The sequence below is a fragment of the Cryptomeria japonica genome, chromosome 3, assembly GCF_030272615.1.
Source record: "Cryptomeria japonica chromosome 3, Sugi_1.0, whole genome shotgun sequence".
Taxonomy (NCBI): domain Eukaryota; kingdom Viridiplantae; phylum Streptophyta; class Pinopsida; order Cupressales; family Cupressaceae; genus Cryptomeria; species Cryptomeria japonica.
In genome coordinates, this window is record NC_081407.1 from 79,407,330 (window position 1) to 79,479,418 (window position 72,089).

Here is a 72,089-nt window from a genome sequence, read left to right on the forward strand (position 1 = left end):
ATGTGACTGAGGTATTACTAGATTCTATCAAGAAAATAATCGACTGCAGCTCACAAGCTTACAAAGCAATTGATGATTCCATACCAATTTTGAAGGTAATTGCTCCCAACTGTAATATAGATAACGAAGATTCTTTAGGACAATTGGATACATTGTGTAAATACATCTCAGAGAACATTGAGAAAATAAAGGAAGATTCAGTAAAGGATAAAGTAGAAGTTGAAAAACAAAAATTCTTTGATGAACAAATAAAGAAGTGTAATAGAGATTTTGACACACTTCTAGCAGAATTATGTAGTTTGTTGAAAGAATACAAAAAATTGTACAAAGATACCTGTAAAACAAACTTTTTGACTATAGATATTGACAAGAAAATGAGCAAGGTACAGGATGAGATCAATAAACTTGCAGATAGCTTTGTCAACTCACCTGATACACTATCAATTTTTTAGGAGAAGATAACAAATTTTGAGGAAGAACTACTCAAATTGGAAAGGGAGAAAGAAAGGATAATAAATAAGGCAAAACATTTGAGATCTAAACTAAGTCCAAGATTGGACTATCTAGCATCTCTACGGAAGGAAATTTATGAGGCATTAATACAGGGAAGCAAAACACCGGGTTTCCTCATTAAAATCTTGTGTTATGGTGTGCTTTTCATGTGGATGTTCTTGATCTCGTTTATTGCATTATTTCTTGCATACCGGTACACTGTTATATTATGTGTTGCATGTTTTAAGTTAAGAAATTCTAATTACTGGTTAGATACTAATTCACCCCCCCCTCTCAGTATATGTGGGACCCCTCTTAGTTTTGAAGAATACCAAGATAGTGGAAATTGAGCCACTGACATAGACAAATACCGAGACATCGGTTAATACTGAGAACATTGTATAAGACACTAACATTGAGGACAATTGTCCTCCAGATAATAATGTACCAATTGAGGATATTGTTCCTAGAGAGGAATCGACAATTGCACAGACTGCACCAAGTGGTGAAGCCACCGATGCAATTGAGGAGATATTAAAGGATAAATCATTAGAGAAAATAGGGGAATCCGATAGGGAACCAGTTGCTGGCACACCATTATTGACAATTGACACTTCTCTAGTGGAAAAGAAAACCATCACAAAGATGAGTCCCATAAAACTAATGATGATGGCTGCTCATAAAATGATGAAGGAGGGAACCACAGACAAAGGGATTATAGATCAATCCATAACTATTTTGCACAAATTGGTCCCAAAGTGTAAGATTGAAAGTGAAGCGAGACCTTCCAGCAAGTTGAAGATAATCACTGAGCACATATCAAAATATTTTCAATCCTTACAATAGATCTCTAACCAGCAAGCACTTGAAAAATTCACTTTGGCTAAGAGAGCCACTTTTGATCAGATCATTGAGAGAGAGAAGAAAAAGTTTGAGGAGAAGATAATTTTGATAGAAAATTCTTTGAAACAATGTACTAATATATACAGGGTATGTTGCGATACTGAGATACTTACAACAAATGTAGATAAAAAGATAAAAGAGATACGGGAGAAAATTGTTAGTATTGCTAACTCTTTTGATGGACTAATTTCACTGACAACATTTATTGATGGACAAATTTTGACTTTGGAGAACCAAATTTATGCTCTTGAAAAGGAAAGAGATAAGATCATTCGGAGAGCTAGAAGTCTCAGAGGTTTGGTGAGTCCAAGATTGGATTCACTTTGTGTACATAAGAAGGAATGCATGGATATGCTGGGAAAGCCCACACCGGCAGAAGTTAATGAGAAAGAATCACTTGCATATTTATTGAGTGGACTTGTATCTATCTTTGGCACATTCAAAACCGATTGGGATACTATATGAAATTACTGGAGAAAGCTTATCCAGAAATCTTGAAACTGGTCAAGCTCCAGTAAGACATTTTTGGAGGTATTCAGTGTACAATACTTATTCTTTGACATATTTTTTTTGGGAATTGATGTCAAAGGGGGATTAGTATAGATGTGAAAAAGGATTGCATACATTAGGGGGAGTTATAGAGATTTTGGAGTATTTTGCATATTTAGCTCAGGGGGAGCAGGGCAAGATGAAACCGACAATTGAAACCATGACCATTTTTCACATGAGCATTGCCATCAATGCCAAAGGGGGATATTATTGGCAATTGAAACTCTATTGGTTAGTTTTCATTATGTTGTCAGTGATGGCAACATGATTTTGGGTTCCGACTTCATATGGTGTACCGACAGGCACTTCACAGACTCTACACCGACATCGGCACCGACATCGACGTGAAGAAGATTTCTTTGATCACCGACAATGGAGGCCGACATGGTATAGTAAAGGTCATCGGTATTGGAGGCCGACACATATTGGATCTGGCATCGACAACTGGTTTTAATGTTTATTCATTTATGTTATATGTCTAACATGTAATCTGATATTGTATATATCCTTGTAAGATGACATAAGGCATAAATTTGTATAGGGTATATAGGGAAGATTGATTAGATCATTTTGTAATAAGGATAGACATGTGGAATGGACATGGAAATGTAATATGATGCAAAATCATTCTGAGAGACTATGTATGTGAGGAATTCATTGCAAGGGTTATTTTGGTACAGAGGTTTAGGGTTTTAACCATAATGGATAGAGCTTAAGCCGTAACTGTATTCTAGCATAGAAGATGCCATCTTAGCAGTTCACACTTCTCCAGATTTTTGTCTGGTAATGTAGTCAGTGAGGCTCCTATTGTGATTGATCAATGTGCTATAGGCTCTAAGCCTTCCTATAAGTGTAGGCCCATCATATATATTGTAATATCTCTTCATATGGCCAATGAATTGATATCGTGGTTCACAAATCCCACCGTGGTTTTTCCTCTTTGAGGTTTTCCATGTATAAATCTATTTGTTATGATTCTCATTTATATGTTTGGCTTATTGGTTGCTTTACTTCTTTCAATTCTGTTTATACTGATATATTGGTTGGTGTATGAATGTTTTGTTAAGGCTAAAATCTACTATTCCAGTATAACATTGATTCAACCCCCCCGCCCCCCCCCCAACCCTCTTAGTGTTATTGGTTTCCAACAGTTAAAGGCTTCTGTTTTGTCCTTCAAGAATGTGACCCACATCATTCTTGAGAAAACATCAGTGAAGATCATAAAATATCGATCACCTTGAATACTTCTAGTCATTATTGGTCCACAGAGGTATGTGTGAACCAAATCTAGCAAATGTTCTACTGAGAAAGATTTGCTCTTAAAATTTGAGGATGTCATCTTCCCTAACTGGCATTCCCTACACAGAGCATTCAGTGGTTTGTCCAACTGAGGTAAACCTCTTACTGACTTGGACTTACTGACTTTGACAATGTTATCAAAGTTTACATGCCAAAATCTCTGATGCCAAAGCAAACTATCTTCAACTTTAGCAATTAAACAACTGTTGACTTTAGGATTTAGGTGAAACAAGTTACCTTTTGTCTGTTTTCCAGTTGCAATCAGTTCACCTTTGCTTCCATAGATTTTGCACATTCCATTCTTGAATTCCAGTGGATAACCTCTGTCATTGAGTTGAGCAACACTCAAAAGATTGTGTTTCAATCCTTCAACCCCGTAGACACCATTTGCACTTCTATTTCCATTAAGAGAAATGGTTCCATTTCATTTTACCATGCAGGGTGAGTGATTTCCAAATCTCACAACATCTCCATCAAATTCCTTCAAAGTAAGAAACTTACTTCAGTCACCGGTCATGTGGTGTGAACAACCACTGTCTATAATCCAATCATCATAACTATCCATGCGATAAACTAATGCCTTTTGATCTGACGTCTCTTCTTTAATGGAAACAAAGAAAATGTCCTCATTTGCATCTCCCTCAGATTCCTCATCTATGATTCCTCCATCAACTGCAATGAGGCAATCTCTTTTACCTTTTCCTTTGTACTTCTTATACTTCTCACATTTATGCTCATTGTCTCCATTTGGATAGTTAGCTGCAATATGTCCAATCCGGTTACATGCAAAACATTTCAAAGGTAATTTACCTTTGTACTTGCCAGTACCTTTGGGTAACCGCTTGGCCAACAATGCTTCAATCTCGATCAAACTATATTCATCATTAACTTCTTTGCTGGATCTTGACTCATGACTGTGACTAGCTTCTCTACTTTTCCTCATCGATGGATTATAAACTTAAGCTCTAAATGCAGATTCTGATTTCTGAACACTTCCATCAAAACTATTTAATTCAAATGCACTTAGTTTACCAATTATGGAGTCAAGAGTTACCTTTGTTTTATCAATAGATTTGAGTTCTTGAATGGCTGCAACTCGGATAGCGTAGACTGGTAGAAGGGTTCTCAACACCTTGATAACCACCGTGATATCCTCCACTTTACCACCGACACTTTTGATCTCACCTACTATCTCCTTGATCCTCTGACCATACTGTTGAATATTCTCACCTTCGACCATCCACATGTCATCAAATTTACCTATCAGACTCTCCTCTTTGGCAATCTTCACATGCTTATCACCATTATAGATATCCTCAAGTTTCTTCCACACATCATAAGAAGTCTCCAAACCATGGACATGAACATACTTTGAATTGGACAAGGAATTGATAATAGCCTCCAATGCTTGATTATTCTCCTGTTGCTCCTTCTTATGATCATCAAACAAAATCCCACTAGGCAAGGTATATTTGGTAACAACATGTTCCCAATATTGACTTCCTAATCTTTTGATATAGATCTTCATCCCATCACTCCAGATTTTGTAATATTCCCTATTGAACTTCATGATGGTCTTGAAAAGCACTAAGAGGGGGGGTGAATCAGTGACACCAAAACAAGCACAACTTTAAACACTAACCGGTAGATGAACTTAACTAAGAATTTGAACAAAATACATGCTATCCAAAATGAAATAACAACATCCACATAAGTAGAACATCCACCATAACACAAGTGTTTATACGTGGAAAACCCAAATAGGTAAAAACCACGGTGAGATGGAACTCACAAGTTAACTATCTACAATAATAGAAAACTGACCGGTTAAGGTCTTACAAAGTGCTCTGCTAGGAGGGAATCTTGTTAGAGATCCCAAGCTTGATTAGAAGCTTATACCCTGTTAAGAGTAACCTTGTTGGAGGATTTTAGATTCCAAACAAATGGATCACCTTGTTAGAGGACTTGTACGATGAAGCTTGTTAGAGATTACCTGGTTAGGGGATTTGATTATGTTGTAATGATTAGAAAACAACAAGAAAGATTTGATCTGTTCTGAGTGGCATAAGACTTGCTTGATCAGATCATTCTAGGTACATTCAACACTACTCTCCATCCAAACACTTATCGCTCTTCAGCAAAAGTATTCGCATATATCACCTCTTCTATATCAGTTATCTCTTCATCATAAAAATGATTCACTAAGATGTCTTTAAATAGACATACAAACTTTATGTCGGCCATAAGAACACAATTTCCTAGGTGCAGTGTATCTAGACATTTAAACATAACTCATCATAAAAATGACCGCCAAACAAACGGTGCTGGTAACTCATCACAAAAATGGATACCGATTAAAACAGTTAATACCGGTTGGAACACAATATGTGAACCGTTGTCCTAGAATCTTCGACTTGATCTTCATCTTCAACTTTATCTTCATTTTGATGCCAACTTAATGTAACCACAAGTTATCTCTTAGGCACATACCGGTTAACACAGAGTACCGGTTAGAGATAAACCTTAAACATACCGGTTAACAGTGTAAATCAATGAAGTTACACCGATAGTCAATATAATCATATGTGTGTGTGAGAGTGTTTCATCAATGATAACAAGTGATGAATACATGATAATCATCATCAAGCCAACAATCTCCCCCTTTGGCATTGATGGCAACACTTAGAGAGAAAAAAAATACAATACCGCTAAGTGTGCATACACAACATATTTACATATTTACTCATATTCCCCTTAATGCATGCATAAATACAAAATTCTCAAAAACACACATACATATTGTATATGGTGAAAATGGATAGCAATAAACAACAATATTGAAAGACTAAAATGGATTCAACCACTAAACCCTAGCCTAACAATGAACAAAGATCCACCATAACATATGAAGATAACCTAAGACAATGCAAAATAACTCAAAAATCACAAAGATTATACCATCACATGTCCACTAGGGTTTTGATCTCCATTCTTCCTATCTCCATTGATCTTGTTTGATATGCTTGCTCTCAGATTTTTGTATGCACAAGAGCTCAACAAAGAACGGAATGTGGTTGCAAGTAGAATTGTAGTGTAGTCAATTGATCCAGTAGTTAGGGTTTGGTAATGAAGAAAGCATCTCCTTAAATAGAAGACACAATAGAAAATGGAGGGTTAAGATTGAGAGGTGTAAAAAGGAGGTCGGCTAGGATTAGAGGGTAGGTATAAGAAATACCAAAATAATGAAAGGGGTAGGTAGTGTAGGAAATAAGAGATGAATGACATGTGTCATGTGTAGAAAAAGATAATGAATTAATTAAATAAATAAAGATTTATTTAATTAATAGAAGAAGTAAGACAATTAAATAAATAAAATATTTATTTAATATAGGAAAGGGATAATTTAAATAAATAAATGTATTTATTTAAATGAGAAATAAGGCTAGAAGAGGATAAATGAATTAATTAAATAAATAAAGATTTATTTAATTAATAGAAGAATTAGGCTTAGATAATTAAATAAATAAAATATTTATTTAATTAGACATGACAATTTTGGGTGTCTACATTTTGCCCCTCTTTGAGACAATGCGGCTTGTCGCGTTGTTTCAAAGAAGACAAGATGAACTGATACAGAGTTGCCCCAGGATGGGAATGATAGAAGACAAGATGAACTGATACAGAGTTGCCCCAGGATGGGAATGATATGCCCCCTCGAGAGATTGGATGAAAAAGTCTGGAAAGATTGCAGACAATCTCTCGATAAGAAAGATGGGATAGAATGGACTGATTGGATAAAGTGACAAAGTCACGGGATGAGGAAGACTGACTCGGGAAATGAGGGCGAGGGCTAGGGTAGGCTATAAGATAGACCACGGGCAAAAGACATCCTCATTGTCATCCACACCCATAGAAGATCACAGTGCAGAGCGAGAAAAGAGCAGCAGCAGTCAGCAGCGATGGCATTCGTTCATAGATTCGACCGTGTCCGCCGATTCTAGCGACCAGCCGATGCAGGAGAGCCGGTAAGTACCTGAAAACCTCCTCGTACTTTCACGCATTTCGAGTTTTGTCATTAATGCATGTTTAGGAGCAATAAATGCGCTAGGAATAGGATAGTGTAGAAGTGCAAAAACGCGCAACCGCGTCTGTGTCAGCGCCAGGCGCGTTTGTGTCCAACAGACACGTCTGTGTCGGGTCCAGGCGCGTCTGTGCCTGGAACCGCGTTTGTGTTGATTGCGGACGCGTTTGTGAAATTCAGCAGCGTCTGTGATTTTTAGTAGCGTTTATGTCATGCAGGGACGTCTGTGTTCCCTGGTCGCGTTTGTGTCTGGCATAGGCACGTTTGTGTTCAGAAAGCGCGTCTGTGTTGCAGAGGCGCGTTTATGCAGTCTATAAGCGCGTTTATAAGTTAAAAGCGCGTGTGTGTTGAAACAGTGCGTTTGTGTGTTTAAATGCATGGTTTTAGTCCTTTAGGTCAAATCGGCAGTTCTGTGATGAACATACGCTGTCGATTGGATAAGCTGCTGAGAGGATACACTCAAGCAGGTCCTCTGGGAAGATTAGGATAGATCAAGGCACTTTGTGATGAACAGGGAGCACCAGGATATGCAGCACTTTGTGATGAATAGGGAGTGCGAATGTGAGTGACACTTTGTGATGAACAGGGAATGTCACACACGTAGTACTTTGTGATGAACAGGGAGCACTACTAGGATAAATAGCAACACTTTGTGATGAACAGTGAGTGTCACTAGGGTAGATAGCCATATGCATTTAGGTAGCAAGTAGCATTTTGTGATAAACAGTGAATGCCACGATAACTAACAAGATTGATTTGCTTGACTGCAGGAGTATTTGCCGATGTTGGAGTCACGGGAGAGATTCCCGTCGACACAGAGACTGCGACCAGAGTTGTCTATCCAGGACATGATTTCCGTTGAGGAGATGGGTCTCACACATATGCTCTATGTGCCCGAGTTTCGGGCAAACATGGGGTTGTTGACTGCGTTGGCCGAGAGATGGCACTCAGAGACATGCACGTTTCACCTGCCGATGGGTGAGATGACAGTGACCTTAGAGGATGTATACAGGATATTACATGTTCCCATTGATGGAGAGTTGATCCCCTACGACCGTGATGGTGACAGGGAGGCCTTGAGACGGGTCTTTCAGGATCCTGAGTTGGAGATGCGAGCAGGCCATGTAGCCTGGGACACCATGATTGCCACAGGATTAGCATTGCCGGCAGTTGTTGGGGGAGTTATCAGTGGATACTTATGTCCAGACAGGGCCACACGAGGATTGGCAGTGGGCTGGGGAGGGGCCTTGGAGACGCTGATGGCAGAGCACACTAGGTATGCATGGGGGCCATGTGTCCTAGCACATTTGTATTATGAGCTGCATCAGTTTGTATACCATGGATCAGTGGGTTTGGGCTGCGGTGTGACTCTCTTGCAGGTGTGGGCCTATGAGCACCTTCCCATCACACGGCCGATTCACTTCAGAGGCAGAGGACAGGGACAGAGTTTTGTGCACCTATATGCCATGATTACATCCCAGCCTCGGATTGGGAGATTGGAGCACTGGAGGAGAGTCATTGATGACATTGACATGGTGATCTGGAGGCCGTACCTGGGGTGCGAGGAGTGGGAGGACGATGCACTGGAGCTGCCCTACACCTTCCGGAGCAGGTACCTGATTGGGCGGATGCCCTATATATTAGAGAGACAGCTGGTGGATAGGGTATGCAGGCAGTATGGCAGGATTCAGAGGATGCCCCGAGGCTCGGGCATGTATGCCCGTACGGTCAGAGATCAGGTGCAGTTTGGCCCACTGCTATCATATGATCAGGCAGTTATGCAGCTAGCGGAGATGATGCCGATGCCATGGGACATGTGGCCAGAGGTAGATGATGCAGGGATGGACGCAGAGTACTCTGCGTACTGGGCAGAGCATCCATTTCCTAGGTTGACAGATCCAGCAGAGCCAGTGGATGGAGAGGGTGGAGGAGAGGATGATGAGGGGGGAGGGGATGGAGGTAGGGGCCGACGGAGGCGGAGGGGAGTGGTGGGAGAGAGACGGGTAGCACCTCGGAGGGAGGGAGGTCAGGAGAGAGCAGCTCCAGTGGTGAGAGGACGGGGTGGACTGCCCCTACAGGTGCCAGCAGCACAGGGTCCCAGAGAGGGACAGAGACAGGTGCAGCCAGAGGGACAGAGACAGGTACAGCCACAGGTACCTATACAGGCACAGGGACAGGTGCAGGCAGAGGCACAGGGACAGGCACCTGTAGAGGAGGAGCCACAGGCAGGGACGGAGAGCGGAGACTCTGAGGAGGATGAGGTGCTTAGGCTACGGGAGATCTGCCAGGGCCAGGCAGATGAGATTGAGGATTTGGTTCGAGAGAGGAACCACCTCAGGATCAGGGTCCGAGACACAGAGCGGGAGAGGGATCAGGCCATCCAGAGATACACCGAGGCCGAGACAGCTCTGAGGGCAGGGAGGCGGGCAGCAGAGGATGCAGGGGCAGGCTACGCATATGTTTTGCGAGCCGGAGAGGAGATCACCTACTGGAGGGATCTATATTATGCAGTCGTGCCAGCAGATCAGCGGGCTAGGAGCTTCCATAGATCGTCGCGCACAGCGACGGCTACAGGAGGGAGCCGCAGGAGACAGGCATCCAGCGGTGGGGTTATGGGGCCTCCACCACCACCAGAGAGACAGGGGGATCCAGGGGCGGGTCCATCTATAGCTCAGACTCCGTCGAGGCGAGGCGGCTCCGAGGGAGGGAGTTCCTCATAGCTATAGTGGGCTCCCATTGTATCAGTATATGTACCATTATTGTATTGTAGACACCTGCGGGTGATTCTTTTGTAGCCATATGATTCTTTTGACATCATTGTATTATGACACATTTGATTATATATGAGATGATTCATTTTTTGCGGCAGCTATATGCATGTGTACCTTATGTGATGAAATGTTCTTATGTGATGTTTATGATATGGATGCAAATATGTATATGATGCAATGCAATATATTTTTTTTTTTTTCTTTTATGTTGTATATGTGATGCAAATGAATATGATAATGCAAATGATTATTTACTTAATGAGAATGTGAGATGTGCTAACATGTGTATGCAGGATGTGATGCAATTGTGATATCTATATGTATGTATGAAATGCTTATATGTGGTGATGTAGGTGCAACTATATGAAATGCAAATGTTTTTTTTGGTGTGTCATTATACTCAGTCATGTGATAGCGGGCTACACGGACTCAAGAAGGACGATGGAAGTCAATCAAGAAAGGGGGATGAAAGACAGAAGATATGAACGTGAAAGAGCTTCTTGTGCGTTATCATCATTGAGCTTTATTATGGCAGAATAGGTTATGACAATCGAGGCATTTGTTCGGCCCAGAAAGTCATTGTACCTGTTTGCATGGAGATAAGACAGTCACAAACAAGGAATGCCCCAGTTCATACTAGACTCACAGTGTCCTCATATCCTTGGACAAGTCATAGCATTACTAAAAGACAATCCACAGACAGCAAATGCAAATAAGTGACGATACCCCATCCTCGCCTTTCTAGTCAAAGACATCCTGGAGATAGAATCTCTAGTCAAAGACATCCTGGAAAAGCTAAAAGACATGTCACCAAAAAGATAAAACCAAAAAAAAACCAAGACTCGACACCAACATCCACTGTAGTCCTCAAGTTTAGTGTCTCTTGTCACTTGTATAAGTCAAATTTTGATTGTGGTCACAATGTTCACTTTCACAAAAAGGATAGATAGCACTGAACCATATGTTGTCTGAGTCTGTTGAAAGATTTGATTTTGTTGAAGCTCATTGTTGCTGCTGTGTCTCATTTGAAACTGACTGAATCCATGAAACTGATACTTTATTGTGGAGAAGATGAAACTTTATTGCGGATTTGCGATGCAAATGTTGCTTTATTGCGGATTGCGCGCGGATAGACCTGAAGGAAACTAGAAGAAACTGTACTCCTCGAAACATGTGATGTTCTCAGTTCCACACCCATTACTAGACGTAGGAATTGGCCGTAGTCACAGATAGGATCTGATTTATTATGGATGGAAAGGGAGTGAAAAAGGAGGGTTTATTATGAATGGCTAACCAATCTTGGGTAGATCAATAACAAGCCATGATGGGAATGGGTAAGTTTATTGTGAGTGAATTGGTCGTGAGTGTGTGCGAAGTGAAAAGATGAAAGAGAATCCTGAAAGAGGGAGGAGCAAAGTCTCTACGCATGGCGCTGGTGACCCAGTTTTCACCATGGTACTTGCCCAGGGCGCCACCGAAGTGGTTTTCACCGTTGGACGAAATTATTTTTCTTTACTTTTCTCGATTTTTCAATTTTTTTTGTTGTCACAAGGCGCCTGTTTGCCAGGTTTTCACCAAGTAACGATTTTTTTTTTATTTTTATTTTTTTTTTTTGTATTTTTTTTTTTTTTTTGATTTTTTTTGTGTTTTTGCATTAGGATACTCAAAAAGAGCTTATGTGTAGAACCTGCGAAGGTGCATGCTGTTGATAGGATCCTCCAAAGATTCCCCTTCTGTAGTTGAGAGTTGATATGCCCCAGATCCATATGCTGCTTTGATGATGTAAGGACCAAGCCAGTTGGGTTCAAATTTGCCCTTCTTTTCTCTATCTTGCTGATTCTTGGGGTTCTCTCTGAGGACTAAGTCACCTACCTCAAATGTGCGAGGCTTGACCTTGTGATTGTAACTGTGACTCATTCGTTGTTGGTAAGCCTTGAGATGATTAAAAGCAGTGTGTCGTCGTTCCTCCAGCAGTTCTAGTTCTTGTAAGCGAGAGACCCTGTAGTCTTCATCGTTGATTATGTTTCTCAAGGAGACCCGTAAAGAAGGTAACTCGACCTCAATAGGCAAGATGGCTTCAGCACCGTAGACAAGTGAGTAAGGTGTAGCCCCTGTAGGTGTGCGGACACTGGTACGATAGGCCCAAAGTGCGGGATTGAGTTGGACATGCCAGTTACGGCCAGCGTCGTCGACTGTCTTTTTAAGTATTTTGAGAATTGTTTTGTTAGACGCTTCAGCTTGGCCATTACCTTGGGGGTAATATGGTGTGGAGAAACGATGAGAGATATGGAAGCGCTCACAAAGTTCACGAACATCCTGGTTCTTGAAAGGACGCCCGTTATCGGTGATAATGGAAGTAGGAATCCCGTATCGGCAAATGATGTAGTTCAGGATGAAAGTAGCGATTTGTTTCCCAGTAACTTGTGTGAGAGGCACGGCTTCAATCCACTTTGTGAAATACTCTGTGGTTGTGATAATGAATTTATGTCCATTGGAAGAAGGAGGGTGAATCTTGCCTATGAGATCGAGTCCCCACTGACAAAAGGGCCAAGGAGATGCAAGTGGCTGTAGTTCCTGTGCTGGTGCATGTATGAGGTCTCCATGAATTTGACACTGCTTACACCTTTTGACAAACTGATATGCATCTTTTTCCATAGTAGGCCAGTAGTATCCAGTCCTGATGAGTTTCTTGGCCAAGGTAGGACCACTAGTATGCGGACCACATATCCCTTCGTGCACTTCTCGTAACGCAATCTGAGCTTCGTCACTCTCTAAACATCTAAGGAGGGTGCCATCTAGACCTCGTCGGTATAGGATATCAGCTAGGATAACGTATCGGGAGGATTGGCGGATGAAAGTGCGGCGTTGGTTGTTCGATAAATCGGGAGGTAAGATGTTGTCGCGAAGGTATGTGAATATGGAACCATATAACTGGGATTCAGGACCAACAACACATATCATTTCCGTAGGAGTGATCTCATATGACGGAATCAGCAGGTTGTCAACTAGGAACTCATAACAGGTCTCATTTTGCGGTAGGTCAATGAGTGAAGCAATTGTAGCCATGACATCAGCAGCGCGATTCTGTTCTCTTGGTATCTGCTCAAACTCTATCTTTGCAAAGTGTTGTTTCAGATCATCTACCAGTTGTTTGTAAGGCATTAGCTTTTCATCTTTTGTTTGATAATCATCAGTTGCTTGACGGATGACAAGTTGAGAATCGCCAAAAACACGAAGTTCCTGGATCTTCCACTGAACTGCAATTCTTAACCCAGTTGTTAATGCCTCGTATTCCGCTATATTGTTGGTGCAAGGAAATGATAAGCGGTATGACTTTGGTATAGAATCACCTTGGGGAGTTATAAAGAGTATACCCGCTCCTGCCCCATGCTGTGTGTATGAGCCATCAAAGTATAGTTGCCATGGCTTTGCAGGTGATATTGTTAGAATGGACTCATCTGAAAATTCTGACTGTAGAGGAACATCATCTATCATGGGAGCATCTGCCAGTTGATCTGCGATGGCTTGTCCTTTGATTGCTTTTCTGTCCACGTATTCAATGTCGAATTCACTCAAAATCATTACCCACTTGGCCAGTCGCCCAGTAAGTGTAGCTTTGTTGAGCAGATATTTTAGTGGATCAATTCTGGCAATCAACTTGGTCTTGTGAGTGAGCATATAATGTCGTAATTTTTGTGAAGCGAAGACCACAGCGAGACATGCACGCTCAATTGGTGTGTAGTTTAGCTCATATCCCACCAATGTGCGACTGATATAGTAGACTGCTTTTTCCTTGCCGTCAGATATTTGCTGTGCTAGTAGTGCCCCCAGTGCTGTTGGAGTAGCTGATATGTAAAGTAGCAATGGTTGATCCGGAATTGGTGGCATCAAAACTGGCGGGTTCAAAAGATAGTCTTTAAGTGCCTGAAAAGCCTGTTGACAGTTCTCATCCCATTTGAACTTAATGTTTTTGTGTAGCAGGTGCTGGAAAGGATTACACTTATCTGCAAGTTGTGCTATGAATCTTCGTATGGACTGGAGTCTCCCTTGTAAAGATCGAAGTTGACTGATATTCTTGGGTGGCGGCATGTCCAAGATAGCCTTGGCTTTTGCTGGATCCGCTTCTATTCCTCTTTTAGACACAATGAATCCTAGGAGCTTCCCGGAGGTTACTCCAAAGACACATTTCTTTGGATTTAATCTTACCTTGTATTTTTCCAGCCTATCAAAAGCAACTGAAAGTATGTCCAAGTGTGTATTTCTATCTATTGATTTAACCAAAAGGTCGTCGACATAATCTTCCACCTTTACATGCATGAGATCATGGAAGATAGTAGTCATGGCTCGTTGATACGTGGCACCTGCATTTTTCAGCCCAAAGGGCATGACATTCCAGCAGAAGGTTCCCCATGGACAAGTGAATGATGTTTTATGTTGATCTTCAGGTGCAATCCTGATCTGATTATATCCAGAGAATCCGTCCATTAAAGATAACATCTCATGGCCTGCTGTGAGATCAACAATTAAATCAATGTTTGGTAATGGGAAATCGTCCTTCGGACAAGCCTTGTTGATATCCCTGAAGTCTGTACATATTCGGATGCTGCGATCTGGTTTGCTAATAGGTACTAAGTTGGAAATCCATTCGGGATAATCAATTGGGCGTATGAATCCGACATCTAGTAATTTCTCCAGTTCTGCCTTGACTAGCAATGCCACTTGTGGATGCATTTTCCTCAATTTCTGTTTTACTGGTTTTGCCCCCGGTTTGACTGTTAAATGATGCATTACTAAGTCGGGGTCTAGTCCAGGCATATCAGCATAAGACCATGCGAAGTTGACTTGTCGTTCCTTAAAGAAGCTTATGAACCTTGCTTTCTCGGCCTCTGTCAATGATTGAGCCAAAAATATGTTGTGTGGAACCTCTGCTGTACCAATGTTTGTCTTTATAGTCTCCTCTACCAACATGGATGATTTTTCCTCGTATGATGCTGGGAGAATGTCAAGCCTTCCATCTTCGGGCGCCTCAGAGAGGTTTTCACCCTCAGATACGTCCTTTCTTTTTACTTTTTTAGAGTCAGAGAGCGCCACAGTGTGGTTTTCGCCATAAGACCCTTGTTTTGTCTTTATTTTCACATTTTTGCGACTAGAAGGCCCGACACCCTCACCAAAGTATGCCATGTTATTTAGCTCTATGGCGTATCCTGCTTTATGGTCTCCAAGAGGAAGATCATCGCGAATGCCAAGATAATCAACAATAGCTTCGTCATTTTGAAATGTATCAAACTGTGGTGGTCCATCCTGATCCCAGTCAATGAGTTGGGGGTGAACGAGGGGAAGGTCTTTAGTGTTTTTAGAGTCCGCAAGGCTAATAGTGAAGATGTGGTTATATTCAGGTATGTCAAGGTAGTCATCGAGGTCGTCAATGGCACTCTCCTCATCAGTGTCGATCGTGAGTGAGTCCAAATTATCATCACTAGTAGCACCCTCAGGGACAGGTGTCCTCATCCTATGCGATCCTGACCTAGGGCCCTGAAACGAAGCTTGTGCGGGATCCTTATGGGTCGGTTCTTGACCAACTCTGAATTTCTTGTAAAACTCCTCCTCCTCTGTAGGTTCATCTGGCTCTCTAAATGTCTCATTAAGTTCATAGTCGCTGGAGGATTTGTCTGAACCCCATTCCCACTCATTGGAGTCTGTGGAATAATTATCCTCTTGTTGAACTTCAGCCACTTTGACTCGCCATATTTGTTTTGTTCTCTTGTTTTGAATCTTGGGATTTAGAAAACCAAGCCCCTTAGAGCGTTCCCTTCTTGTAGTTAGCTCAGGTTGTAGAGGCTCCATGACACCTTCTTTGCGTAGTCCGAGAGGACTTTTTCCATCATACCCGAATCTCTGCAGAATTTTGAAACCTTTACCATAGTTTTCACAGGGTATTATAATTTGATCATGTGTATCATCTTCAGCGTCCTTATATAGCATTTTATATAAACTTTCTTCCTCTAGTTCACCCCATTTTTGAAAGACGGTAGGATCCCATTTGAGGAGCATGATGGAGATTTGCTTATTAGGATGTGGTCTCCCATATTCCTTGGGGGAGTTCATGACTTGTCGTAAGAACATTGTTTGATTCAGAGTGTATTCTCCCATGCCTTTGTCTTGAAACTTGGCTCTAAGTTCACCTTGTTTGGATGTCGAGGGCTTTAATGACTCAGGATCAATATATGTTGAAGAAGGAGTAGCCTCACGATTGCTGGGAATGATAATCTCAGTATGTGATCTCAAGTTATTGCAATATATGAATGGATTTGGATCACCATTGACCGTTACCTCGACTCCATTATGAGGAAATTTTATGCACTGATGGTACGTTGATGGGACTGCTCTCATTTCATGAATCCACGGACGTCCTAGCAATATGTTATATGTGAGGTCTAGATCCAGGACTTGACAAATCACGTCCTTTGTGACTGGCCCTATTCTTAGTGGTAAGATGACTGTGCCCTTGGACGAACGCTCTTCATCATCATAAGCCTTAATAGTGATTTGGTTTGTAGCATTCACAGCTTTGTCAGAATATCCCAATTGTCTGATGGTGCTCAATGTACAAATATTAAGACCTGCTCTTCCATCTATCAGGACTCGTTTTATTCGGTGTTTATGTATGAAGGCTTCAATATGTAGAGGTGCATTATGAGGCTGACTTATGGAGGCGTCATCGGCTTCTGTGAATGTGAGGGAGTGTGGAACGGATAGGTATCCCACCATGGCTTGAAACTGATCCACGTTCAGATCAGTAGGGACAGCAGTATCTCTCAAGGTTTTGTCAAGGACAACTTTATGTGCAGGAGATATACGTAAGAGCTCAAGAATAGAGATGAGTGCGGGTGTTTTCCCTAATTGCTCTACAAGATCGTACTCAGGCTTAGTTGACGAAAGATTGGTATTCTTAGTAGAGGTACCTAGCAATGTGATCTTACCTCGACGGGTTGTAACATGACATTCAGAGGTAGATGCAGACGAAGATCCCACACCTTTTAGGACAATTTTAGGTCGCTGAGGAGGATTCTCAGGATTTTTATTTTTGATAGTAATGGTAGAAATATGATTGTCCATTGAGATGTGATTAATAGTGGAATCATAATTGTAAGATTTTCTGGTGTAATTGGCTTGATCATCTGTGACTTTGCCTTTTCCCTTGTCATGTTTCGGGAATGGTTCCTTAAACACCTCATGCTCTTGGTTAGATGAATGTCCCTCGATCTCAATATCTCCTCTGTCAATGAGATCTTGTACAATGTTTTTCAATCGATGGCAATTACTTGTCTTATGACCCTTGCTCTTATGAAATTCACAATATTCATCATCATTCCACCAATTCGGTTTTACCTTTGGTTCATATGGAGGAAAATCTGGGACCGTGATCACTTTGTTTGCTACAAGCTTTTTGAATACTGATTCAAGTGGTTCTCCCAATGGAGTGTACTTCCTTCGTGGTTTAGCAGCCGTTTGATTGTTCACTTGATTGTTGGTAGAATTTGATCCAGAAAAGATGAACTTTGGTCTCACTGTGTTGGCATCAACAACACCATCATTAACTGTGTTCTTGTTCTTGTTCCAAAACTTTGGTTTGTCCTTTCCCTTAAAGTCCTCTTTGTTTTCTTTGAATAGTTTGATAACTCCTTGTTCAATCAAGACCTTTTTCTGTTGCTAGGCCCTTTTCAATGACATCCTTAAATGTAGACAAACAAGCTTTTCTGAGATCATAACCAATAGCCTTGTTAACATTTTGTGTGAACATTTCCACCATTTGTTTTTGCGGGATTTCACAAGAGCATCTGCTAGCTAAGTTTCTCCATCTTTGTAAAAATGACGCAAAAGATTCTCCTTCTTTTTGTTTCGTATTGCACAAGGTAGTAACTGAGACATCTATTTCAATGTTGTAAGAGAAATGTTGAATGAATGCCTCTGCCAAGTCGCCCCATGACTTAATACCAGGAGGTAATTGAGAAAACCATTCCATCGCTTGATCTCCTAAGCTTTGTGGGAACAACCTCATTAAGTATGTTTCTTCTGCCGCTACCTCAATGCAAGCTATGAAGAATTGTCTTATGTGTGCCTTGGGATCTCCTCTCCCTCTATATTTGTCGAATTTCGGCGTTGCAAAGTGCGGAGGAAACGGAGGCATTGGAATGCTCTTATCAAAGGGATAAGGGCATATATCTCTCATAGTATATGTGGGTTTTGATGTGCCCATGTCTTCCACTTTCTTTTGTAGATCTCTAATTTGTTGCTCCAAATTATTTTTGGGAGGAGATGGATTTCTTGTAGCATATCCCATGTTTGAAACACCCATTTGAGGAGGAGCTTGTTGCATATATGGATGATACTGATCGTAGACATGTCCATATGGAGGTCTATATTGTTGTGACATGTATGGAGCACTTGGCATAATTTCTTGTTGAGGGACCCCATATCTGTTTTGTGTATATAAACCATATTCAATGGGCCTTTCATTTTCCATTATGTTGCCCCCAATTTTGGCATGAGGTCTTCTTGTGTCAAAATTTTGAGGAAGTCCTTGAGTATCCATTTGTCTTGGTTGACCCATATCTTGAGCATGTGTTTGAACATAAGGCCTCCATGATGGTCTTTGAGTGTAAGTATCATGCATTTGAGCTTGTGTATGTGGGATTGCTGGTTTCTGAAGCAAAACTGATGGTGACTCCGGCATCATATTATTGGGTCCTCCACTATTTGGTTGAGTTTGTTGTGAAGGTCTACTTTCCATAAGTTGAGATAAGTCAAAATGATGTGGTATTTTAGCTCCACTTTGTGCCATCATGTTTAGAAAGTATTGACGATCTCTCCTCATTATCTCTTCAACCAATCTATTGAATTGAGGATCCATTATAGATTCTTGTATGTCTGCTGATAGTATTGAAGAATTGTCAACATTGTCATTGTGTGTAGCGTTGTGTATAGCGTTTGCGCTTTCCATATTTGGATTGTGTCTATAAACATTCATGTCTGGTAATGTAGTGTGCTCAGGATTGTAGAAGACATCATTGTCATACTCATAAGAACTCATGTTTACGGACCCTTGAGCTTCTTTAGCTTTTCTCCTAGATTTTTGAAGACGGGTTTCAACCATGAACTAGGTGTTTAGCAATATGTGAGAGTCTTAGACGAAAATGACAAGAGTATGTAAGACCAAGAGTTGTATGGAGTGTAAATGAATCTGAAGTTTACTTGCAATGTCCAAAGTGTAAGACCAAGTATGTACGTAGTAGAGTAGGTGTGACTTCCAAAGAGAGGATAGTTTCTCTTGATGAGGTAAGCTGACCTTGACTCTAAGTAAGACCAAATGAGACCCAAAGGTAAGAAACCTTGATGAGGGAGCACTTAACAAAGTGTTGTAGTATGTAGTGTGTTGACAAAGTATAGTGAGGACAAGCAAGTGACCTTTTGACTCAAGTTTAGACAAGTATGAATGTAAAATGAGGTATGAAGCAATGATGGACTGTGTAAGACCTTAGAACAGGCTGAATGCTAGATGAAACCTGAAGAGACAACCTAGGAAGCTCAAGTATGCCGAAACTGATTTCTTTGTTTGCTTGACTGTTAAACTTTTTGCAAATCCTGACACAGATGCCTCTGTATACTTCACAGACGCGGTTTGAAGACACAGACGCTATTCTGTTTGACACAAACGTGATTCTGAGATTTCCTGTTGATGTTTGCTGGGACTGTAACAGTTTTTTGCAATTTTGGACATAGACGCTACTGTATACTTCACAGACGCGTTTTCCAGACACAGACGTGTCTCTGTTCGACACAGACGCTGATAAAAACACAGACGCTATTCTGTACTTCACAGACGCGTTTATCAGACACAGACGCGGTTTTAACAGACACAGACGCGTTTCTGTAACCTTAGTGCAATCTTTCCTATCTGTGAATTTGTTTTGCTGTGACCAAATCTGATTTTTCGACTGTTTTTCGTGACAAGAGGACACAGTGTTGATGACCCAATGTTTGCAGACTGTTTAGACTCCAAAAAGTGTGTTGTTTGATGTAAAAAGTTTTTGCATACACTTGAAGACACAAAAGACACAATGTTTTGTTGTTTTGTCTTGATTGTTTGAATGTTTATCATAAGTCAAGCACAATTCTTATGGCTGGCCAGGACAATAATTATTGATCCCACATGGGGTTTTACCCCCGAGGCTACGCTATTCAGAGCGGATACTTAGATGCTTGACCTCACTGGCTCCAACCTTGGCACTCACTTCTCGGGTCAGCCAAGCATCAGTCCCCATGAAAACTCCCCATGGCGAACTTTGTATCTCTACTAAGAACCGTATGTGTGTGGGCCGCTACCAGAGGTCCGACCTCCTGCCTCAACAACTAGAAGGATTTGGGCATCTAAAACAATGAGGTGCTAGTAAGGGCATCCGCTCGTGTGGCCATACATGCGGCACTTTCAGCTCTGTAAATACAGAAGGCTCCCAGCCGGTAGGGGTTACGCCCTACAAATGATCAAATAAATTTGATCAAACGGGTTTGTGGGGAGACATAGTGTCGGTATGAACTAATCAGCACACGTTATTCATAGTTTTCACCATGAATACATTTGATTATAGTGGCTTGGAAGAAGATGGCTTTTCTTTTGCTACCACTTGGGTCGTTCTCTTCTCACTAGTAGTCCTAATGACCACACAGGAAGACAGACCCTCTAAAGAATAAACAAAAAGAGCCTATTGCTCAAGACACAAAAGACAATGGTTCAATTTTAGTGCACCAATTGAAGTGTTTGCTAAGCTATGAAGACAAGGCACACAAATAAAATTACAAAACCCTAGCTAAGGCCCTGCAACAAAATTGTTAGTAGTTTGGGTTGTTTCAAGTGATAACCCCTTCCTGCAAGTACACAAGTTAGGTAAATTTTAAGAAAACCCAAAAAGACTTTGTGAAAAGGGGCCTTCAACAAAAACGTATTTGCCTCCAAAGCAAGCTGCACAAACCAGGTTAGCTAGATCTGCAAAGGTTAGCCAAAAATAAACCAGATCTGAAACCTTAAGTACAAAATCCGAAAACCCGAATCGAAAAACTTAAAAAAATTTGCAAAACAGAATGCACAGACGCTGTTATACCAGACACAGACGCGTCTGTCCGACACAGACGCGGTTCTGTGATTCGCAGACGTGATTTCAGAACACAGACGCCTCTTTATTCTGCAGACGCGATCAGATGGTTCACAGACGCGATTAGGGATCACAGACGCGACTTTCGGAAACCTGCAAAAAATAAAAATGACAGAAACACAGACGCGATAAAAGATATCACAGATGCCTCTGAAATACAAAAACGCGATCCGAACACTCGCAGACACGGAAAAAACCTAAAATGTCGTCGAAATCGTCCGATCTGCAACTTCAAAAATGCAAAATCTGCAACAAAAATGTTAAATGCAAAGGGACAAGAGTCCCACCGGGCGTGCCAAAATGTATATGGTGAAAATGGATAGCAATAAACAACAATATTGAAAGACTAAAATGGATTCAACCACTAAACCCTAGCCTAACAATGAACAAAGATCCACCATAACATATGAAGATAACCTAAGACAATGCAAAATAACTCAAAAATCACAAAGATTATACCATCACATGTCCACTAGGGTTTTGATCTCCATTCTTCCTATCTCCATTCATCTTGTTTGATATGCTTGCTCTCAGATTTTTGTATGCACAAGAGCTCAACAAAGAACGGAATGTGGTTGCAAGTAGAATTGTAGTGTAGTCAATTGATCCAGTAGTTAGGGTTTGGTAATGAAGAAAGCATCTCCTTAAATAGAAGACACAATAGAAAATGGAGGGTTAAGATTGAGAGGTGTAAAAAGGAGGTCGGCTAGGATTAGAGGGTAGGTATAAGAAATACCAAAATAATGAAAGGGGTAGGTAGTGTAGGAAATAAGAGATGAATGACATGTGTCATGTGTAGAAAAAGATAATGAATTAATTAAATAAATAAAGATTTATTTAATTAATAGAAGAAGTAGGGCAATTAAATAAATAAAATATTTATTTAATATAGGAAAGGGATAATTTAAATAAATAAATGTATTTATTTAAATGAGAAATAAGGCTAGAAGAGGATAAATGAATTAATTAAATAAATAAAGATTTATTTAATTAATAGAAGAATTAGGCTTAGATAATTAAATAAATAAAATATTTATTTAATTAGACATGACAATTTTGGGTGTCTACACATATTATTACTCCCCCTTTGACAACAATTCCAAAATGATAAAGTAAAATATATACATATATAAAGAAAATCTGTATCAAAGTGTTCATCATATATTACAATTTTAAACAAGTCCATGCATTGGCTATTCTCATGAAAATATTATTGAAATTCTGATTATTTGGGATAGAGCATTTTTCAATTATTCCAGTATGTTATCCGTATACTCAGAGGTAGACAACAGTTGGGAATAGAATTCTTCCATTGAGTCAAGCGTGCAGGTTTTAGGAGTAGCAAGAATAACTTATGTACTAGAGTAGGCTCTCTGAAGAATGTCAACTCATGAGGTGAGCTGACTCTTGAGCTCTCTTAGAGATTGGAATCTCTTAGCTCTCTCATTATCATTGTTGTTCAGTTTGTCATGCATTTTATCAATAGACTGGTTAAAGGCATGAATGGAGTCATGGAGTGGGACATATGCCTTGCATAACCTTTCTATTTCCTGCTCAATTTCAACTTGATTCTTAGAAATATCAGAATAAAAGAAAGTAATATTGGAGGTAGAGGCAAGATACTTTCCTCCAGATTCAATAGCTTTCTTTAACAGACTGCCATTACGAGATAAAGCCATTTTGCTATTTTCAATGTGCTTAGCCAGTTTATCTCCATATGCCTTCTTGTGGCTCTTCTCAGTAGATATTTGAGCAACATCTTCAAGCGATTTGATTTGATCAGATGCATCTGCAACTAACTAACCAAGTTTGTTGATAGGAGTGGGAAGATGTGCGACAGAGGTTTTCGGTAGTAAACCAGACAAAATTTCTACTGCATTCTGGATTGTCTCTACTTCAATCCTCTGCTCTTTGAGTCGCTTCTTGTGTGCTCGAGATTGCATAACATTAGCAATCTTCATCATTTCTGATGCACTCAAGGTATTCATGTCAATAGGTCCTGAGATACTTAAAGAGTCTTCATCATCATCATCAAGTAGTTCTTGCTTTGCTGGTTCAGGTGGTATACTCTTAATGATGGCTCTTTCTGTGTTTTTCTCTGTTGTATCTTTTGTTTGCTGAGTAGTAGCTTCCTTAGTAGACTCCTTTTGAGTAGTCTCAATGACCAGTGGAGATTGGGGTTTCTCTAGTTGTTTAGTTGTTAGTTCACTGACCACTTTTAGTTGATTACCTAGTTGATCAACTAATGTAACCCGTACTTCTGTGATTGTAAGAGGATCCATATCTGGTGTAGTGATGTCTCTAGATAGGTCTACTATCCCCTGAATATCTTCATCAACAAGAATAATGGAATCATCCTTCTTCTTGGTTGGATAGACTATGTCAGCTTGAACAATTTCCTCTTCATCCATTTTCGGTCGAGGAACATTGTCTGTAGTATCATCCTTATTGCTAGAGTGGATGACTTCTTCCCTCTTTTTGATTATACAGGCTAGATGATGTGTCTTAGACTCAACAACTGACCTTTTTGCATCAAGAAGCTTCAGTCTTCTTACTTTAAAATCAAAATATGCTTTGTATTCCTCAGTTAAAGCACTAATTCCATTTGACGATGGATTGGGAAAATACTGTACAAATACTTCATCAATAATCTTCTTTTCTAATTGAATGGCTTCTTCCCATTTATCTAACAAAGTATTATACAAAGAGACTGAAATATCTTTCTCCAAATCATGCGAAAATCTATTGTAATGACCCAAATAGGTTATTACCTATTGGAGTACTTGCTTCTGCTCATCTTCAATAAAAGAATCATAATGTTGTTTGACATTATCAAACCTGTTTCTTCCCAATGATTTCACCGTTCTCTCAAATATTGTGTCAGGTTTGTAGGTAGCAATATCTATAGGTGTAGTTGCCTTTGGCACTACCTTTACCTTCTTAGGTGTTTTTTTGGTTGCTTTTTCCTTCTTTGGTTCTTCTTCAGAATCTGTACCCTCAGACTCTGGTTGCAAAATCAGTTTCCTATTTCTCTTCTTTGGTGCGCTCTCCTTCTTTTCATATACTTTAGGTGTTGGTTCCTTCTTGGTTAGGACACTTCGAGTCACCCTTGTAGTCTTTTTCACAAGAGATTTTTCATCACATTTCTTTTGCTTTCCTTTTATTTTAGCTATAGGTGCAGTACCAGTTTCAGTTGGTGCAGCTTGGACTGCCAAGGTGTCCAATTTTTGCCTTCTTTTTATCTTTGGGTGATGCTAATAGGGTATTAGCATAGCTGACTAGTAAATCATGATTGACCTCGTAGCTCATATCTTCCATTTCTTCTTCTCTAGGTTCAATTGCTTGCATCAAGCAGAAATCAGTGATAACCGTGAAGACTATGTCTTTTGCAAAGTGTTTAACCACATCTTCAGGTAATCGCAATCTCATGCTCATCTATTTCTAGAATTCATTAAAATATTTGTTTGTGGCAGCTAAAAAAGTATTCTTCACAGCCTTAATGTTGTTCTTGATCTGTGCATTGACTGGTTGTTCCTTGGACCATTCAATATCACCAATACCTAGTAGAAAGTTCTAAAAGTAGAAAAATAACCTGGTTAACAGCTAACCATATTTGAAATTTTGTGAATTGTCCTTCTTAATGGATTTCAAATTTTGAAATAATTGGTCTCTGATAGCTTCACAAATATCGTAGTCTGCATTATCAACTATCATTCTATGTGCTGTGTGAATTGCTACAGATGGAACACTGTTAAGTCTACTGGAGTAGAAAACCCGGTAGCCTATCACCATTGCTGCAAGCTTCACTGTAGGGTCTCTAATAGTGTTGATATAGAAAGCACGCTTATCAGATGTAGAACCAGTTAGCTTGAAGACAGTGTCCTTTGAAATTCTTCTCAGCACAGGAATTTCACCAGTTGAGCAATAACCCATTACAGCCCTAATAGCCTCCTTAGTTATTGTATGGGTTCTTTCCAAATACATGTTCTCTCTGTGGACTCGACTCAGGATGATTTTGATGTGTTCATACTCAAAGTCTTCAAGAAAATAAGCGGCGTTATGAAACCATTTTTCAAAAAACCTAGCACATTTTGCTTCTATTTTTCCATTCTTATCATAAAGTGATTTCAGTTGAGTATAGATGTGTAGAGTTCCTAAATCTTATATTTTGCAATCTATATAATTGGACAATTCACCTTTGACCACAACACCACTCGGAACTTGCGATAATGCATTATAAGACATAATTTCATCTGCCTTTAGAGCTTCCTTAGGCTCAGCAATGATCATCAACCTCTCTATAGGTTTAGAAGTAGATGTCATTCAAGATCAACAAATTTCGAAGCGGTATACAAAAAAAAACCTTGTATCTTGCACGTTGCTCCATTTTCTGGTTGAAATGTTTAAATGCACACCCATTCGCCTTTCTACAACTTTCGATTTGGCTTGATTTCCCTAATCACAAAGCAATTCGCCAGTTTGCACCAAGACAATCTTGTTCTTCTCTGCAATCTCTTCAAATTTATTTTTAGAAAGAGTTAGGGTAAAAAAGATAGAGTAAAACTTGTTTTTATCCACTTTACCGACCACAATAAATGCTCACACTTTTAGGTTACAAAGCCTAATTTTTATTTACTGCTTAAGTGAAATACCGGTTGATAACATGTCAGCAAAAAGTCATCAAAATTCAAAAATATCTTTCTCGCTCATTTTACAAAAGGTGTCCGAAATTTTTTGACCGTTACGCTCCCCTTAGCAGTGTTAGACAGGCTTAAGTCACCGGTGCTGGATTCTCTTCACTAGGTGAAGGAAAGGTTTCCTCTACAGGAAATTCTTTGCTTTTCTTCTTCCAAGTCCGGTTCATATCTTCTCTGGTTTCCTCAACATCAATTTTTTGCTTGCCTTTCTGATCCTTCAAAGAGTTGACCGGTTTACTATTCCTTGATCTGCAAAACTTTGCCAAGTGCCCTAGTTTGTTGCAGTGGTAACAGACCATACCAGATGATCTCTAGGGTCCTGCATTTCTTCTTCCTATTCTTTTTCTGTAGTTCATAGCCACGTGACCAAACTTATTACATAAGGTGCAAACAACATTTGTTGACTTTTCCATTTCGAATGGACTAAACCGGTTGACATAGGATCTTTGCTAGTTCCAGTTTACTCGGTTATCAAAATGCCTTATCTGATCACTATTTGGTCTAGGATGCATGTGTGGTACAAGATTGTTTGATCTATATCTGCACTCAATATGTTTATGCCCATACATTCCACGTGTAGCAATGACCTTCAAACTTTCTAGACACATACCTAGCATTAGTATTGTAACTTGCATTTCTGTTAGGTTTGTTCCTATAAACATTTGCAGTATGACCAGGCTTGTGACAAATAAAGCAGACAGGTTTAAAAGCCTTCTTACTAGTAGTCTTATTTACTTTAGAAGTAGTTTTGTTCTTTGTACCGAAGGATTCACCTTTTTCAGTTGTATGAAAACCAAGTCCAGAGATATCACCCCTCATTCTCTGTGATTGAATTTGTTCTTCCAGCATGGTAGAACTTTTGACGAACTTCGACAATTTCTCATTGGCTTCAGTAAGCTTTTTGACAAGATCTTCATTATGCTTAGATAGGTTCTCTTACAAAGACGATGCCAACTTAAGATCTAGCTTTAGGTTTTCCTTTTCTTCTGTTTCAACAATCAAGTCCTCATGTATAGTATCTTTTTCCCGTTTGATCTTTATGATCTCCTGATCTCTTACCTTGATAAGATCTTCAACAGCTCTTCTGGCTTCCAGTTCATGACTCATGCGGATAGTGAGACCTTCTAGTTCTCTTCTTAGATTCAGTTTTTCACCGTTCACCTTTTCAACTTCATCAGCTAAAGCTTCAATATTGGCTTCATCTGAAGAACTGTTATTAGATATTTCTAGTAGTTTTTCAGATAACTCTCTCCTTTTGACTTGAGAGACTTTTAGTTTGCCCCTAAGGGATTCAATCTCATTTCTGCTAGCTTCTAGCTCTCTAACCATCTCGAAGTAGCTTCTGTCCCCCATGGTAGTTTCAAGATTTCCTTCTAAGCGGTTAGGCTTCAAAGAAGTTAGGCTTTGATACCAATTGATGGTCTTGAAAAGCATTGAGAGGAGGGGGGGGGTGTGAATCAGTGACACCAAAACAAGCACAAATTTAAACACTAATCGGTAGATGAACTTAACTAAGAATTTGAGCAAAATATATGCTATCCAAAATGAAATAACAACATCCACATAAAGTAGATCATCCACCATAACACAAGTGTTTGTACGTGGAAAACCCAAATAAGTAAAAACCACAGTGAGATGGAACTCACAAGTTAACTATTTGCAGTAATAGAAAACTAACCGGTTAAGGTCTTACAAAGTGCTATGCTAGGAGCAAATCTTGTTAGAGATCTGAAGCTTGATTAGAAGCTTATACCTTGTTAAGAGTACTACCCTATTAAGAGTAACCTTGCTGGAGGTTTTTAGAATCCAAACTAATTGATCACCTTGTTAGAGGATTTGTACAATGAAGCTTGTTAGAGCTTACCCAGTTAGGGGATTTGATTCTATTGTAATGATTAGAAAACAACAAGGAAGATTTGATCTGTTCTGAGTAGCACAAGACTTGCTTGATCAAATCATTCTCAGTACATTCAACACTGCTCTCCGTCTAAACACTTATCGCTCTTCAGCAAAAATATTCGCATAGATCACCTCTTCTATATCAGTTCTCTCTTCATCATAAAAATGATTCACTAAGATGTCTTTAAATAGACATACAAACCTTATGTCAGCCATAGGAACACAATTTCCTAGGTGCAGTGTATCTAGACATTTAAACATCACTCATCACAAAAATGACTGCCAAACAAACAGTGCTGGTAACTCATCACAAAAATGGATACCGATTAAAACAGTCAATACCGATTGGAACACAATATGTGAACCGTTGTCCTGGAATCTTCCACTTGATCTTCATCTTCAACTTTATCTTCATTTTGATGCTGACTTAATGTAACCATAGGTTATCTCTTAGGCACATATTGGTTAACACAGAGTACCGATTAGAGATAGACCTTAAACATACCGATTAACTGTGTAAATCAATGAAGTTACACCGGTAGTCAATGTAATCATATGTGTGTGAGAGAGTGTTTCATCAATGACAACAAGTGATGAATACATGATAATCATCATCAAGCCAACACTTCAGACCTTCTTTCTTCATCATGTTCTTCTAGATCTTTACCTCAAGTTGTTAGGCTTAGACACTAAAAGACTTGAAATGCTCTGATACCAATTGATGATATGATGAATCAATAAGGATCCATACAAATACTGAGAGGGGGGGGTGAATCAGTAGAAAAAACAACAACTAAACTTTAACCAAACTCAAACCCAACTCATAATTCAATCATTGAACTAACTGGTTCAAACATTGTACTACAAACTGCAACTGCACTGTCAAGTTTACAGGTTGACTAGCATAGAAAAATAACTGTAATAGATCTAAAACTCTCAAACCATTTTACTGACATTAGTAAAAGCACATTTCAGATCACTTCTGGTCATCTTAACATATCTAAGTGGCTTTACCAGTTAAACAAATTAACCATATCAAAGCATAACCACAAAAACCATTCACCACTTGACACAATGATTTTTGACGTGGAAACCCAAATGGGAAAAACCATGGTGGGGATGAATACCCACAAGTATTATGAACTCTTCTAAATTTCACCCTATTAGGAGCCAAGCCTTGTTATAAGCTTTACAAAAATGTCATGTTAGGAACAAATTGGGTTAAGGACCATCCAGTTAAGCGATTGACTACAATAGCCTGTTAAAGGTAATACCCTGTTATGAGTAACCCTGATAGAGGATTTGAAATCCAAGTTAATGGATCACCTGGTTAGAGGATTTAAAAAACACTAAGCTTGTTAAAGCTTACCCGATTAAGGGATTTAACTGTTGTAATTGTTAGAGAACAACATGGTTTTTGTTGATCTGGTAATAGCACTACTCTTCTTGATCAGATCCTTTTCATGCTCCTATCTGCCTTCAAACATTCTGCAGATACTCCTTTTGGTTTGGAAATCAATCACACCGACACTTAACCAAAATTGCCAACACTACTACAAAACAACTCATCGACCTTATAAGAAAAACAATAGGTCTGTAACACATCACAAAACCTAAGATCTCGTAGAGGTTACAAACAAATCGATTCAAACATGACCATTGGATTACATAGCAATCATTGCACATTGTCCAAGATAACCTTGACTGCTCCTGGATCACTGCACATAGGATCCTATAACTCATCATGCAGTTTCCACTTCATGCAATGCACTCGCTCATTCCCAACATAAAATAGTTATCTCTACGTGCCAAAAACCACTTAGAAACTCATCACGTGCATCATGCATAAGTTGCATAATCATCTCCGATGACCATTTTATCATAGATCAACACAACCGATTCACCAAGCTCCATCGGTTAGGGTTCGACATATCAACAGGTAGGGTTACTAGTTGATCTCACTGCTATAATAGTAATATCAGTTTCCTTCACTTGCTCAACTACCGGTTGCAATACAACTCCATTACTAGTTACAATTGATATCAATGACAAAACTATAGTTCATCAATGCAATCTTATTGAAATGCCAATAATAATGGATTTGGAGTAGTTACACATTCTCACAACCGATTGTGACAACCAACTAGCCGTTGGTGTACTCTTGACCTTATGACAAAACTAAGAACAAGATTCCAACATCCTAGAAACAAACTCAACAAAATTGTTAAGTGGCCCTGCACCATACTTCTGAGGTAGAAAAGACTCAAGTCCCTTGAGTGGATAGGGCTTGAACAGTGGTTCCATGCTTTAGTATATCTACTTCAGACATCCATGTAGCTTCAGATTCAGGTAGACCTGTGCACATAACCAGGTAGTCTCTATAGACTCCTTTTCTAGTCTTTTTGACAATTTTGGAATGTAGAATGCAATCCAATTTTACCGATTGGCTTGGAGGTAGGTCTTGTATCCAATCTACATATTCAGGAGCAATAGGCTCATCTTGGTTTGCAGTGGTCTGAGTTCCTTTATACTGAAAGTAAACACTTACATTCAAGATTTGTGATATACCCAAGTTTGGTGGTAGTTCCACCTCATTGGCATTGTTGCCATACTTATATACAATCTTAAGAGGTCCAATCTTCTTCATGCATATTTTGCCAGGCTGCTCCTTAGGGAGTCTCTCCTTTCTCATATAGGCCATAACCAGATCTCCTACCTTGTAGTGTACTTCTCTCCTTGTTTTGTTTGCTTGTATATTGTATTTCTTATTGTTCTGTTGCAATGTTTTCTTGAATTGTTTATGTATCTCCTTCATATTCCCTGCAAATTTTCACCTTGGGCACTCCTATCATCCATGGAATGGAGGTCCCTAAGTTCTAAGATATGCCAAAGATGATTTCCGCAAATCTTTGCCAGTTTCGGTTTACCCGGTTATCAAAATGCCTTATTTGGTCACTATATGGTCTAGGATGCATGTTTGGTACAAGGTTGTTTGATCCATATCTTCACTCAATATGTTTATGCCCATACATTCCACATGTGTAGCAATGACCTTCAAACTTTCTAGACACATACCTAGCATTAGTATTGTAACTTGCATTTCTGTTAGGTTTGTTCCTACAAACATTTGCAGTATGACTAGGCTTGTGACAAACAAGACAGACAGGTTTAAAAGCCTTCTTACCGGTATTCTTATTGACTTTAGAAGTAGTTTTGTTCTTTGTACCAGAGGATTCACCTTTTTTAGTTGTATGAAAACCAAGTCCAGAGACATCACCCTTCATTCTCTGTGATTGAATTTGTTCTTCCAGCATGGTAGAACTTTTGACGAACTTCTCCAATTTCTCATTGGCTTTAGTAAGATTTTTGACAAGATCTTCATTATGCTTAGACAGGTTCTCTTACAGAGACGATGCTAACTCAAGATCTAGCTTTAGGTTTTCCTTTTCTTTTGTTTTAGCAATCAAGTCCTCATGTATAGTATCTTTTTCCCATTTGATCTTTATAATCTCCTGATCTCTTACCTTGATAAGATCTTCAGCAGCTAACCTGGCTTCCAGTTCCTGACTCATGCGGATAGTGAGACCTTCTAGTTCTCTTCTTAGATTCAATTTTTCACCTTTCACCTTTTCAACTTCATCAGCTAAAGCTTCAATATTGGCTTCATCTGAAGAACTATTATAAGATATTTCTAGTAGTTTTTCAGATAACTCTCTCCTTTTGGCTTGAGAGACTTTTAGTTTGCCCCTAAGGGATTCAATCTCATTTCTGCTAGCTTCTAGCTCTCTAACCATCTCGAAGTAGCTTCTGTCCCCATGGTAGTTTCAAGATTTCCATCTAAGCGGTTAGGCTTCAAAGATGTTAGGCTCTGATACCAATTGATGGTCTTGAAAAGCACTGAGAGGGGGGGGGGGGGGGGGGTGAATCAGTGACACCAAAAAAAACACAACTTTAAACACTAACTGGTAGATGAACTTAACTAAGAATTTGAAAAAAATACATGCTATCCAAAATGAAATAACAACATCCACATAAAGTAGAACATCCACCATAACATAAGTGTTTATACGTAGAAAACCCAAATAGGTAAAAACCACGGTGAGATGGAACTCACAAGTTAACTATATGCAGTAATAGAAAACTAACCGGTTAAGGTCTTACAAAGTGCTATGCTAAGTGCGAATCTTGTTAGAGATCCCAATCTTGATTATAAACTTATACCCTGTTAAGAGTAACCTTGCTGGAGGATTTTAGAATCCTAATGGATCACCTTGTTAGAGGATTTGTACAATGAAGCTTGTTAGAGCTTACCCGATTAGGGGATTTGATTCTGTTGTAATGATTAGAAAACAAAAAGAAAGATTTGATCTGTTTTGAGTAGGACAAGACTTGCTTGATCAGATAATTCTCAGTACATTCAACACTGCTCTCCATCTAAACACTTATCGCTCTTCAACAAAAGTATTCACATAGATCACCTCTTCTATATCAGTTCTCTCTTCATCATAAAAATGATTCACTAAGATGTCTTTAAATAGACATACAAACCTTATATCTTTTATAGGAACACAATTTCCTAGGTGCAGTGTATCTAGACATTTAAACATAACTCATCACAAAAATGAACGCCAAACAAACGGTGCTAGTAACTCATCACAAAAATGGATACCGGTTAAAATAGTCAATACTGGTTGGAACACAATATGTGAATCGTTGTCCTGGAATCTTCCACTTGATCTTCATCTTCAACTTTATCTTCATTTTGATGCCGACTTAATATAACCACAGGTTATCTCTTAGGCACATACCAGTTAACATAGAGTATCGGTTAGAGATAGACCTTAAACGTACCGGTTAACAGTGTAAATCAATGAAGTTGCACCGGTAGTCAATGTAACCATATGTGTGTGTGAGAGTGTTTCATCAATGACAATGAGTGATGAATACATGATAATCATCATCAAGCCAACACTTCAAACCTTCTTTCTTCATCATGTTCTTCTAGATCTTTACCTCAAGTTATTAGTCTTAGACACTAAAGGACTTGAAATGCTCTGATACCAATTGATGATATGATGAATCAATAAGGATCCATACAACTATTGAGGGGGGGGGGGTGGTGAATTAGTAGAAAAAACAACAACTAAACTTTAACCAAACTCAAACCCAACTCATAATTCAATCATTGATCTAACCGGTTCAAACATTGTACTACAAACTGCAACTGCACTGTCAAGTTTACCATTTGACTAGCATACCAAAATAATTGTAGCAGATATGAAACTCTCAAACCATTTTACTAACATTAGTAAAAGCACATTTAAGATCACTTCCGATCATCTTAACATATCTAAGTGGCTTTGCCAGTTAAACAAATTAACCATATCAAAACATAACCACAAAAACCATTCACCACTTGACACAATGATTTTTGACATGGAAACCCAAATGGGAAAAACCATGGTGGGGATGGATACCCACAAGTATTCCAAACTCTTCTAAAGTTCACCCTATTGGGAGCCAAGCCTTGTTAGAAGCTTTACAAAAATGTCCCGTTAGGAACAAATCGGGTTAAGGACCACCCGGTTAAGGGATTGACAACAATAGCATGTTAAAGGTAATACCCTGTTATGAGTAACCCTGTTAGAGGATTTGAAATCCAAGTTAATGGATCACCTGGTTAGAGGATTTAGAAAACACTAAGCCTGTTAAAGCTTACCCGATTAAGGGATTTAACTATTGTAATTGTTAGAGAACAATATGGTTTTTGCTGATCTAGTAATAGCACTACTCTGCTTGATCAGATCATTTTCATGCTCCTATCTGCCTTCAAACATTTTGTAGATACTCCTTCTAGTTCGGATATCAATCACACTGACACTTAACCAAAATTGCCAACACTACTACAAAACAACTCATCGACCTTATAAGCAAAACAATAGGTCGGTAACACATCACAAAACCTAAGATCTCATAGAGATTACAAACAAATCAATTCAAACATGACCATTGGATTACATAGAAATCATTGCACATTGTCTAAGACAACCTTAACTGCTCTTGGATCACTGCACATAGGATCCTGTAACTCATCATGCATTTTCCACTTCATGCAATGCACTTGCTCATTCCCAAGATAAAATAGTTATCTCTACGCACCAAAAACCACTTAGAAACTCATCACGTGCATCATGCATAAGTTGCATAATCATCTCCGATGACCATTTTATCATAGATCAACACAACCGATTCACCAAGCTCCATCGGTTAGGGTTTGACATATCAACAGGTAGGGTTACTAGTTGATCTCACTGCTACAATAGTAATACCGATTTCCTTCACTTGCTCAACTACTGGTTGCATTACTGCATCACTACGAGTTGCAATACAACTCCATTACCAGTTAAATTGACATCAATGACAACACTATAGTTCATCAATGCAATCTTCTTTAAATGCCAATAATACTAGATTTTGAGTAGTTACACATTCTCACAACCAATTGTGAGAACCAACTAGCCGTTGGTTTACTCTTGACCTTATGACAAAACTAAGAACAAGATTCCAACATCCTAGAAACAAACTCAACAAAATTGTTAAGTGGCCCTACACCATACTCCCGAGGTAGAAAAGACTCAAGTCCCTTGAGTGGATAGGGCTTGAACAGTGGTTCCATGCTTTAGTATATCTACTTCGGACATCCATGTAGCTTCAAATTCAGGTAGACCTGTGCATTTAACCAGGTAGTCTCTATAGACTCCTTTTCTAGTCTTTTTGACAATTTTGGAATCTAGAATGCAATCCAATTTTACCGGTTGGCTTGGAGGTAGGTCTTGTATCCAATCTACATGTTCAGGAGCAGTTGGCTCATCTTGGTTTGCAGTGGTCTGAGTTCCTTTATATTGAAACTAATCACTTACATTAAAGATTGGTGATATACCTAAGTTTGGTGGTAGTTCCACCTCATAGGCATTGTTGCCATACTTATATATAATCTTAAGAGGTCCAATCTTCTTCATGCATATTTTCCTAGGCTGCCCCTTTGGGAGTCTCTGCTTTCTCATATAGGCCATAACCAGATCACCTACCTTGTAGTGTTCTTCTCTCCTTGTTTTGTTTGCTTGTATCTTGTATTTCTTATTGTTTTGCTGCCATGTTTTCTTGACTTGTTCATGTATCTCCTTGATATTCTTTGTAAAGTTTTCACCTTGGGCACTCCTATGGTACATGGAATGGAGGTCCCTAAGTTCTAAGATACCCCTAGGATGACTTCTATATACAATCTCAAATGGACTATGGCTTATGCTCCTATTGACAGAGTCATTGTAGGCATACTCTTCCTATCCCAATACTAGATCCCAAGCTTGACAATGCTGCTTGGTGACACATATTAGTAAATTACCCAAGGATCTATTAACTACTTCAATTTGACCATCATATTTTGGATGGTATGCAGATGAAAAAGAAAGGTTAGTACCAAGTTTCTTCCATGAGGTTCACCAAAAGTGGCTCACAAATGTATCTCTATCACTCACAATGCTAAGTGGCAAACCATGGATACTCACAATCTCTTTGAAGAACAACCCTGCTATGTAGGAGGCATTATTAGTGCATTTTCAAGGCACAAAAGTGTGCCATGTTTCTGAATCTATCCACCATGACATGGACATTGTCATATCCTCTTGGAGTTCTAGGTAAACTAAGGACAAAGTCCATACTCACACACTCCCATGGCCTTGTTGGTATGGTAAGAGGTTGATATAACCCTGCATTGCTAGAGGTACCCTTAGTCCTTTGGCTAATAGTACATGGATCTATAAATTTCCTAACATCTGACTGTAGTTTAGGGCTAATGGTAGAACCTGCCAACCTGCTCTAAGGTCTTGTCAAGATCAAAATGTCCACCTAGGTTGCCTTGATGCTTCTCCTTGATGATATTGTGTCTCATGGAGCAGTTTGGTATGCAAAGTAGGTGTCCTTTAAACAATAAGCCTCCCTACAACATAAAATTAGAATAGGAAACATGACAAGCATTAACAAACTTTGAGCAAACATTATATTCTTCACCAAAATATTTTACACCTTGGTAGACATCTTTGAGATCACTTAACCCCACACTTTGTAGTTGCACCTTTTGAATGTTGAGAACCCTTCTACTTAAGGCATCTAGTTCCTTATTGGTGACTCCTTTCTTATGCTTGATGGAAAAGGTGTAGGCCTACAAATGCTCAACCCACTGGAGGTGTCTTTGATTCAATTCCTCTTGCCCATTCAAAAAACTAAGTGCATGATTATCAGTGTAGACTATGAACTCTTTAGGTAATAGATAATGCCGCCACTTCTTGAGTGCTTGGACCATGGAATAAAAATCTAGATCATAGGTAGAATACTTTTGTTTTGCTTCATTGAGCTTCTCAGAGAAGAATGCAACTAGGTGATCTTCTTGGCTCAAAACGACCCCTATAGCCAACTTGCTAGCATCACACTCCATAGTGAAGAGGTGATTGAAATCAGGGAGCCTAAGGTAAGGTAGTTATGCTATCTTTTATTTCAACAACTCAAACCCCTTGTCTGCTACACTATTCCACTTAAACTGACAGTTTATCCTACCTTTGATGGTGTTCAAGATAGGTGAAGACACATGGTTAAACCCCTAATGAACTTCCTATAAAAAGAAGCCAAACCATGGAAACTTATTACATCTCCTACTAACTTAGGAGTAGGCCAATTCACTATCGCTTCCACTTTTGATGGATCCATTTTCAAACAACCTTGAGAAACTACAAAACCAAGATACACCAATTCATTTTTTAAAAACTCACATTTATCCAAGTTGATCATCAACTTTTATTGATGTAGCTTCCCCAAAACTTGATTCAAGTGTTTGATGTGCTCCTCCTTTGACCTTCTAAAAATCAGAATGTCATCAAGATAAGCAATAACAAACTTACAAACGAATTCTACAAGAATTTCATTCATGAGCCTCATGAAGGTGCTAGGTGCATTTGTGATCCCAAAGGGCATCACCAACCATTAATATAGCCCTTCATTTGTCTTAAAGGCTTTCTTCCATTCATCACCAAGTTTGATCCTAATTTGATGATAACCTGATTTGAAATCCACCTTGGAAAAGTAGCAAGCTCCACCTAGGTAGTCCATTAGATCCTCAATCCTTAGCATTAGGAACCAGTATCTAATTATGATTTTGTTTATGACCCTTGAATCAATGCACATCCTCCACTTGCCATCTTTATTAGGTGCCAAAAAAATGGGTACTACACATGGACTTAAACTCTTCTTTATCAACCCTTTATCTAGTAATTCCTGCACTTGCTTGGCTATTTCCTCATTTTGAGTAGGTGTCATTTTGGAAGCAACTTTGTTTGGCAAAGTTGAACCAGGTATGAGGTCTATCCGATGGTTAACATCTCTCATAGGGGGTAAGGCATTTGATATGTCATTGACAACTATGTCTCTATACTAGTCTAGCAAGGTCTGCACCTCTTGAGGTATCACCGGTTTGGTTTTAGCCTTTGTCTCTTCTTTGGGTTTCACTATGAGAGCACATCCTTGGTTCACTTCATGCTTCAAAAAATTCAAGATTTATTTCCCACTAAGCAACATAATACTTGATGCAACATGTCTTTCTTCACCCTGATCAATCAAGGGATCCATTTGAAACTTTCTACCCTCCTTGGTGATAGCATAGGAATTATTCTCCCCATCATGTATGGCTTTGACATCAAACTACCAAGGGCTTCCCAATAGCAAGTGACATGCATCCATGGGAAATATGTCACATAACACACTATCCTTGTAATCTCCTATTTCAAAATCCGCCCAAGTTTGTTCATCTACAAGCACATGCTAACCCTTACTCAACCAAGACACCTTATAGGGGGTGGTATATGGCAACCTTTTCAATTTTAGTTTGTCTACCATCTCAACTGCTACAATGTTCTCAGTATACCTTGAATCCACTATAGCTTTACAAATATTACCATGAGATCTACAAGTGGTTTTGAAAAGTGTTTTCCTTTGTTTAGGTTCTTTGGACTGTGGTACCTTCAATAAGGTCTTTCTTAGCATAATATTCTCTCCATCTAGGACTGGTCCAGCCTTGCCGATTGGTGAGGTAGCACTTTGATAATCTTCTTCTTGCACCAACCGAGTTCTCCTTTCTCCCATGTGATATCTTGAAGCCTTTTCAGGACACCGGTTCATGGTATGCCCCACTTGGGGACAATGGTAGCATTTTCCAGTGAAGAATGTGGTTCCTCTTCCCGAATTGCCAAATCTGCCTCTATAGTTATTTCTCCCTCTAGAGTTGCCTCTGAACTATCCTCGTTTGCTAATATTATCACCATTGTTCTCTGATTGATTGTATTATTCATTCTTACTGGGGCTATAGCCTCTTCCAAAGGTGCCTCTTCCTCTGAAACCTTTGCCACCTCTGCCCTTTTGGTGATGTTCACCTTTCCTTTTGATCTCATCCTTTGATCTGAAGGCTAATTGAAAGCATTTATGGACTGTGTCAAGTGCTATCATGCTGATCTCATCTTGAATATTTTGTCTAAGGCCATTTAAGTACCTTGAAACCTTCTCCACTTATTCCTCTTGCTTCCTAGCTCTTAAGGTAAGCTTGTTGAACTCCTCTATATAGGTATTCACTTCCATTTCTCCCTGTTTCAAATTCTGCAACTTCTTGTGCATTTGTACCTCATAGTCTATAGGTAGGAATTGAGTTTTGATCCTGATCTTCATTCTCCCCCAAGAGATAATCTTCTTTCTCCCCGTTTGTTCTATTTCCTCTTGCATCATGTTCCACCACACTAGGGTTGATCCCTTCAATCTTGTCTTGGCCAAATTGACCCTCTTTTCTTCTACAACTTCTTTGTATTCAAAATGATTGTTCAAGGCTTCTATCCAATCCAATAACTCTTCTCCATTTAGGCTTCCATTGTAGATAGGTAAACCTTTTATGTTGTCTTTATTGAGTGACTTGAGGGCATCCAAGAAGATTTGTTGATCTTTGTCCAACTCCTTCTTTTATGTTACCACTCTTATCACATCTGCATCTTGATCATCAGTTTCATCACCCCATTCAATGATTTTTCCCTTGCCTTTCTTGGTTTCTTGCACCCGGACTTCAGTAAGCATATCTTGGACCAACTTCCTAATGGCCTCTTGGCTCATTGCCTTTGGTGGCATGTTGTTGACTTCTGACTCTACCTCTGGGTCTGACATACACCACTTTTTTCAATCAATTGGCTCTGATACCAATCTGATGTAGAGGGAATTGACTCACACCTACTTGTGGCTACCTTGTTTTGGTACCTCCTAAAAGCTACACTAGAACCATCCTATGGCTCTACACCTTCACACTCGCCAAGGGTCTGCAGGACTTACCCTTTTTGATCTTCCCAAGGTCTTTAGACTAGGATAAGCACTTTTGGTTTTGTGAGTTCCATACTCTTGCTTAGGAGACCTTGTTTACTAACTCCCTTTCACACTCAACTTGAGAGTTCAACCCCTCTACCATAGGATCTTCATTACCCACATAAATCACACAAGGATGGATGAATTTGTATGGGTTCCCAACCCTACTCCTTCCCCAAGAGCTTCGGTATTTACCGATCTCAAGCTTCACAAGCAAACTGCACTTTTAGGCCTAATAGGAGATCTAATTCTAGTAGCCTTGTTAGCGAGGTATTCTGCAATTATTTGCCAATCTTCCTTAACAACCCTATGAACACTTTGTTATTCCAGACACCTTTTTTGGGGTTACATACAATATCTTAAAACTAGAGGTGGATTATGTCGTTAACATGTCTAACCCTTATAGGGCTAACTAGGCCTAATTGCCCCTTCCTAGGCCTAAAAAGTAGGGATTTTCTCAAACGCCTTCACCAGTCCTATTGTCTGAGTGAACTTATGTTAATTTAAGGTTTTTTCTTCCATAAGGAATTCCAATCCAACCGTCTTTCACCTCCATCCACCGGATTCACCCAATTAGGGCATGTTACCCTTTTTACCTATTGTTCCCAACTCAACGTGCCAAGCCTAGAGTGTGGTGGAAAATCTCTCGTTTAGCTTCCCATGCCTCAAAACCAAAAATAAAACATAAAATACATTACAACCTAACATTCCACAAGGCTTCAGAGTGGGTATCCACCATGGAATGTTAGGTTGGAGCCATTGTGCTCTCAAAACCCTAGTTTTTAGGACTTTGGCAACCGCCTGCAACAAAATGAAGATAACTTACAAAAAACAACACCTCAAGACTTCAAACCAAAAACAAAAAGAAGGTAAGACACCATTCTAGCAATCTATGTCCCTGTTTGGGAATTATCAATCCGTACAAGCCACACAAACTTGCCAAGAATAGGTAATAACTCAAAAAACACACCAGATGGAGAAACCACACTTGTCTATTTTCTTCAAATATTCAAAAACCAATTATCATCAGCCTTTCCAAGCCTTATAATGTACTTGGAGTAGTTACACATGCTCAACCGATTGTGACAACCAACTAGTCATTGGTGTACAAGATTTGGTGAAAATGTTGCAAAGTTGCTATGAGCAACTTTTGTAATTTTTGCCTTGGTGAGCAAATTTTGCTCAACCTCAAACTTGGTCGCTTCCAAGTGACTCATAAGACCTAAACAACTTCAAAATAACACCAACCAACCTACATTAACCCCAAAACAACTTATCCTAACAAGTTCTCTACTTGGCACCCTTAAGAGCTCACCTGCCAACATTGGCCAAACAGAGACTCTTAGGGCCCTTACAATCATTTGAGCACACACTCAATAGCCTCCTGACCTTATGAAAAAACTAAGGATAGGATTCCAACATCCTGGAAACAAAATCAACAAATTTGTTAAGTGCCCCTACACAACAAAGAGTGGGTTGCAACAGGAGATAAGGTTCCTGCAGAGAAAAGGTGAAGAGAGAACCGACAAAGATATGTAGAGAGGAGAACCAGTGGAGTGACATACATGAGAGTTACAAAGTTATTTTGTAATAAGAAGATAACTTTGGTATTCAATATATTTTTTTTGAATCACTTAGTTGGAGCTCGGTGCAGGGGTTAGTTCTCCTTGGGTTGGTGCCCTAAAATCAGGGGTTGGTGCTCCTTGGGTTGGTGCCCTAAAGCAGGAGTGGTACTCCTTGGGTTGGTGCCCTAAATGTTGTAATCGATTGTTTCATTGTGAGGCTGGATTGGAGGTGTATTCTCCAGCAGCATTTCTCACTGAGGTTTTTCCCATCTCAAGGTTTCCTCATACATATGGTGTTATATGATGTCCCTTTTATGTGTGGCATCATTTGCATTATCCTCTCATCTAACAAATATGTCTTCTTTATGTTAGATCTATTAATCGGTAAACACACATAGGATAGAAAAGGGAAAAGTTTGGAAACCACTGATTCACCCCCCCTCTCAGTGGCATCCAGTGTTCAACAATTGGTATCAGAGCATAGGTTTTTGGTTAATAAGATATCTCTAGCTTGGGTAGATTCTGGTATTAGGACACAATGGTTAGGTTTGAGTCAATCCTAGCTCCTGTGTTTGATGGATCAAACTATCCTATTTGGAGTTGCAGAATGGAAGTCTACCTGTCCTCCCTAGGGTATTAATGTTTGGATGTTTGTTGCCAATGGTATCCATAGTCATGCCAGTCCTCCCACTAATACAAAAGCATAAAAAAGATACCAATGCAATGATGTAGCAATGAAGGCTATATTCTGTGGGCTCTCAGATGATGTTTCCTCATAGGTGGATAAATGCAAATATGCAAAGAGCTTATGGGATAGATTGAAGAAGCTATATGGAAATGAGCCTACCACTGCAAAACTAGTTTGTGAAGACAAGATGAGAAATGAAACTCATGTATCTGTAGATGATGAAGGTAGATCTATTAGCAACCGCAACAATGATGAAGAAGGAACCCACCTCTTCATGGCTCAAGAATTGGAGGATGAGAGGCACACATCTAAGAATGATCATGCAGATCACTCCTACCAAAAATATTTGTTTGAAAGTGATAGTGAAGGAGAAGAAGAAGATGAAGCAGAAGCAGATCTGGAAGGAGAACTTGTTAATGCACTTGAGGAGATTAGCAGAGTAAGAAAGGAATATAAAATGTTTAAGAATGTTGCTATCATGGAACAAAAGAGGTTAGTTAATTGTCTTCAAGAGTCATAATTATCTTTTTCTAATCTGAAAGTGCAAGTGGATGATGCTAAGAAGGTGAATGTGGAATCCAAATCTGACCTAGAAACCAAGACATGTAGATGCAAAGATTTAGCATCAGAGCTGGAGGCCAAGGGCAACGAATGCCAAGATCTAATTGGTAAAGTGGAGAGACTCAGGAAAGACCTTAAGAAGTGTCAAGATGAGTTCAAGGTAAGGATCCAGTATGATGGCAACACTAAGGCCTTGGATAAGATGTTAAGCCAACAAAAACACTCCAAGGATACCAACAAACTAGGATGTGGTACCGGTGAATGCTCTGCAAGCAAGGAGACCTCCCACAAAGATATTCAGTTTGTCTCCTCAAATGGAAATGGAAAAGGTTAGACCTATACAGTCAAGAATGCTCCAAGGAAGAAGGTTGACCTAACTACAACCAGTGAAGACATGATGAGGATGAAGACTGGTGCTGCAAGGAGGAACAATGCATATCCAAAAGGAAAAGGGAAGCTAAGAGAAGACAGCTTCACCGGTAGCAAGGATATGAGAAGGCATAATAGAAGACTTCTTACCAACATAAAACAAAGAAGAGCTTCTACCACCAAGTCAAGATAAGTGTGGCAAAAGAAGGGATCAGATGGTAGAACTACAGAAAGTGGACAACCTAGGATCCATTCCTGGAGAAGAATTAATGGAGATACCAAACTGGTAAGATCACCTCATGTTTGGCAAAACAAATTTGTAAGTAATAATTCCTCCTTCTCCGGTCTTCTTTGCATGTAATGGTTATGGCCATAGAGTAGAAGAATGTAGAAAGGGATCTAGGAGAAACAATTTAGGATCCCATGGACAACATGCATATGGGCACAAAGTTGCAAAGAGTAGAAACATGCATATCCCTTCTCTTGGTTATGAAAATGTCATATGTTATAATTGCAATATATTTGGCCATAAAAGTCATGATTGTAGGAAGAAGGATTCACAGTCCTATGGCAACTGGTGGACAATAATTTTTAGTATGGAAGCAATTACATGACATATGAGCATCAAAGACCTGCATGGAACAAGAGGAGAAGTGTTATTGCAAAATCAAGGAATCCATGGAGACCGGTAGTTAGTCATAATGGTTTGATCTAAAGAAGATGGTCTAACCAGTATGACAAAAGGTTCTCCATTCATGCGTATGGCATGAACACTGTTTGCTTCTTGAACAATGTTTCAATTCATGATGTAGAATTTGGTAGAGTAAGGACCCATCAACAAAAGAAGGTAACACCTGCTCCCAAGACTGAAAATGGGAAGAAGAATGAGACCAATCAGGTTTGGAGGAAGAAGCATGAAGATGCAACCATGCACTGACACTGTGCATTCAAAGCACAGGTAATATCTCCTAAGGCCTAAAGGAGATGCAAGACCTTAGGGGGAGTAACATTTTGATTAGATCATTCACCCCCTTAGTGGAAGAGGACACATGGAAAAATAAGTTGTTGCCGGTATGAAGGAAGGAAATGAGATGGTAAGAGTGTGTAGCGGTTGCCTTGGCTATGCACCTACAGATGAAAGATGGTTCACTACTACATGTGTCAATGGTTGACAAATTTACAATTGGGATTAGATGTGAATTGACACAAGAAGACAAGAGTTAGAGGAAGGTGCTCCGGTAGAAATGATGGACCGATGCAGGAAACCGGTATGTATACTAATCGATAGTGCAGGTTATGTAAGACAATGAGATCCAGGATCATTGCATTAACTCTGGTAGCATGGAATGAGGAGTTTATGTCTCAGGTGGTACTGATGAAGACTTGAATGACATTTGTTGGCCTGGTAGTTGATCATGTATACAGGCACCTTTTTGGGCTAACTGGTTTGATTTATGGCATGACAGTGACATTGTATGGCATCGTGTACACCTAGGATCATGTCATAGGTTGTGGTGGATATAATGGAGCTAATAGATCATCTAATTGATCACATATGTACATCTCAACTGGTATATGGTGCAAATTGTAGCTCCGGTTTTGAACCTAACAGGCAATGAGAATCTGAGATGCATGACTCAGGGGGAGTTGACAACCATATCTTCTGATTGTTATTAGACTTTCTAAACAAAGAGGGTGTGCAAGTGTCTATGGCTATACCGATAATATGTTTATATCTTTGGACGTATCTGGGGTTGTGAGATATTTCAATGTCTATCCAACTGAAATCACAACTGGACCATTGGGAGTGTTACCTGCACAAGAGTACATGCATTTGGTATCATAAGAGATACAATTGGTATCAGTGTTAGCTTCAACACTTGATATTAACAAATTGGGGTCAGAAATACTTCTGCATATCAAAGGGGAGATGATGCAGTTTGACCGATAGTTATGTTGTATTCACTAACACATGTGCCTTCAATTGGTTTCAGACTTGTATATGCATGTGTTTCTGGTTTGCATATACACTTGGTTGCTGAGCAATTGGTGTCAGTTGGTGGTTGAGATCTCCATATCAAGTACTATGAATTGAGAGGATGAAGTGAATGATGGTCAAAGGAGGAGAAGCATCCGGTAGAGACAAAGGGGAGAGAAAACTCTGTCAGTGCTCGACAGACAAGGAGGAGAGAAACCCTGTTAGTCCCCTTTGCCATTGTTGTCAAAGGGGGAGAGAGAATCTGTATTATGCTGCATACTACATGTGTGAGAATCCATGGATCACACAAAGAGGGAGAAAGAGAATCTAGAGTATGTCAGATACTACATATATTGACATCAATGCCAAAGGGGGAGATTGTTGGCATTGTGTTGTCATTGATGTCAATTGTATATGATGGAAACCGGTATGGGAGTTTGATATGCAGTGTTTTCATTGATGGATACCAGAAATGGTGCCATTAATGTCATCTAGAAGAATGGCCATTCGAGTCATCGGTACACAAGTTACTGTTGACTTGTGCTGAAGACATAAAGACTGCAAACCTGTAAGTGATAAGTTGGCAGTACATAGTTGCCAACCAACAAGAGAGAATGATGTTGGGTGGTTGATTGTGATGAATAGGGGGAATGTCACCTAAATCACATCAACACTGAAGGTGAAGTATATGCAGGCCATCGATATGCTGTGTGGATGTCAAACAATAAGACTCCCACCAGATAAAGATGCAGTCACCATTTGCAGAGATGACTGACAGTGAATGTGCCAACCAGATCATATGTGCTTGCTTGAAGATATGTTGCTCAAATAGGGAAGCCACATTGATGCATTGCACGATGCAAATGTCAAGGATCCACTCCCATCGGTAAGTGGAGCTTGTCTCCTATTATGCATGGAATGCATCATAGTTCTCAGAGATAAGATAAAAGAGTTAAAGGCAAGTGTTTGAAGGCTCACGCTAGATCAACTAGTGAAACTCTAAGTTTCCTTAGGTGCATGAGATTAGAGATATGCACCAAATCAGCTGGATAGACATGTTGAGTTGCCAGTATAGAAATTGAAGGATATGTTTGTCACTTTGACAAACCAGTTGATAGGAGAACCGATTGATAGATGAAGAAGGCAAGTTTGAGCAGAAGCAAACATATGGAGATTGGTGAAGGCTGATGACATGATTTCGTGAAGGGGTTTATTGGTAAGTATGTCCACCGGTAATGATAACAAAGTGCAGATGCAGAAGGCTCCCATCTGATGATGATGTGCATGAGGTAGGTTGGCATGTGTGCTGACCAGTTTAGGTGCTCAACCGGAAGAGAAGAAGAGTGCAAGGGCGAAGGTAGATCGGTTAGGGTATAACCGACAGGGTCTGTGAACTAGTAGATGAACTCGGTTGTGTGGTTGGTCGGTGATCCTATCCAAACTGACATAGCAGTCCTAGCAAAGGTGGATGCCAAAAAAAGGGGCCATGTGGAGGTGAAGTGGCATTCATGCATAGGTCAGTGTGATGTGTCGGTGAGCTAGTTGGCAACTGGTCCAACATTTAATGGCAACTGTGAGGCTCGAGGAAGAAAAGTAGAGGATTGCAGCTCGAGATGAAGGAAAAAGTAGAGATCCAGAAAAGACTGATCTTGCAGATCGAAGAGGATACATAAAACCGCATCACTCACGTGATAGATGAGACAAAAGGCTAAAAAACATGCTACATATGGCTAAAGAGAGAAGACGTGTTTCGCAAGGTAGACAAATGGACGATGCTCATTGATTGAGTGTTGAACATTGATCAAGGACATGATATCAGATTGGATTTGATGTGTCATAATGATCAGAGATTAGATCATATGTAGATTTAGTGCATGCCAGAAACCCTAGCATGCTAATGTGCAAACTCACATCTTGGCAAGAAAGTCTGGCTATAAGAGTGCGAGCCAAATATATTGTAATTGATGCCAAATGAGAGAGTGTTGCTGCTACATGAGAGAGAAAATTAGTCAAGTGTTCAACAAGAATCAGCGAAGAGACTTAGTGTGTGAGTGAGAAACAGGTTGAAGAGTTCAACCAACAACAGTGAGGCAACCGATAGACAACCATTGAGTCTGATAGAGGAGTAAATCGATGGTGACTAAACTGATAGAGAAGAGTTGCAGAAGATTGCAAAGAAGGCAAACTGAGAACTAGTAGGATCCAAATGGTGGACATCTGACCGAGTTATCAAGACCCGTGGTGTATAGTAGTAGTGTGGCAAAGAGAAAAGAGAATCGACAAAGACTAGAACCGGTAGAGAAGAAGAAGAGGTTGGACCATCATAGGTGCAATAGAGAGAAAGGTGCACTAAAGAGTGGGTTGCAGCAGGAGATAAGGTTCCTGCAGAGAAAAGGTGAAGAGAGAACCAACATAGATCTATAGAGAGGAGAACCGACGGAGTGACATACACGAGAGTTACAAAGTTCTTTTGTAACAAGAAGATAACTTTGGTATTCAATATATGTTTTTGTAATAATTAAGTTGGAGCTTGGTGCAGGGGTTGGTGCTCCTTGGGTTGGTGCCCTAAAATTAGGGGTTGGTGCTCCTTAGGTTGGTGCCCTATAGAAAGAGTTTTACTCTTTGGGTTGGTGCCCTAAATATTGTGACTGAATGTTTCATTGTGAGGCTGGATTGGAGCAGTATTCTCCAACAACATTTCTCACCAAGGTTTTTCCCATCTTGGGTTTTCCTCGTACATATGGTGTTATGTGATGTCCCTTTATGCATGGTGGCATTTGCGTTATCCTCTCATCTAACGGGTATGTCTTCTTTATGTTAGATATGTTAACTGATAAACACACATAGGATAGAAAAGGGAAAAGTTTGGAAACCACTGATTCACCCCCCTCTCAGTGACATCTTGTGTTCAACAGCTTATGCACCTTTGGAATTGTTGTCAAAGGGGGAGAAGATATATGATTATTCATGGGAGAAGAAATATGATTAGTCATGGGAGAAGGAGTGAAGATAAAGTGTAATCGACAAATGAGGTGCATCAGAGAAGAGAAGAGTTGCAGAGAAGGTCCAGAACAGAGCGAAACAATATGAGTTGAGTACGTTAATTTTTAGTGTTGCCATCAATTCCTAAGGGGGAGAATGTTGGCATGTTTGGAATAACTGATACAGATGGAGAATGATGACTGAATCGATAAAAGACTGTTTGTGATGACATTGTGATGAAGAGATTGTAAAGCTCTGATACTAATAGTTAATAAGATGAGAGGGGGGGGGGGTGAATCATACAAACTTAATCTTCAATATATTCAATAGATTCAACCTCGGTATCTTATACTTCAGAATACATAACCAAAACTGTAAAACATTCAAACTCATGAATAGATAACATCACAACACATATTGTAGACACCTAAAATTGTCATGTCTAATTAAATAAATATTTTATTTATTTAATTATCTAAGCTTAATTCTTCTATTAATTAAATAAATCTTTATTTATTTAATTAATTCATTTATCCTCTTCTAGCCTTATTTCTCATTTAAATAAATACATTTATTTATTTAAATTATCTTTTTCCTAAATTAAATAAATATCTTATTTATTTAATTGATCCCACTTCTTCTATTAATTAAATAAATCTTTATTTATTTAATTAATTCATTAACCTTTTCTACCCATGACACATGTCATTCATCTCTTAATTCATACACTACCTACCCCTTTCATTATTTTATTATTTCTTTTACCTACCCTCTAATCATAGCCGACCTCCTTTTACACCTCTCAATCTTATCCCTCCATTTCATATAGTGTCTTCTATATAAGGAGATGCTTCCTTCATTATCAAACCCTAATCATTCTATGCATTCTAATCAATCATTCTAATCGTTCTATGCATTCTAATCATTCTATGCATTCTAATCAATCATCCTAATCAATCACCCTAATCATTCTATGCATGCTAATCACCGATTTTAAGGACTTGACTATACTACGATCCTACTTGCAACCACATTCCGTTCTTTGTTGAGCTCTTGTGCACATAAAATCTGAGAGCAAATATATCAAACAAGATCAATGGAGATAGGAAGAATGGAGATCAAAACCCTATTGGACATGTAATGGTATAATCTTTGTGATTACATTTGATTTGCATTGTCTTAGGTAATCTTCATATGTTATGGTGGATCTTTGTTGATTGTTAGGCTAGGATTTTGTGGTTGAATCCATTTAGTCTTTCAATATTGTTATTATTGTTATCCATTTTCACCATATACATTTTGGCACGCCCTGTAGGACATGGATTTTTCTTAGATCTGTATTTTTTGCAGATTTTTCTAACCCTATATTGCTATTTTGTAAAACAATTTGGAGAATAACCTTGTGCAGCTAGGGTTTTGGACACAAAATCAAGATCTTGGAGAGATTTGATCATATATCACAAAAGGCTAAGAAATTTTGCACCAAATTTTTTTTGCAGGTTGAAGAAAGTATCAGGAGCTCTCAATCCAAAATTCAGAATTTTTGAAGTACATTTTCATTTTCTATTAATTTTTTATGATTTTTCATAAAAAATTAATTTTGAGAGCAAATGAGAGAATTTTTTGGATTTTCTTATATTTTTGGAAATCTCTCATAATTATACATAGGATTTGTTCTTTGTGATTTTAATTTTGATGCAAAATATTTCCCTAAAAATCGGATCTTTAAAAATTAGGGTTTTTCCTTATTTTGATCAGATCTCACAAACCAATTCACATTTTGACATAAATTTTTTTGTACAGGTCAGGAAAACTATTAGAAAGATTCAGTAAAAATTTCAGATTTTTTGGATCTATTTTGCATTTTGTATGAATTTTTTATGATTTTTCATAAAAAATTAATTTTGAGAGAAAATTAGTGAATTTTTTGGATTTTATTACATTTTTAGAAATCTCTCAGAATTATACACAGGATCTATTCTTTGTGATTTTAAATTTGATCAAAATCATTCCTCAAAAATCAGATCTTTGAAAATTAGGGTTTTGCATTATTTTACTCATATCTCACAAACTGCTTGGATTTGTTGTAGAAAATTTTTTGTGAAAGTTTGGAAGACCATCAAAAATTGCCAGTAAAAATTTCAGATTTTTTGGATCGATTTTGCATTTTATATGAATTTTTTATGATTTTTCATAAAAAATTAATTTTTGGAGCAAATTAACAAATTTTTTGGATTTTCTTACATTTCTGGAAATCTCTTGAAATTTTACAAGTGGTATTTTTTTATGATGAATCAGATCTTTGAATTGGTCAACAAAACGCATTATTGAAGGCCCCTATTTCACAAAGTCTTTTGGATCTAAAATTTACCTAACTTGTGTGCTTGCAGGAAGGGGTGATTATTTCAAACAATCCAAACTACTAATAAATCTTTGTTGCAGATTCTTGGCAAGGGTTTTTGGATTTTTATTGTGTGCCTTGTTTTCATAGACTAGCAAACACTTCAATTGGTGCACCAAAATTGAATCATTGTCTTTTGTGTCTTGAGCAATAGGCTCTTTTTGTTTAATCTTTAGAGGGTCTGTCTTCCCGTGTGGTCATTAGGACTACTAGTGAGAAGAGAACGACCCAAGTGGTAGCAAGGAAAACCCACCTCTTCCGAACCACTATAAACAAATGTATTCATGGTGAAAACTATGGATAACGTGTGCTGATTAGTTCATATCGACACTATGTCTCCCCATAAACCCGTTTGATCAAATTTATTTGATCATTTGTAGGGTGTAACCCCTACCGGCTGGGAGCCTTCTGTATTTACAGAGCTGAAAGTGCCGCATGTATGGCCACACGAGCGGATGCCCTTACTAGCACCTTTTTGTTTTAGAAGCCCAAATCCTTCTAGTTGTTGGGGCAGGAGGTCGGACCTCTGATAGCGGCCCACACACATACAGTTCTTAGTAGAGATACAAAGTTCGCCACGGAGAGTTTTCGTGGGGACTGATGCTTGGTTGACCCGAGAAGTGAGTGTCGAGGGTGGAGCCAGTGAGGTCAAACATCTAAGTATCCGCTTTGAATAGCGTAGCCTCGGGGGTAAAACCTCATGTGGGATCAACAACTATTGTCTTGGCCAGCCATAAGAATTGTGCTTGACTTATGTTAAACATTCAAAACATTCAAGACCAAACAACAAAACATTGTGTCTTTTGTGTCTTCAAGTGTATGCAAAACATTTTTACATCAAACAACACACTTTTCTTGGAGAGTCTAAACACTTGCAAACATTGAGTCCTCATCAACATTGTGTCCTCTTGTCACGAAAAACAGTCAAACATTCAGATTTGGTCACAACTTCACAAATTGGAAAAATTTTACAGTCAAGCAAACAAGAACAATCAGTTTCGGAATTCTTGAGTTTCCTAGGTTGTTTCTCTAAGTTTTCATCTAGCATTCAACTTGTCTTTGGGTCTCACAAAATCTATCATTGCTTTACACCTTACATTACATTCACATTTGTCTAAACTTGAGTCAAAAGGTCACTTGCTTGTCCTCATCATACTTTGTCAACACACTACATACAACAACACTTTGCTAAGTGGTCCCTCATCAAGGTTTCTTACCTTTGGGTCTCGTTTTGTTTTACTTAGAGTCAAGGTCAACTTACCTCATCAAGAGAAACTATCCTCTCTTTGAAAGTCACACCTACTCTACTACATACATACTTGGTCTTACACTTTGGACATTACAAGTACACTTCAGACTCATTTACATTTCATTCAACTCTTGGTCTTCCATACTCTCTCCATTTTTCATCTAGTCTCACACATCTTGGTCAATACCTAGTTCATGGTTGAAACCCGTCTTCAAAAATCTAGGAGAGAAACTAAAGAGGCTCAAGAGTCCGCAAACATGAGTTCTTATGAGTATGACAATGAGATCTTTTTCAATTCTGATCATACTACATTACCTGACATGGATGTCTATAGAAACATTCCAAATGTTGAGAACATGGACACTATAAACAACAATGCTACACACAATGACAATGTGGACAACTTTTCAGTACATTCAGCAGATGTGGAAGAATCCATTATGAATCCCCATTTCAATCGATTGGTTGAGGAAATAATGAGGAGAGATAGACAATACTTCTTACACATGATGGCACAAAGTGGAGCCAAGATACCTCATGATTTTGACATGTCTCAAATAATGGAACATAGACCTTTGCAACAACCTCACTCCAATATGGATCAAAGGAGACCTAATAGTGGAGGAAATAGAGGACCACATATGGTACCTGAATCACCATCAACTTTGCTTCAAAAACCAGAGGTCCCACATACACATGGTCAAACATATGATACTTACCTTCGCAGACCATTATGGAAGTCTTATGCAGACAGATATGCTCAATCACATACCAATGCTAAGGATCAACCACCAAAGCAATTGGATATTCAAAGGCATGCTCAAAATTTGGACACAAGGAAACCTCATGTCAAATTTGGGGGCAATACAATAGAACATGACATGCCTGTAGAGTATGGTATACATGCACAACATAGATATGGTGTTCCTCAACATGAATCTATACCAAGTGGTCCATATATGCAACATCATTACAAACCTCCTCCATATGAACATGTGTATGATCAATATCATCCATATATGCAACATGCACCTCCTCCAATGGGTACCTCAAACATAGGATATGGTCCAAGAAGTCGATCTCCACCTAAGAGCAATTTGGAGCAACAAATCAGGGACTTACAAAAGAAAATGGAGGACATAAATACACCGAAGCCAACATACACAATGAGAGACATATGTCCTTATCCATTTGACAAGAGCATTCCAATGCCTCCTTTTCCTACACACTTTGTGACGCCTAAATTTGATAAGTATAGAGGAAAAGGGGATCCTAAGGCACACATAAGACCATTTTTCACAGCTTGCATTGAGGTAGCAGCAGAAGAGACATATTTGATGAGATTATTCCCACAAAGCTTAGGTGATCAAGCTATGGAATGGTTCTCCCAACTTCCACCAGGAATTAAGTCATGGGGTGACTTAGCAGAGGCATTTATTCAACATTTCTCCTACAACATAGAGACAGACATATCAGTCACTACTTTGTGCAACACCAAGCAAAAAGAGGGAGAATCTTTTGCATCATTTTTACAAAGATGGAGAAATCTAGCCAGCAGATGCTCTTGTGAGATTCCACAAAAACAAATGGTAGAGATGTTCACCCAAAATGTTAACAAAGAGATTGGTTATGACTTAAGGAAAGCTTGTTTGTCTACATTCAAGGACGTTATCGAAAAAGGCTTAGCAACAGAAAAGGTCCTAATTGAACAAGGAGTCATTAAGATATTTAAGGAAAACAAAGATGACTTTAAAGGAAAAGACAAGCCAAGATTTTGGAATAAAAACAAGAACACAGTCAATGATGGTGTTGTTGATGCCAACACAGTGCGACCTAAATTCATCTTTTCAGGATCAAGTTCTACAAACAATCAAGTAAATACTCAAACAAATTCCAGATCACGAAGGAAGTACACTCCATTGGGAGAACCACTTGAGTCAGTTTTCAAGAAGCTTGTGGCAAACAAGGTAATCACAGTTTGAGATTTTCCTCCATATGAACCAAAGGTTAAGCCAAATTGGTGGAATGATGATGAGTATTGTGAATTTCATAAGAGCAAGGGTCATAAGACAGGAAATTGTCATCGACTGAAGAACATCATACAGGATCTCATTGATAGAGGTGACATTGAGATTGAGGGACATTCATCTAATCAAGAACATGAGATGTTTAAAGAACCATTCCCAAAACATGACAAGGGAAAAGCTAAAGCCACAGATGACCAAGCCAACTATACTAGAGCACCTTACAACTATGATTCAACTATCAATAATATCTTGATGGACAATTACGTCTCTACTATTATCATCAAGGACAAAGCATCTGAGAATTATACCCAGAGACCCAAGATTGTCTTAAAAGGTGTTGGATCTTCTTCCGAACCTACTTCTGAATGTCACATTACAACCCGTCGAGGTAAAATTACTTTGCAAGGTGCTCCAGCTAAAAACACCGCCTCTTCATCAACCAAACCTGAGTATGACCTTGTAGAACATCTAGGGAAGACACCCGCGCTCATTTCAATCCTTGAACTATTACGCATATCTCCCGCACATAAAGCCATTCTTGATAAAATATTGAGAGATACTGCTGTTCCTACTAATCTAAACGTGGACCAATTTCAAGCCATGGTGGGATACCTTTCCATTCCACACTCCCTTACATTCACAGAAGCCGATGATGCCTTCGTAAGTCAGCCACATAATGCACCTTTACACATTGAAGTCTTCATACACAAACATAGAATCAAACGAGTCCTGATAGATGGAGGAGCAAGTCTAAACATTTGCACAATAAGCACTATCACACAATTGGGATATTCTGATAAAGCTGTGAATTCTACAAACAAGATCACCATTAAGGCATATGATGAGGAGGAGCGTTCATCCAAAGGCACAGTCACCTTACCTCTCAGAGTTGGGCCCATTACAAAGGATGTGGTTTTTCAGGTCCTTGATCTAGATCTCACATACAACATACTCTTGGGACATCCTTGGATTCATGAGATGAGCGCAGTCCCATCTACATATCATCGTTGCGTCAAGTTTCCACATAATGGAGTTGAAGTGACCATCAAAGAGGATCCAAATCCATTCATATATTGCAACAATCTGCAACCTAGATCAGAAATAACAATCCCAGTCAATCACCAAGCTGTTCCTTCTTCAGCATATGTGGATCCAGAATCCTTGAAAGCTTCTACGTCAAAACAAACAGAGCTGAAAGAAAAATTCAAGGTTAAAGACCTGGGATGTGGTGAGTATATCTTTCATGTTGATCAACTCCCACTATCTTCTAAGGTATTCTGTCAACAGGAACAATCTACAAACAATTTGCAATATCAAGGAATTGGGTGTGAACCACCTAGTGTTGTGGCTACTAAGTTTGAATGCAAAACTCCTCTAGTGGTCCAAGCATCTCTTGATATCAATAGTCATAAGAGTGGTTCCAACGAAGAATCTATTGAGTGTATCGCCAACCCTCTTGAGAACTCACATAGCTTTACCATTTCATCCACTCATTCCATTTCCACTCCACTCCTAGACTTGGATCAACAAGAATTACAAAAGCCCTCATTTATTGGGGATCAAAAATCAAGATTTGAAAAGAAAAATCTAAAAGTCAATAATAAAGAAAAGTCCTTTAGTCCAAATCAAAATCAAAAGCTACTGGACTCTGCAAAAATCAAAGTCAAGGATAAAATTCCTATGAAGCAAAAAGAGAAAGAGTTGATCTCCCCTAACACCAAAATAACTGGGGGCAAAAGTTCTACAATTTTAAGTCAAAAAGCATACTTGTTGATCCTAAGTCTCCATCATGCTATCCTACTTTCACTTCTTTTCACAGTCATAAGCCTTCATAACTCATCCACTTGTTCCACACATCATTTCCCTTCTGGCGATACATCATGGACCTTTAATGGAGCTTCCTCGAAGGACTTTGTTATCAGGGATGCCCAAACTTCTTCAGGTGACATGCATACGGGCCTGTGTAGTCCACACATTAGTAATTCTATTTCAGTTCCTTCATCGAGGAAGACATTCAATCAAGCTACACATCATTCAGTCAAGGAACAATACATCTACAATCACAAAGTCCAGCCTTGCACATTTGAGGTAGGGGACTTGGTTCTCAGAGAAAATCCTAAAAATCAACAAGACAGAGAGAAGAAGGGCAAGTTTGAACCAAATTGGCTTGGTCCTTACGTCATCACAGCAGTATATGGCTCTGGGGCATATCAGCTTTCAACTACAGAAGGTGAACCTTTGGAGGATCCTATCAATAGCATGCACCTTCGCAGGTTTTACACATAACTCTTCAGAATATCCTAATTCAAAAATACAAAAAAAATTATAAAACAAAAAAATCGTTACTTGGTGAAAACTTGGCAAACAGGCACCTTGTGACACAAAAAACATTGAAAAATCAAAAAAAGTAAAGAGAAATAATTTCGTCCAACGGTGAAAACCACTTCGGTGGCGCCCTGGGCAAGTACCATGGTGAAAACTGGGTCACCAGCGCCATGTGTAGAGACATTGCTCCTCCCTCCTACAGGATTCTCTTCATCATTTCACTTTGCACACATTCACAACCTATTCATCCATAATAAACTTACCCATTCCCATCATGGCTTGTTATTGATCTACCTAAGATTGGTTAGCCATTCATAATAAACCTCCCTTTTCACATCCCTTTCCATCCATAACAAATCAGACCCTATCTGTGGCTAAGGCAAATCCTACATCTAGTGATGGGTGTGGAATTGAGAACATCACATGTTTCAAGGAGTACAGTTTCTTCCAGCTTTCTTCAGTCTATTCGCGCACAATCTGCAATAAAGCAACATTTGCATCACAAATCCGCAATAAAGTTTCATCTTCTCCGCAATAAAGTATCAGTTTCATGGATTCAGTCAGTTTTAGATGAGACACAGGAGCAACAATGGGCTTCAACAAATCAAATCTTTCAACAGACTCAGACAACATTATGGTTCAGTGCTATCTATCCTTTCTGTGAAAGTGAACATTGTGACCACAATCAAATAAGACTTATACAGGTGACAAGAGACACTAAACTTGAGGATTACAGTGGATGTTGGTGTCGAGTCTTGGTTTTCTTTTGATTTCATCTTTTTTGGTGACATGTCTTTTAGCTTTTCCGGGATGTCTCTGACTAGAGCTTCTATCTCCATGATGCCTTTGACTAAAAAGGCGAGGATGGGGTATCGTCACCTATTTGTATTTTCTATCTGTGGATTGTCTCTTAGTAATGCTATGACTTGTCCAAGGATATGAGGACACTGTGAGTCTAGTATGAACTGGGGCATTCCTTGTTTGTGACTATCTTATCTCCATGCAAACAGGTACAATGACTTTCTGGGTCGAACATATGCCTCGATTGTCATAACCTACTTGCCATAATAAAGCTCAATGATGATAACGCACAAGAAACTCTTTCACTTTCATATCTTCTGTCTTTCATCCCCCCTTTCTTGATTGACTTCCATCATCCTTCTCGAGTCCACGTAACCTGCTATCACATGACTGAGTATAATGACACACCAAAAACATTTGCATTTCATGTAGTTGCACCTACATTACCACATATAAGTATTTCATACATACATATAGATATCACAATTGCATCACATCCTGCACACAACACCTGTTAGCACAATTTACATTTGCATTATCATATTCATCTGCATTACATACATTCACATTTTCATCCTGCATACACATATAAAACATAAACGAACAAAATAAAATAAAATATTGCATTGCATCATATGCATATTTGCATCCATATCATTAGCATCACATAAGAACATCTCATCACATAGGTACACATGCATATAGCTGCCGCAAAGATGAATCATTTCATATATATATATAAAGTGTCATGATACAATGATGTCAAAATCATATGGCTACAATCACCCGCAGGTGTCTACATCATTATACAAAATGGTACAAAACTGATACAGAGGAACTCACTGATCACTCCTGCCAACACTATTGGTAGTGCTAATCCTATCTATGTCATGGTATCCCATGCCACATGTCCCACCCTCATCTCCAGTCTTGGATCCTAGAACACTCGTCTAAGGGCATCCCTGTCTCCGTCTCGATCATATGGAATCAACTCCCCATCAATCGGTTTCCGCATAATCCTATATACATCCTCCAGGGTGACTGTCATCTCACCCATTGGCAAATGAAACGTGCACGTCTCAGAGTGCCATCTCTCAGCCAGCGCAGTCAGCAAACCCATGTTTGCCCAAAACTCAGACACGTACAACACATGTCTCAAACCCATCTCCTCGATGGTAGCTCTGTCCTCGAGTGACAACTCAGGTCGCAACCTCTGCGTCGACGGGAATCTCTCTCGTGACTCTAGCATCGGCAAATACTCCTGCAGTCAAACAACTCAATCATGTCAGTTATAGTGGCATTCACTGTTTATCACAAAATGCTACTCGCTATCTAAATGCATATGGCTATTTACCCTAGTGACACTCACTGTTCATCACAAAGTGTTGCTATTTATCCTAGTGGTACTCCCTGTTCATCACAAAGTACTACGTGTGTGACACTCCCTGTTCATCACAAAGTGTTACTCACATTTGCACTCCCTGTTCATCACAAAGTGCTGCTCATATTTCAGTACTCCCTGTTCATCATAAAGTACTCTATCTTGGTACTCGCTGTTCATCATAAAGTGCCTTGATCTATCCTAGTTTTCCTAGAGGACCTGCTTGAGTGTATCCTCTCAGCAGCTTATCCAATCGACATCATATGTTTATCACAGAACTGCCGATTTGACCTAGAAGACCAAACTTTCATTTTTCAACGCAAACGCGCTTACATGACATAAATGCGCTCAAAGACTGCATAGACGCACCTGAAAAACACAGACGCGCCTTCTTGACACAGACGTGTCTGGACCTTTTTTGACACTTTTTGGACCCTAGTATAAGCGCATTTATTACCCTATTCGACATGCATTAATGACAAAATTAAATGCGTCAAAGTACGAGGAGGTTTGGCGGTACTTACCAGCTCTCCTGCCTCTGCTGGCCTCTGGAATCGACGAACGCGGTCGAATCTATGAGTGAAAGCCATCGCTGCTGATTGCTCCTGCTCTATTTTTGCTCTGCAATGTTCTCTCATGGATGTGTAGATGACAATGAGGATGTATTTTCCCCCGTGGTCTATCTTATAGCCTACCCTAGCCCTCGCATTCATTTCTCGAGTCAGTCTTCATTATCCCGTGACTTTGTCACTTTATCCGGTCAATCCATTCTATCTTGTCTTTCTTATCGAGAGATTGTCTGCAATCTTTCCAGACATTTTCATCCAATCTCTCGAGGGGGCATATCATTCCCATTCTGGGGCAACTCTGTATCAGTTCATATTATCTTCTTTGAAACAACGCGACAAGTCGCATTGTCTCAAAGAGGGGCAAAATGTAGACACCTAAAATTGTCATGTCTAATTAAATAAATATTTTATTTATTTAATTATCTAAGCTTAATTTTTCTATTAATTAAATAAATCTTTATTTATTTAATTAATTCATTTATCCTCTTCTAGCCTTATTTCTCATTTAAATAAATACATTTATTTATTTAAATTATCCTTTTCCTAAATTAAATAAATATCTTATTTATTTAATTGATCCCACTTCTTCTATTAATTAAATAAATCTTTATTTATTTAATTAATTCATTAACCTTTTCTACCCATGACACATGTCATTCATCTCTTAATTCATACACTACCTACCCCTTTCATTATTTTATTATTTCTTTTACCTACCCTCTAATCATAGCCGACCTCCTTTTACACCTCTCAATCTTATCCCTCCATTTCATATAGTGTCTTCTATATAAGGAGATGCTTCCTTCATTATCAAACCCTAATCATTCTATGCATTCTAATCAATCATTCTAATCATTCTATGCATTCTAATCATTCTATGCATTCTAATCAATCATCCTAATCAATCCCCCTAATCATTCTATGCATGCTAATCACTGATCTTAAGGACTTGACTATACTACAATCCTACTTGCAACCACATTCCGTTCTTTGTTGAGCTCTTGTGCACATAAAATCTAAGAGCAAATATATCAAGCAAGATCAATGGAGATAGGAAGAATGGAGATCAAAACCCTATTGGACATGTAATGGTATAATCTTTGTGATTTCATTTGATTTGCATTGTCTTAGGTAATCTTCATATGTTATGGTGGATCTTTGTTGATTGTTAGGCTAGGGTTTGGTGGTTGAATTCATTTAGCCTTTCAATATTGTTATTATTGTTATCCATTTTCACCATATACACATATAACACCAGATTTAATGTGGAAACCCAAATAGGGAAAAACCACTGTGGGATTTCGGACCCACTAAGAAATATACCCTTCTAGAGTATGCTTGGTTAAACGCAAATCCTGTTAAAGATTACAAACACATTGCTAGATGTGACCCGGTTAAGGGATTTCTCTCAGACTTGTTAGAGTCTTGCACTTTGTTAGAAGTGACCTTGTCAAAGGATTTCAAACACTCATTTAGAATATTACCTTGCTAGAGGGTTTACAAATAAGACTGTTAGGTCCACTCGGTTAAGATATTTCCTGTCACTTACAAAATAAACAACAGTAATAAAATATATCTGCAACTTCACATCTGAAATGCTAAAGCAGATTCTTATTTGCTCAAAACAATCTTGTCATAAGACTTATCTAGTCCCTTGTTGGGCTTCTTAATCTATTCTTCAATTGAATCTTCAAGCTTCTGAGCTCGGTAAACAATCCTGTAGAATCACTGTGCATACATTTGCTCGCATGCATTGTTTATCAACAATTCCTTATTTATAAACAATTTCTAACCGCTTAATCTCCTTGATCACATTTCCCATGATCAATATTAGCCAACAGATCATCAAACTTGACTAGGTTCAATGTATTCTTCGATTTGAAAACATTTTACCTTGCCGTGGAACTTGCATTCCTTCCTTGGAACTTGTGCTAGGTTATTGCGGTTCAATCTGTGCTATAGATCTTCCTCCTGTATTTTTCATGTCGTCGATCCTCAACAAACTTCTTGCATGACAAACCAACTATCTGATCAACTCCAGCTCATCAACATCCTTCATTAAATAATGCTTTTATCCATCCAATGCGATCTATTATAACTCGGTTGTTACTCGGTTAATACTGAACTTCGCTCGATAGACATTCTGCCTTCTTTAATGGATATCAATAACCTTAGGGTTTACCAACTAGGTACCTTAGGGTTTACCGACTAGGTTCCTTGCTCGGTGACATAATACAATATTAAACTTATAATCAACAACATGTGAAGGATATGAAAACAATCAAAACAACATGATCTCATCATTGTCTAACTCGGTAATAGTTGCCCATTGAATAACTTATTTCTCCCCTTTATTATCACATTCTTTCTGTGTCACTTACCGACCTCCTAATACTCATCAACACATACTTCTCAAGATATGGCAACATCATACTGAATCAGAAAATCAATTTCTTGACATCAATGACAAAACAATATTATTAAGACAGTAATCATCCTTCTTCAGTTATATCAATAATCTCCAACAACCTTCTCAATATCCTTATTGAAATGCCAACACTCTCCTTTCTATTGTAATGCCAACAATCTCCCCCTTTGGCATTGATGGCAAAACCAACAATTAAATGGTAATACCAGCTTGATTTATTCCAACTGATTCGGATTCAGATTGCTGTTAGATTTCTCCTGTTATCCTTGAGCTGTTTAAATCTTCACCCGAAGTCTTCTCCCCCTGTCATTGGTTTTCTGTTATCTTATCCATTTAGTCTATCTTCTCCATTTAGTCTTCTCCCCCTTTGACAACAATGCCAAAAGGAAAAACTAATTCATGATTCCTACCATTGTGAAGTAATTTCCTTGCTATGTTACACATGTATCATCTCAGTCTCGGTCAAAGCAACTTGTCTCCAATCACTAATTCCTGCACACCTTTAGAAAACCTCCTAAAGTGCGTAAATCAACATCAATCCACAAATAATATTCTATAGAGTCATCGAATTGATGCTTTCACTAAACTCTATTAGTAAGTAGAAGATAGGGGTAGGACCCCTAACTTGCTTCTGAGATACTCAAAAGTGTCCCTTGGTAGTGGCTTTGTGAAGATGTTTGCTATTTGCTCCTTTGAACTGATATATTCCAGCACAACTTTCTTCTCTTGAACTTCTTCTCTGAGATAATGATACTTTATAGAGATATGCTTTGTCTTAGAGTGCATTACCAGATTCTTTGAAATGTTAATGGCACTAGTATTATAACATAATATAATTACTGGCTCAGTAAATTTCTCATTTATACCTTCCAACAGTTGTTTGATCCATGCTATATTGGTACAATTCAATGTTGCAGTGACATATTCAACTTCAATTGTTGATTGTGAAATGCATCCTTGTTTCTTGCTAAGCCAACTTACTAGTCTTTCTCCCAAGAAGAAAGCTCCACCACTTGTGCTTTTCCTGTCATCAATGTTTCCTACTCAATCAGCGTCAGGATAAACTTTTAAATCAAAATCATTCCTCTTTTCATATACTAAGCCATAATCTTCAGTGCCTCTCAGGTATCTGAAAATTCTCTTGATTGCTGTCATATGGGTTTCTTTGGGATCTGCAGAAAATCTTGCAACTATTCCTACTGCATGTGCTATATTTGACCTGTTGTGAACAACATATTGCAGTTTTCCAATCATAGATCGGTAAAGTGTCTCATCAACAGATGTAGATTCATCATTCTTTGATAGTTTATAGTTAGTAGTCATAGGAGTACCTACAGGTTTAGAATCCTCCATTCCAAATTTCTTCAAGATTTCCTTTATGTACTTGGATTGAGTAATGAAAATCTCATATTTCATTTGCAGTATTTGTAAACCTATAAAATACTTTATCTCACCGATTAATGACATCTCAAATTCTTTGCACATTTCATTTCCAAAGTTCTTGCATAGAGAATCATTTCCACAAAAAATAATATCATCAATAAATATGGCTGAGATCAGTATTCCATTGTCCTCATCATTCTTCATGTACATATTGTTGTTTTCACTTGTCCTTATAAAACCAATCTTGATTAAGTAGAATTGCAGTCACTCATACCATGCTCTAGGTGCTTGTTTCAGACCATATAAAGCTTTGTTTAATTTACATACCTGATCTTTACTCTTGTCTTCAACAAATCCTTCAGGCTGTTCAATGTAAACTTCTTCTAGTATACCATTCAAAAATGCAGATTTAACATCCATTTGATATACCTTGAAACTTTTGAAAGCAACATATGCCAACAATGTTCTTACTCCCTCAAGTCTAGCCACAGGTGCAAAAGTCTCACCATAATCTATTCCTTCTTCTTGAGCATAACGTTTGCAAACTAGTCTTGCTTTGTTCCAAATGACCTCACCTTTTTCATTTAGCTTGTTTCTGAAAATCCACTTTGTACCGATCATATTTTTGTCCTTTGGTCTTGGGACCAATGTCCATGTTTCATTCTTCTTGATTTGATCAATCTAATATGTCATAACATTTACCCAATCTTCATTGTTAAATGCCTCTTTTACTATTCTCGATTCAAATTCAGATATCAGACATGTGTTCTATCTCAGTTTGTTCCTTGTCATCACTGGATCATCCTTATCTCCTATAATCTGACTTGATGCATGATTTCTTTTGACATATTTGGCTAATATAGGCTCGGTAGGCTCTGTATGATCTTCTTCATTACTCGGTAACTAGATATTATCTTCATTTTCTTCAGCAACTTTCTCGGTAGGACTTCTCGGTTGAACATAAACAAATTCTTCATAATTTTCTGGTTCTTTGGAATTTCCTTCATCATTTCTTTCTGCAAATTCATCAATTTTCACATTTGCACTTTCTACTGTTTTGTTAGATGATTTGATCAAACATTTAAATGCTTTACTTCTAGAAGAATAACCAAGAAAAGTTCCTTCCTCGCTTTTCTGATCAAACTTTCCATTTTTGTCATCTTTGTGAACATAATATCTACTTCCAAAGATTTTAAAATAACTTACTTTAGGTTTCTTGTCATACCAAATTTCATATGGTGTCTTCATAGTTCCTTTCTTTAGTTGTACTCGGTTCAGGGTGTAAATTGCAATGTTGATTGCTTCTCTCCAAAATGTTTGAGGTACTCTCTTTTCTATCATCAGGGTTCTGGCACAATCTACAATTGATCTGTTTCTTCTCTCAGCTATCCCATTTTGCTGAGGTGTTCTCGGTGTAGACACTTGCCTTTTTATACCATGATCATTGCAGAATAAGTTAAATTCATCAGAAGTGAACTCTCCTCCTCTATCAGATCTAAGGCATTTCAGCTGTCTTCCTGTTTCATTTTCAACTCTTGCCTTGTACCATTCAAACATTTGAAAAGCTTCTAATTTTTCTTTTAAAAACATAACTGGCATCATCCTTGAGTAATCATCCACAAATAATATGAAATATTTATCACCATAATAACTTTGAACTTTCATGGGACCATAAAGATCAGTGTGTACTAGATTTGAAATTCCTTTAGAAGTGTAGGAATTACTTGTAAATCTTGATCTTGTCATCTTACCCATCTGGCATCCTTGACACATAGCATTCTTAGGTTTTTCTAGGCTCGGTAGACCTCTTACTCGGTGCTTCTTACTTATTTTGATTAGATTATCAAAATTTACATGACAAAACCTTTTATACCATAACCAGGTATCTTCTATTTTTGCATATAAACATTTGTTCTGAGTTGAGTCAAGATGAAATGTATTACCTTTTGTTTGTGTCCTGGTAGCAGCTAGCTTTCCATGTTTGTCATGAACTTTGACACATCTCTTATGGAATTGTATTTGGTATCCTATATTATTTAGCTGTGCTACACTCAACAAATTGTATTTCAAACCTTCAACCCAGTATACATCATCACATTTAGCATTGTCAAGAAGTGTTATAGATCCTTTACCTTTCACCGGACATGGTGCATCATTACCAAATCTTACATATCCTCCATCACAGTCTTCTAATTTAACAAACTTATGTTTATCACTTGTCATGTGATGTGAGCATCCACTGTCTGTGATCCAAGAATCATTATTATTTATGTGAGATATTAAGGATTTTTCTTCATACCTTTCTTCATCTGATCCATCTTTAATAGCCACATAAACAACTTCCTCTGTATCAGTTTCATTAGATTTATCATTGTTGGATTCCTCATCAGCTACTAGGCATGTCTTTCTATCTCTCCTTCTGAAGTCTAAGTGTCCTCTGTATTGGTTGTCTTTCTGCCTGTTATCTCAGTATTCTCTCTTTTCACTAGATTCTTTGTCAGGGCAGTTAGAAGCCATATGTCGTATTTTATCACAATTGAAACATTTTAAAGGTAGCTTTCCTTTATACTTACCTTTGCCTCTCGGTAACCTTCTGGCCAATAGTGCTTCAAACTCTTCTTGCTTTTTGATTTCCTCATACAGTTTGTGTACTTCTTCCATGTTTTTATGAAATCTCTCACTTGCTCCACTGTGATTTCCTTCAAAATAATTATTCATTCTATCATTATAGTCATCAGATTCACCAATATGAAAAGAACTGAATGCAGATTCTACTTTATTTACCGAAGACCCACCGTTATCAAAATTACTTAACTCAAATGCATGTAGCTTACCGATAGTGGCATCCAAAGAGACTGGCATGTTTGGTACAAACCTTAATTCATTGATTGTAGAGACTTGAATGGCATAAGAAGGTAGAAGGGTTCTCAACAACTTACTTGTTACATCCTTTTCTTCAATAGTTCCTCCTGCTCCTTTAATTTGATTGACAATTTCCTTTAACCTTGTACTATATTGGGTTATGTTCTCACCTTCATTCATTCTCATAGATTCAAGTTATCCTCTTAGACTATCTACTTTTGCTCTTTGAACATGTTCATCACCACCATACACAGATATGAGCTTGGTCCACATTGCTTTTGCATCATTACAACCTTCTAGATCATTAAACTCTGAGTCGGTCAATGCTGATGTTATTTCAATCATAGCTTGAATATGTTCTTGCTTTGCCTTTATCTCTTCCATGGTCATTGGGTTGGTGCTAGGTGCTATGTAATCATTCTCCAAATAATATGTTGCATATTCTCCAATTCCCGATAAGTGCAGCTTCATCCTTTTCTGCCATGTGGAGAAACTTGACTTGTTTAGCTTTGGTGCATCCTTTTTATACATCTTCGGATCTTTGCCTCAAGTACCTTTAAACTTTTCTTCTGGAGTCCATAGCTCTGATACCAATTGTAAAGCTCTGATGCTAATAGTTAATAAGATGAGAGGGGGGGGAGGTAATCATACAAACTTAATCTTCAATATATTCAACAGATTCAACCTCGGTAGCTTATACATCAGAATACATAACCAAAACTATAAAACATTCAAACTCATGACCAGATAACATCACAACACATATAACACCAGATTTAACGTGGAAACCCAAATAGGGAAAAACCACTGTGGGATTTCGGACCCACTAAGAAATATACCCTTCTAGAGTATGCTTGGTTAAAAGCAAATCCTGTTAAAGATTACAAACACATTGCTAGATGTGACCCGGTTAAGGGATTTCCCTCAGACTTGTTAGAGTCTTGCACTTTGTTAGAAGTGACCTTGTCAAAGGATTTCAAACACTCATTTAGAATGTTACCTTGCTAGAGGGTTTACAAATAAGACTGTTAGGTCCACTCGGTTAAGAGATTTCCCATCACTTACAAAATAAACAACAGTAATAAAATATATCTACAACTTCACATCTAAAATGCTAAAGCAGATTCTTATTTTCTCAAAACAATCTTGTCATAAGACTTATCTAGTCCCTTGTTGGGCTTGCTGGGCTTCTCAATCTGTTCTTCAATCGAATCTTCAAGCTTTTGAGCTCGGTAAACAATCCTGTAGAATCACTGTGCATACATTTGCCTGCATGCATTGTTTATCAATAATTCCTTATTTATAAACAATTTCTAACCGCCTAATCTCCTTGATCACATTTCCCATGATCAATATTAGCCATCAGATCATCAAACTTGACTAGGTTCAATGTATTCTTCGATCTGAAAATGTTTTACCTCGCCTTGGAACTTGCATTCCTTCCTTGGAACTTGTGCTAGGTTATTGTGGTTCAATATGTGCTGTAGATCTTCCTCCTATATTTTCCATGTCGTCGATCCTCAACAAACTTCTTGCACGACAAACCAATCATCTGATCAACTCTAGCTCATCAACATCCTTCATTAAATAATGCTTTTATCCATCCAATACGATCTATTATAACTCGGTTGTTACTCGGTTAATACTGAAATTCGCTCGATAGACATTCTACCTTCTTTAACCGATATCGATAACCTTAGGATTTATTGACTAGGTACCTTAGGGTTTACCGACTAGGTTCCTTGCTCGGTGACATAATATAGTATTAAACTTATAATCAACAACATGTGAAGGATATCAAAACAATCAAAACAACATGATCTCATCATTGTCTAACTTGGTAATAGTTGCCCATTGAATAACTTATTTCTCCCCTTTATTATCACATTCTTTCTGTGTCACTTATTGACCTCCTAATACTCATCAACATATACTTCTCAAGATATGGCAACATCATACTGAATCAGAAAATAAATTTCTTGACATCAATGATAAAACAATATTATTAAGACAGTAATCATCCTTCTTCAGTTATATCAATAATCTCCAACAACCTTCTCAATATCCTTATTGAAATGCCAACAATCTCCTTTCTATTGTAATGCCAACATAGATTGAGATTGCATGATGGATGACTTTGATCAGTTATTTGTGTTCTCATTAATGGAAACTAATTCTTAATCATGTCTACTGATGTTTACTTATGTTGTATTGAGTCATCTAAATATTTCGGTCTACCGGAGAGAGCTTACTGGTAAAGAATCAAGAAACTGGGAATTAGGGCCTTAACCAGTAAACGAGGAAATATTTTGATTGTATGTGGCGATTGGTGATGATTGAGGCTCTGTGGTTTTTAATTTGAGTTTTTATTATTGTAACATGTATCTAACTGAAACCGCATCCTGATGTGACAACTGAAAGTTATGTTTATAATTTTTGTTGAGCTTTTGCCAGGGTTTAAGAACTGGTAAAGAATTCTCTTAACCGGTAATGATTTTTGGTTTGGCGGTGATCTACATCAAGTTCACATGTTGATGATATCATGGCACAACCCACGTGAAGTGTTTGAATTATGTTTTGGCGCGATTAAGATAGAATTTCTTGGGAATGTGCAAAGTGCTTAGCGGAATGTGCTAAGGGTTTGACTTTATATCAGATCGACTTGTTGTGATGACTTATGATCATTCAACAATTGATATTGATTTGTAATTGATTGTAATGATCCATATAAGGATCTATAATGAGTTGTAAAGATCTGTGATGATCTATGTTGTAAATTTTAGGGTTTTGATGCCGACCTAGTTGTAAAAGTTATTTATGTCGGTAAGGTTGATGTTTTGATGTGTCGGTGATTTTGAGAAGCGTGTGAAGCCGAACCAGAGTGTGAGGAGATCTGCCAGAGTGTTGCAGACCTAGAGATTAATTGGATCTAATCAAGCAAGCAGTTAAGTGATGTACTTAGATCATTCACTGTTGTTCTCTAACAATTACAACAGCTAAAATCCCTTAACCGGGTAGGTCCTATCAGGCCTCACATTGTAAAATCCCCTAATAGGGTGACTCAACATTTGAGTTGTAAATCCTCTTGCGAGGTTGATCCTAACAGATCAAAGCTCCTAACAAGGATAAGGTAAATCTGTTAACCGGGTGACTCCTAACAGGGTTTGCTCCTAACATGGCATCTTTATAAGCTTCTAACTGGGCTTGGCTCCTAACAGGCTACGCATTCTGAAAGAGTGCAAAATATTTGTGGGTACCAATTCACACCGTGGTTTTCCCTATTTGGGTTTCCACGTGAAAATCATGGTGTTTATGTGGTGAATGTTTTTGATGTGATGTTATGCTTTACTTTTAGTTTATGAATGGTTAATGAACACTTAATGTGCATCATTGATATATTAGTTTAGCAAATGTTTATTAGTAGATACTAGTACTGGTAAAGAGGCTGTTACTACTTTATGATTGAGTTGATGAAGTTTTAGAAGGTTAAGTTTTAAAGTTTGAAATTGTTGTTAATACTGATTCACCCCCCCTCTCAGTATTAACCAGATCCTTTAAGATTAACAACCTATATAAAATATATTGTTGTATTTTAGTTTTCAAATATTGACATTCATTAGTAGAATGGCTATGGATTTCATGAAACTTGCAAAAAGTAGAGTTTTCAAGATGTTGTCTATGATTCCTTCTTTGTTTAGGCCAAAAAGGAGAAATTGAAATGGTGTGAAGGAGGTTGGACAAAATATTATCTTGTTGTAATACTATATTGGAATAAGAAGACATGGACTCCCTAGGTAATGGAGGAGGGGATGCCAATAAAGGAGGTTTTTGGAAACCTAGACCTTGTTTGGAAAAGTGTGATGTATATTTCTTATGATCATTAAAACTTTGTTGCACTCCAATCCATGTCCATTGTATCCATGTGTAGATGTTGAAATTTCTAGAGGATAGAAAATAGTATCATGTTGTACTGCCATATTGGAATAAGAAGGCATGGATTCCCTAGATAATGGAAGGAATGCCAACAAAGGAGGACTTTGGAAACCTAGGCCTTTTTTTGAAAAGTGTGATGTAGATTTCTTATGATCATCAAAAATTTGTTGCACACATCCTAAATCATGCCCATTGTATCCATGTGTAAATGTTGAAATGTATAGAGGAGAGGGTTCATTCTTAGTATCAAAATTTTAAGAGCCCCCATCATTAACAAGACATATGTTGGAAGGAGAGGTGGGAATTGATTTAGAAGAATCTTGGATAAAAGAGACACAAGGATCCTTCAAATCTTCATTCTTAGATTGAGATATCTTATACCCCTTGAAGGAAGGTGTAAATTCTAATGTACCTTGATTCGTTGCTAAGGAAACATCATTTTTAGAAGATTGTGTTGTGGAAGGAATCATAGTATTAAAGGGGGAATGCATACTAATTCATCATGAATGAAACAATAAGGATTAAGATCAACCTTTATTGTGTGAAGTTAATTTTTATGCATGAAATTGATTTTATGATGAAGGGTAGAAGGAACTATGTTCATAGCATGAACCCATGGTCTACTTAGAAGAAGGTTATAATTAAGATGGTTGGGTATGACATGAATAGGAGTAGGTAAAGTTGTGAGTCCTACTTTGATAGGTAATATGACCATACCAAGTGACTCTCTAGAATCATTATCAAAGCCACAAACACACAGAGTATTAGGTTGAATAGAAGAATAATCCCAATTTATCTTATCTATTAAGTCGATACAACAAATGCTAAGTGCTGACCCATTTTCAATTAAAGTACCTCTTATCTTTTGTTCATAAATACAAGGAATAATAATAGGGGGATCATATCTATTTTTAACCTCTATTGAAGGAAATCCATCTTATGAGAATGTAATATAATTTGGTTTATAAGAAGGATGGGGAACCACCCTTTGTAAATTTTTCTTGGATCGACTTATGATGTAGCTAAGATATTTTGGAGTTTCTCAACAAGATTAGGCTCCCTATCAACATTTTTGTTAGGATGAGGGTGGGGGGGTGGGAGGAAGTAAGAGAAGTGAGATCTTTTTGGCACAAGAATTAAATGTGTGATGTATTTTAGAACCATATTTTGGTTCTAGTTGTCTTTCCAAATCATCTCTTTCACATATGTATTTTACAACTTTTAGGATACTAGGAGGTTTTTTGGATTTAGGTTTCTCATAACTAGAAACATGAATGGTATCGACTTGATTAGGATGTTTACTCTCTAAGGATACATCTTTAGGAGGGAGAGCATTGAGGAAATTGCTGTGATTTCATCTTCTTACTCCAAGGTATCTTTATGGGTAAGACAAGCTTTAGGAGAAGGACAATCATAACTCATTAATGATTCATCTCTAGTGGAAAATTAATTGAAATGAAAAGAGGGTATGGTATCACTAGGAAAGGTAGTGACAATATCATCCACTTGCACCAAATTATAATCATGGGGGAGGTACATTTTAGGAGAAAAATGAACATCATTATTCAAATATTCATCCTTAGAAGGGTGAGTTTTGAAATAAGTAAATTCATAACCTATTGTTGAACCAATGTGACCTCATTGGGAGGACCAAATTTGGGAGAGGATAAATCAATGTCCATCAATACTTTTTCTCTAGGAGAGGTACCATGTATGAAAGGTAAGGTTAAATTAAGGAAGGTGTTTATGATATCGTTCTCTTCCTCTAGGATATCCTTATGGGAGAGTCACATTTTAGGAGAAAGAAAAACATCATTCCTCAAAAATTCATCCTTAGAAGGGAGAGTTTTGAAAGAAGTGTTAATGATTCCTTTTGGCACTAAAATGTCCTCATGGGTAGGAGGATCCTTAGGAGAGGGATAGCGTGAAATAAGGGAGGCTAACCCATTATCACATCTATGAAATAAATTCATCATGAAATTAACTAAATGAAAATAAAATGACAACAATTTGCTTTTTCAAATGATAACAAATGCAAAATGCATGATAACAAGAGATAACAACGTGCAATTTTTTATGACTTTTTCACTAATGCAAGTACATAAAAATTATTGAATGCATCTAAATTTGGACATAACATGTCATAATAATCAAATCTGAAAATGTAATTAAAATATTGTGCAACCCACAAGTCAATTTTAGAGTAGTAAATTAGGGTTTTTGTGAATTTAACCTCTAAACTTATGTAATCAAATTAAAAATAAAAATTAAGAGTGCAAATTTAAATTTTATACAAAATTAGATCTGAGATGATAAATCAGAATTAAGAATGAAAGATGTTGGGTTCAAGTTCACGAAAAATGTAATGGTGTAATTTGGAACCAGGGTTTCACCAAGTAGGATAAGACAACTTATTAACCAAATTAGCCAAATCATTGAAAGAGGGGTGAAACTAATAGATCTAACCTTAATCCAAATAAGGAAAGGGCTGAAATTCTGATTAGATTCACTGGTTATGGTTTGGTTCCCTCTTTCTAGATTGAAATGGATTGTAAATTGTGAGATTAGGGCAAAACCATGGATAGCTGAAGTAAACTGGTAGAAACAGTAAGTTGTAGATGTCCCATGGAGCCATTAACTAAGATAGAGGAAAAATAAGATGTTTAGAACTTGTTCCCAACAATTCAACTTTATTTTTTTGGACTCTAGAGGTAGTATAGATCCACCCTAGTCGTTTAAATTTTCCTCCACCAAAAGCTAACCTATTTTTCACTATTGTCTCTATTGAAATTTTTGAGTACGACTCCCACACCTATTTCCTGCACACAAAAAGAGGGGGGAAATTTTTGTGGATAAGGGTTTGCCTAAGTTAAGCCCCAATTTATGAATTAATCTTGAATGAAATAATGCAAATACTGAAATTAATGTTAAGGAGATATACCTCAAATTTTCAATTATTGATGATAATGCAATGCTCTTTGAATGTAATGGTGTGAAAAACACATGGACATGAAAAACCCTAATCAAACACACATGCTTGCATGAGGATTGATGTAAGTTTGCTATATAATTATTCAATGATAAATATGTAGCTTTGAATATCTAAAGATGCTTGATGATGAATGCTTCACAGATGCATGAATACTTTAGACCTATGTAATGAATATCAAAGTGATTTGATAAGATGTCTTTATATAGGGTTACCTAGATAAATTAATGATTAGGTTGACCTCTAATGATCATGTGTATC